At 34.9% G+C, this 57,461-nt stretch overlaps 1 long non-coding RNA gene across 3 annotated transcripts; it reads right to left on the reverse strand.

Annotated features, from left to right (window-relative positions):
* Positions 1–2,808: 2,808 nt before the first annotated feature.
* Positions 2,809–57,122, reverse strand: LOC132680286 (uncharacterized). Of its 3 annotated transcripts, none has more exons than XR_013554345.1 (4): positions 57,060–57,122; positions 29,823–29,921; positions 28,829–29,027; positions 2,809–3,167 (listed from the first exon to the last, which is right to left on the reverse strand). It is a non-coding gene; the product is annotated as an uncharacterized LOC132680286 (long non-coding RNA). The 3 variants fall into 3 exon arrangements; XR_013554337.1 differs by having other exon boundaries at positions 28,829–29,110; XR_013554344.1 differs by lacking the exon at positions 57,060–57,122 and adding an exon at positions 31,095–31,154 and having other exon boundaries at positions 28,829–29,110.
* Positions 57,123–57,461: the final 339 nt, after the last annotated feature.

Here is a 57,461-nt window from a genome sequence, read left to right on the forward strand (position 1 = left end):
GATTCATTGATCATTACAATTCTGGCATGTTCTGCCAGAAATCTAATTTTGCATATGTTTGGTGGATTGTTTTCATGTTTTATCAAGGCGTGTAGCAAAAGACATACTACTGTAAAGATATTTATCGCCCAAAAAGGAATAAATCACCTTTGAGTTACCAAAGGTAGCTTTGCTCTAGGGGGGAGGGTGATATGCAGGATCATTTAAAGTACTGAGAGAAGATCTTAGGATGATGGGTGGGTTCTTCCATTACATGTGACTTTGTGTTATATGAAAGTCTAAAATGAGAGGCTTCCAGACCTGGGAAGAGACTGCAGAACATGAGGGTGTGTGGAGTTAACTGAAATTATGGATACAAGAAATGGTGTCACCTGTACAGATCATTATGCAGAATTTAAGGGTCAGTTGAGAGCCTCAAATGGGGGAGTATTGAGAAAATGAGAATGTTTTGCAAATAGACTTTATAAAAGTGCTCATCTCAGTAACTGTATCAGATGTTCTAGATTTCTATTTTTCTCTGGACCCAGTGACTAGCTACTTTACTATCTTTAGCGTTCCCCATTGTGGTCAATGTGGGATATGACTCATCTTGAATTACTTGTTCATATGTGAATTAGGAAGTTCGATCTTCCAAGTTTTTGTTTTGTTTTGTTTTTTTTGGTTTTTTTTTTTTTTTTTTTTTTTTTTAGATAATTTAGCTTGGCCAGCTGTCCTCTCACTACCCCTTCATGGTAATTACTGTAAGACATTATAAACTGTAACTCTCCTGTTTAAAATAAATTGGCAACTTGTAGGATTTGGAGGACAAACTGGGACATGTTAATGGTATCTAACAATGTGGAAAGGGAAAGTGCTTACTACGTATCAGAGATATAATGAGAAAGATGAGAATATCCCAGCCTGGGTGCAATTTATACTATTGTGGGAAAAGATGTTCTAGTTAGGACTTTGTGGTTAAAATGAAAAGAATCACTCAAATTACTTCCAGTAATGAAGAATTTATTTTAAGAATAACTGTTCATCCAAGAAAAAAATTGCATAATTAGGCCATAAGCAAATATAAATTATAATATTGCAGACCAATGAGAAAATTTAGAAGCCTAAGTTTTTTAGAAGGATCTAAGACAGTACACTAAGAGCATCAGCTGTAGAAGATTAGACAGAATTATTAATGATTATGTGGTCTGCTATAAAATGACTCATGACACTCCAAATTTCTGTCATTTCCCCCTTTTGCTACAAGTTTGCTTTGCTTTGCTCTCCAACATGCATAGCTATCTGATTTGCCATATAGCTCCTGTTTCCTCATAACTATTGTTTCCTCATAATTTCAGGTTGAATCTGGTTCTTCCTTACCTGACATAAAATCCTCCAGTGTTTCCTTAAGTGGGCCTTTCTAGATTTATCTTCTGCTAAAAGCTACATTATTGTCCCTACATTTTCCAGTTTAAATTCCTGAAAGATAAAATACAATCACCTAGTTGATCTGTGTTTTCTTTCCAGTCTATTGACCAGGAAACCATGGATTTGGAACTTATCCATTGTTTGATTTTCTGGAGCTTAGAGACTGGGGAGTCAAATGATTAAAAATATAGGTGTTTAGACTTCTCTTCAGAAGTTAATAGTAAAAAATCTCAAAATAATTGACTTGTTTCACATAAAGGAATAATTTCAGAACAATATAAAGAGTGCCAATGATAAGATCTTGTAAAACGTAGAAGGGAAACAATAAACGACAAACCCTGGGAAGTCAGAGACATTTCCACATAGACAATATACTTGAGTTAGTGTTTAGTAGCCATTTTCCGGGTCCTTACATAAGTGGAAGAGCTTTTCTTTCTTTCTTTCTTTCTTTCTTTCTCTTTCTTTCTTTCTCTCTCTTTCTTTCTTTCTATTATATTTATTTATTTTTGAGAGAGCACAAGCTGGTGAGGGGCAGAGAGAGGGAGGGGGACAAAGGATCTGAAGTGGGCTCTCTGCTGACAGGCTGACAGGCTGACAGCAGTGAGACCGATGTGGGGCCCTAACTCATGAACTGCCAGGTCATGACCTGAGTGGAAGACGGTTGCTCAATGACTAAGCCACTCAGGTGCCAGGAAGAGCGTTTCAAAATGAGAGAATATATGCCAAGGCACAGAGTCAGAAAGCGCTTTTATATATCTGGGAAAACATAAATAACTTTGTCTGGTGGAGGAGGTAAAGGTCGGAAATTTGCCAGCAATCATTTGCAGTAATAGTTAAGGGCCAGATAATGGAGATCTTCTGCATCAATGAAATGCTTATGCATTTTGTCCCATGAGTGATATGCAAACATAGAAATGTTTTAAGTGGATATGTGTTATGTTTACATATGCATTTTCGAAAAAGCATTCTGGCAATGCATGAGACAGGATTGAAGATGGGCTAGATGGGTGATCAATTAGACATCACTTACAATGGTGCTGTCAGGAGAACAAGGAAATGGAGTGGCAGTGATGGCTTTGGAATGAAGATGTCAGGATAAATGCAAAAGCTGCTAAAGAATCAGTGACCCCTTTTCTGTGAACTCACCATGGTGGCTGGAATCTTGTACACATATCCTGAAAACTGGAAGACCTTTAAGGCTCTCATTGTAGCTCAGTACAGTGAGGTTCAGGTTGGCAAGCTGTCCGTACCACTTTCACTTTATTTAAACCAACTACACCCTAAATTTCTCCATAAATTTCCTGCCAGCAAGTTCCCAGCACTTCATGGGGACCGTGGATCCTGTGTATTTGAGAGCTATCTCACTGCCTACCATGTGAGCAATGAGGAGCAGCAGAGAAGAAACAGGTGGCACACTGGGTGAACTTTGTTGATAGCAATGTAGTGTTACCAGCCAGTACCTGCCCACCTTGGGCATCATGCACCACAACAAGCAGGCTACAGAGCATAGAAATGAGGAGGTGGGGTGACTTCTGGGGTTGCTGGATGCTCACTTGAAAATGAGGACTTTTTTGGTGGAGAACACATGACGCTGGCTAACATCACAGTTTTCTGAACCCAGCTGTGGCTCTATCAACAGGTCCCAGAAACTTCTTTCAGCCAGACCTTCAATCAGAACAGTACCTTCAAGTGAACATCTCTTGCCATCACCCAGATGCCTGCACCTGTCCTTGAAAGAGGTGGGGGTCAGTAAAGAAACCACACTGAAAGAAAAAACAAAAAAGAAAAGAAAACAGTGGTGTCAGTGATAGGTTCTTGAGTTTAAAACCAATGATCAAACATTAACCATATGAATATTGTTGTTAGATTATCATATTTAGGGGGGTTCCGGAAGATGGCGGCGTAGGAGGACGCGGGGCTCACAGCGCGTCCTGCCGATCACTTAGATTCCACCTACACCTGCCTAAAGAACCCAGAAAACCGCCAGAGGATTAGCAGAACGGAGTCTCCGGAGTCAAGCGCAGACTAGAGGCCCACGGAAGAGGGTAGGAAGGGCGGCGAGGCGGTGCGCGCTCCACGGACTGGCGGGAGGGAGCCGGGGCGGAGGGGCGGCTCGCCGGCCAAGCGGAGCCCCCGAGTCTGGCTGGCAAAAGCGGAGGGGCCGGACTGACTGTGTTCCGACAGCAAGCGCGACTTAGCGTCTGGGAGGTCAGAAGTTAACAGCTCTGCGCGGAAAGCGGGAAGGCTGGAGGACAAAGGGAGGGAGAGCTGCTGAGCCCCCGGACGGCAGAGCTCAGCTTGGCGGGGAACAAAGGCGCCAGCGCCATCTCCCCCGCCCATCCCCCAGCCAAAATTCCCAAAGGGAACCAGTTCCTGCCAGGGAACTTGCTCGCTCCGCGCAAACACCCAACTCTGTGCTTCTGCGGAGCCAAACCTCCGGCAGCGGATCTGACTCCCTCCCGCTGCCACAGGGCTCCTCCTGAAGTGGATCACCTAAGGAGAAGCGAGCTAAGCCTGCCCCTCCAGCCCCCGTGCACCTTGCCTACCCACCCCAGCTAATACGCCAGATCCCCAGCAACACAAGCCTGGCAGTGTGCAAGTAGCCCAGACGGGACACGCCACCCCACAGTGAATCCCGCCCCTAGGAGAGGGGAAGAGAAGGCACACACCAGTCTGACTGTGGCCCCAGCAGTGGGCTGGGGACAGACATCGGGTCGGACTGCGGCCCTGCCCACTAACTCCAGTTATACACCACAGCACAGGGGAAGTGCACTGCAGGTCCTCACCACGCCAGGGACTCTCCAAAATGACCCAACGGAAGAATTCCCCTCAGAAGAATCTCCAGGAAATAACAACAGCTAATGAACTGATCAAAAAGGATTTAAATAATATAACAGAAAGTGAATTTAGAATAATAGTCATAAAATTAATCGCTGGGCTTGAAAACAGTATACAGGACAGCAGAGAATCTCTTGCCACAAAGATCGAGGGACTAAGGAACAGTCACGAGGAGTTGAAAAACGCTTTAAACGAATTGCAAAACAAAATGGAATCCACGATGGCTCGGCTTGAAGAGGCAGAGGAGAGAATAGGTGAACTAGAAGATAAAGTTATGGAGAAAGAGGAAGCTGAAAGAAAGAGGGATAAAAAAATCCAGGAGTATGAGGGGAAAATTAGAGAACTAAGTGATACACTAAAAAAAAATAATATACGCATAATTGGTATCCCAGAGGAGGAAGAGAGAGGGAAGGGTGCTGAAGGGGTACTTGAACAAATTATAGCTGAGAACTTCCCTGAACTGGGGAAGGAAAAAGGCATTGAAATCCAAGAGGCACAGAGAACTCCCTTCAGACGTAACTTGAATCGATCTTCTGCACGACATATCATAGTGAAACTGGCAAAATACAAGGATAAAGAGAAAATTCTGAAAGCAGCAAGGGATAAACGTGCCCTCACATATAAAGGGAGACCTATAAGACTCGTGACTGATCTCTCCTTTGAAACTTGGCAGGCCAGAAAGGCTTGGCACGATATCTACAGTGTGCTAAACAGAAAAAATATGCAGCCGAGAATCCTTTATCCAGCAAGTCTGTCATTTAGAATAGAAGGAGAGATAAAGGTCTTCCCAAACAAACAAAAACTGAAGGAATTTGTCACCACGAAACCAGCCCTACAAGAGATCCTAAGGGGGATCCTGTGAGACAAAGTACCAGAGACATCACTACAAGCGTAAAACATACAGACATCACAATGACTCTAAACCCATATCTTTCTATAATAACACTGAATGTAAATGGATTAAATGCGCCAACCAAAAGACATAGGGTATCAGAATGGATAAAAAAACAAGACCCATCTATTTGCTGTCTACAAGAGACTCATTTTAGATCTGAGGACACCTTTAGATTGAGAGTGAGGGGATGGAGAACTATTTATCATGCTCCTGGAAGCCAAAAGAAAGCTGGAGTAGCCATACTTATATCAGACAAACTAGACTTTAAATTAAAGGCTGTAACAAGAGATGAAGAAGGGCATTATATAATAATCACAGGGTCTATCCACCAGGAAGAGCTAACTATTATAAATGTCTATGCGCCAAATACCCGAGCCCCCAGATATATAAAACAATTACTCATAAACATAAGCAACCTTATTGATAAGAATGTGGTCATTGCAGGGGACTTTAACACCCCACTTACAGAAATGGATAGATCATCTAGACACACGGTCAATAAAGAAACAAGGGCCCTGAATGATACATTGGATCAGATGGACTTGACAGATATATTTAGAACTCTGCATCCCAAAGCAACAGAATATACTTTCTTCTCGAGTGCACATGGAACATTCTCCAAGATAGATCATATACTGGGTCACAAAACAGCCCTTCATAAGTTTACAAGAATTGAAATTATACCATGCATACTTTCAGACCACAATGCTATGAAGCTTGAAATCAACCACAGGAAAAAGTCTGGAAAACCTCCAAAAGCATGGAGGTTAAAGAACACCCTACTAACGAATGAGTGGGTCAACCAGGCAATTAGAGAAGAAATTAAAACATATATGGAAACAAACGAAAATGAAAATACAACAATCCAAACGCTTTGGGATGCAGCGAAGGCAGTCCTGAGAGGAAAATACATTGCAATCCAGGCCTATCTCAAGAAACAAGAAAAATCCCAAATACAAAATCTAACAGCACACCTAAAGGAAATAGAAGCAGAACAGCAAAGGCAGCCTAAACCCAGCAGAAGAAGAGAAATCATAAAGATCAGAGCAGAAATAAACAATATAGAATCTAAAAAAACTGTCGAGCAGATCAACGAAACCAAGAGTTGGTTTTTTGAAAAAATAAACAAAATTGACAAACCTCTAGCCAGGCTTCTCAAAAAGAAAAGGGAGATGACCCAAATAGATAAAATCATGAATGAAAATGGAATGATTACAACCAATCCCTCAGAGATACAAACAATTATCAGGGAATACTATGAAAAATTCTATGCCAGCAAATTGGACAACCTGGAAGAAATGGACAAATTTCTAAACACCCACACTCTTCCAAAACTCAATCAGGAGGAAATAGAAAGCTTGAACAGACCCATAACCAGCGAAGAAATTGAATCGGTTATCAAAAATCTCCCAACAAATAAGAGTCCAGGACCAGATGGCTTCCCAGGGGAGTTCTACCAGACATTTAAAGCAGAGATAATACCTATCCTTCTCAAGCTATTCCAAGAAATAGAAAGGGAAGGAAAACTTCCAGACTCATTCTATGAAGCCAGTATTACTTTGATTCCTAAACCAGACAGAGACCCAGTAAAAAAAGAGAACTACAGGCCAATATCCCTGATGAATATGGATGCAAAAATTCTTAATAAGATACTAGCAAATCGAATTCAACAGCATATCAAAAGAATTATTCACCATGATCAAGTGGGATTCATTCCTGGGATGCAGGGCTGGTTCAACATTCGCAAATCGATCAACGTGATACATCACATTAACAAAAAAAAAGAGAAGAACCATATGATCCTGTCAATCGATGCAGAAAAGGCCTTTGACAAAATCCAGCACCCTTTCTTAATAAAAACCCTTGAGAAAGTCGGGATAGAAGGAACATACTTAAAGATCATAAAGGCCATTTATGAAAAGCCCACAGCTAACATCATCCTCAACGGGGAAAAACTGAGAGCTTTTTCCCTGAGATCAGGAACACGACAGGGATGCCCACTGTCACCGCTGTTGTTTAATATAGTGCTGGAAGTTCTAGCATCAGCAATCAGACAACAAAAGGAAATCAAAGGCATCAAAATTGGCAAAGATGAAGTCAAGCTTTCGCTTTTTGCAGATGACATGATATTATACATGGAAAATCCGATAGACTCCACCAAAAGTCTGCTAGAACTGATACATGAATTCAGCAAAGTTGCAGGATACAAAATCAATGTGCAGAAATCAGTTGCATTCTTATACACTAACAATGAAGCAACAGAAAGACAAATGAAGAAACTGATCCCATTCACAATTGCACCAAGAAGCATAAAATACCTAGGAATAAATCTAACCAAAGATGTAAAAGATCTGTATGCTGAAAACTATAGAAAGCTTATGCAGGTAATTGAAGAAGATATAAAGAAATGGAAAGACATTCCCTGCTCATGGATTGGAAGAATAAATATTGTCAAAATGTCAATACTACCCAAAGCTATCTACACATTCAATGCAATCCCAATCAAAATTGCACCAGCATTCTTCTCGAAACTAGAACAAGCAATCCTAAAATTCATATGGAACCACAAAAGGCCCCGAATAGCCAAAGTAATTTTGAAGAAGAAGACCAAAGCAGGAGGCATCACAATCCCAGACTTTAGCCTCTACTACAAAGCTGTCATCATCAAGACAGCATGGTATTGGCATAAAAACAGACACATAGACCAATGGAATAGAATAGAAACCCCAGAACTAGACCCACAAACGTATGGCCAACTCATCTTTGACAAAGCAGGATAGATTATCATATTTAAATCATTATTACTTTCATATTTTAGTTATGGGATTCTTATCCAGAGTGACTGCTAAAATTTTATCAATAGTGTCTAAAAATACCTTTCACGGAACTTCTCATGGAAGAGAAGATGATTGAAGGCTGAGAGATTATTTATAAGATTATCATTTATTAAACTGGGATAAGAGGTTGGGGGGAAGGCATTCCAACATCAGAGACTGCAAAAAATAGTATTTCCTCTGTTTCCTAAAAGCTGGAATCCACCTCCTCATCTATTAAGGAACTGTAGTCACCCTCACAGTCAGGGAGCTTAGAATTCATCATAAATTCATTGTCACTTCACAGATACATAAAGGGTAACGTTACATACAGATATTTAATTCATTTGTTCTTTTATAAAATACTTATTGACAAACTATCTCTCTGCCTCCACACATAAATGTTAGTGAGAGTGATAAGAAGTAAGATATATATTGTTTGTCAGATTCTACAATTTAAAGAAGTAAGAGACTACAATTTAAAAAAGTAAGACCGAAGTCCCACCCAGAGTACTGGAGTCCTTCAGCTCCCCCTTGCCTCCTGCCCATGTCAGTGTGAAGGTTCAGGAAGAGGACAGTTACTGCTTCATTCCTGGAAGGCAAAAGGATCTGGAATCTTCATCAGATCCTGTTCTTCTTGTTCTTATATCCTATATTATCAGCCTAATTTAGTTGCTCTCAAAGTGTGTTGCATATATATTGAATACAAAGTCCATTAAAAATGCAATCTCCTTGGCCTCTACAATTTATATTCTGACGTGATAGAGATATGGTGGCATTCAGGAATATGCATTTTTAACAACACCCCAGATGACTCTTGTTGAAGAGGTCTGTAGTACACAATTTCACAAATGCCAGTAAAGTTATTCTCATTTCTAAAACAATAAATTAGAATGAAGTCAAATGATTAGCCTGAAATGAGTTTGTGGAACAGGTATCAGAGATTCCAGTGCTCTCTTCGGCAGCACATATACCAGAAACAGATTCCAGTGTCTGCCTCATTTGTAAACTTTGAGTTCAGCTGCTTAGTGGAATAAAATGTCCTGAAAGCCAGCCAGACTTCCAAGATGTTATAGAGCTGACTGGGTATGGGAAAACATCCTTACCAAACATTTGCCATGTCTGGAGCTTATCCTTAATTTAACTCCCTGACAGTTACCTCTAATGGGCATGACTATTTAGGAATCATAACCCTTGTGTTAACCAACCCACATTAGACAGGATTTGTTTGATTTATTTAATTGAGCATAGAAGACAATTTTCTACTTAGAGGGTCAGAAACAATAAAATAATATACAATATCCTTGTCTTTGTCTTTAAATATAAGTCTAATTGAATTTCAGAAGTTTTTACTCTATGTGTTAAAAAATTTGCAAATTAAGGCCAAAAGGATAATTATCATAGACACAAAAATGCACAATGTCAACTTAATTTTGTGGTCTTTTTATATTTCCTCTAAATGTATGAATTTGTGGGGTGCCTGGGTGGCTCAGTCCATTAAGCGTCCAACTCTGGATTTTAGCTCAGATCATGATCTCAACGGTTTGTGAGATCGAGCCCCACATCCGACTCCACACAGACAGTGGGGAGCCTGCTTGGGATTTTCTCTTGCTCTCCCTCTTTCTGTGCCCCCGCACTCAAAATAAATAAATAAAACATTAAAAGGATATATATGAGTTTGCATTCATGTTATGAAGAAAAGTGTTTACTCTGAAGTAGTACCTATAGCAACTTTCAACCACATTCTTCATACCTTTAAGGTGATTCAAAAATATTTATAATTTGGATATTAGGAATTTGTTTTTTTCTTTATGAAAAGAAACTTATTAGTGTTTTTATTCTCAGTAGGGGTAGGAGTTGTAATTTTTATATTTTAATAATATTTGGATAACTAAAAGCCATATGAGTATAGTATAACAACAATTTATTATGAATGAAAAGGCATCTGGCTAGCTTCAGCAATAATTTCTGTTATAAGCATATTTTTTATGCCTTCAAGCTTTTCTTTCAAATGTGTGTTGGGGATGTATGTGGTATTGTTATAGATCAAATAATTTACTATATTGGAAATGTTTAGAGGCTTCATTTCCTCCTAATTAATCTCAGAAAGTTCACTGATTCTACATCTTATTTGACTTTGTATTTGCAAGATGGAAGCCTTGATAATAAGCCTAGATTAATCAGAGTAATGGGCTTAGATGGAGTTGCTTTAACATCTGGTAGGTTTGGACTTTGCTTCTGGGAAGTGTGTGCACATAAACATTAACAACAAAGGGCCATATGTATCCAGCATATGTCAAATTCACTGTATTTTAATACTTCCTAGATTGCCTGTGGATTTCTTAAGGAGATTATTCCACACCAAAATTATATATCAAATGACAATTAATTCTTTTTTTTTTAACTTTTAATGTTTATTTATTTTGAGAGAGAGAGGGAGAGACAGAAAGAGACAGAGCACAAGCAGGGGAGGGGCAGAGAGAGAGAGGGAGACACAGAATCCGAAGCAGGCTCCAGGCTCTGAGCTGTCAGCACAGAGCCTGTTGCAGGGCTAGACCTCATGAGCCTTTGAGCTGTTAGATTGACTGAGCCAAAGTTGGCTGCTTAACAGACTGAGCCACCTAGGCACCCTGAATGACAATTAATTCTTAAAAACAAGAGGAAATTCAAGGTAAAGACCATAATTTGGGTAGTTCTCTGAACGAATTCTTAAATGATCAAAAGTTTACAGGAACTTGAAAAGTAATTTAAATCTTCAGCTTAATTGATTGAATTAATTGAACTCAGCGCACATTGAAATGCATTGTATAGAACCAGATAACTTGAAGAAAATAGCTGAAGAAATTCAACAAAGAGATAAAGACATAATGACATAAAATGGAGCTAGAAATGAGGCTATTATAAAAATAGGTACCATAAATCCTATATCTTTGCCAAGCATGGTTTAGAGTTTTGTCATTTATCAGTGGGCATGAGAAGAGAAATCTAGTTTTTTATACAATCTACAAAATTCTTAAGATACAGAACATTTTAGTAAATACATAGATGTTTCTGATTAATAAAAGAAACATAGAAAATGATACAATAAAGTAAACTTTCTTAACACTGAGTATATTTTGTATGTAAAATTCATAAATGTAGAATAAAATGCAATATAGAATGAAGTATAAGAAAGTAACAAAATGTTGGCATAGGGCAATGAATAATATCCCAAGACTCACTGCCAAATTTAATGGTATTATTAGAGCATCTGTCGACGTAAGACCTGTCTTGATATTTTACCTGTATCCTGCTTCTGACAGATTTTAGTCCAAGAGTTTAAACTCTGAGATTTGGTATGACAACCAAAGGATATAAGTATGATTCTATTATATGGAGTTTTATAACAAGCAAAATGAATCAGTAGTGATTTAAATCAGAACCATGGTTACCTAGGGGAAGGTTTGGTGGAAAATTGTTTGTGAAAGGGCATGAGGAAACTTTTTGGGTGATAGAAATACAATGCTTGGGATGTCAAGTACATGGATCTGTGTATTTGTCAAAACTCATCAAATTGTACATTAAAAATGGGTGAATATGTAATTACAGCCCAGTAAAATGATTTAAAAACACAATTTCATATAAATTAATTTGTACTCTAATTATTTTCTACTCTGACACATTTTTCCACGTCAAAGTGTATTTTATTATACTGTAATTATTTTATCCTCTTTATATTTAGAGACCAGAGTTCATGTTTGTCTTGTTTACCATTGTATCCTTAGTGAGTCACCCATAATTCATATTCAAAAATAATTTTAGAGTTAAAATTGATAATAAGATACTCAGAATTCTATTTTCATTGATAAGCTTGAAGTATTTGAGCTGTCGTAAATTTATTTAAAAATTAGAACACTATAAATGTCCTGCTACTTAACTTCACAGGTCTCTGATTTCTAGCGGAATGAAATATTTACACTATTATGACTACACAGTGTATGTATATCTATCTGTTATGCATGAATGTATTGATATATCATATTATTAACTGAGTGGAAAGGGTAGTCTTTATGACACTAATTTCATATACACTAAAACTACCGGGACTATATTGGTAATACTGTCAAAATTGTAAATGATTGTATTACTAGTTCTTAAAATATTTTTGTCACTAGTCTGTGTATTATATAACTTTTCTATCAGTTTATTTTATTTTATTTCATATATATACGTATATGTATATATACATATATATGTATATGTAATTTATTTCAAGTTAGCTAACATACAGTGTATATACAGCGTGTTTGTGGTTTTGGGGGTAGGTTCCTGTGATTCATCTACCAGTTTTTACCTGATAATGAAATGAGAATAATTTATAGCTGAACTCAGTGGTAATTTACATATTTCCATATCCTCCACCTCTCTACCATGTATGGAACCGTGACATATTTCCAAAGTGAAGGGAAGTGTTACATTTCTAGGCTCTCCAAGTATCTACCTTAGGCCACAGAACTGCTCTATCATGAGTTATTTCAAAATGAAGGCTTAATTTAAGAGAGACAGAATGGAACATAACAGATGTAGAGGGGATTCTGGAGCATTTTAACATGTCTGAGCTTCAGTTTCTTTATTTTTAAAATAAGGACATTGAGCTAAACATTCTTAAAGATCTCATTCAATTCTAGGTCTATAATTCTGAGATCATCATAGGATTATAAGTTTCTTTTTTTTAAGAACTCAACCTGAAAGTAAGAATATGATATGAAATATGAAGAATGAGATTATCTTTTAGAATTTAGGATGACATGGTAATGACTTCCAGACTAACACTTATTTTCTCATTTTATGTCTCAAAAACTGTGTCTCCATTGAATGCACAAATATGCCTTAAAAGATGGCCCATTAAAATAATTTTCCCTCAACCTAACAGACTAAGCAGTATGAAGAATTATGACTGCTTTTCCATCTGACATACCTTCTACTTCATTCTATTCCTAAAACTCAGCACAATATCTACAATTTAGTAATTTCTCAATAGCTATTCATTATTATTATTATGAGATGACATAATTGAGAAAAAATTGATCAATGTCATTTTTGCTATTAGGTCATAGTTACCTTTTTAATGAACTGTTTATAAGCATTTAATATTAAAAATAAGAAATAAAAAAACTTGTATATTTAATAGACATTATTACTTTCATCCCAAATCTCTCCCTCACGTTTTTTTGTAAGGCTTTCAATATTAATAGCTTGAACACCCACACACAAATTCTTAGCAGATGGATATCCTATGCAGTATTGAGTACCTCATTAATTATTCAAGAATTTGTAGGTCTAGTTACAGAATCAAAAATGTCATTAATCATTAATAGTGCTTGCTTAAATGCATTAGAATAAGCATTTACTTCTCACAACAGAACACCAAATGTATAGATTACCCCTGTTTAAAAATTACTTTCCCATTTCACCCACTTAAAAGTTGGTTCATGTTTAGTCCTCAAAGCCATTTTCTATCAGGGGAGTATTGGCTTCATTCTGTCTTTTAAATGAACCAATTTAGATGGGTACTTACCTAATTTTCTAACTTTTTATATATACTTTTAATTGGAAACTCTGTCCAAAGACAATGTCTTTTAACAATGTATATATTTTTAAAGTAGATTTGTTAAATTTCTTGGCATATTGTAAATTTGTAAGCACTTTCAAGTAGAATGAAACGTTCAGGAATTTCAAGACTATGATCTAGGAGGTGAAAACCGAGATAAACATAAGGTACTAGATAAAAAAAAAAATTGACATAATTCAGGTCAAATGTCTCAATTTATAGGTAAGGAAAGTGAGACTAAGTGACAACGTGATGAGCTTGAGTTCACACATGTAATTAGAATGGGAGCTAATACCAAAAATAAAATTCCAGTAGTACTCTGCACAAGCATTACACTATTACACAATCTGTGTACTGTAACTTCCAACCAGCTCTGCTTGAATGGTGTAATTCTCTAAAATTGCTTATGAAAACACAACCTAAGTATAAATTGTTTTGCTCTTTTCTAGATGTATAATCTATGCTTCTTAAATGCTAAGCCAGACAAAATGAAAGCACAGGATTATTTGTGGACATGAGAAAGAAATTTTGGGCAGTTTGTACAATTTAATAATTTTATTCTTATTTTCATGGCAATAGGAAAGTACAACAAAATAAATATTTGTTAAAGTGTAGTGTTTGAAACTATTTTCTCATTATGTCAATGGTAAGAATAACAACCTTACATGATTAACAAATCTTCGACCAATTTAATTTCCTGGAAAATCCAGACTGAATATGATTCTAGGAAAGACTAATTAATAAGACAATTATCTTCCCCGGTATCTTTTCTCTATTTATTTTGACTTATTTATACTGCTGGTAGGTTTCTCAATGATATTCTTCTTATTACTAACTAACTAATTAACTAACTAATGCTAATAAAGGGGTGGGTAATGATAACACCTCCATTGTGTATTAAAGATCCAGAGATGCATCACTGGCTTATTACCGATTTAACTGTAGCACAAGTCGATAAGCAAGTGTCAAGAAATGAAGTAATCTCTTTTACATTTTTTAAATGTTTATTTATTTTTAAAAGAGAGAGAGAGAGAGAGAGAGAGAGAGAGAGCAAGAGCGGGGGAGGGGCAGAGGGAGAGGGAAACACAGAAGCCAAAGCAGGCTCCAGGCCTCAAGCTGTTAGCACAGAGCCCGATGAGGAGCTCCAAGTCATGAACCATGAGATCATGACTTAAGTTGGAAGCTTAACCAACTGAGCCATGCAGGCAACCCTGAAGCAAGCTCTTTTAGAAGCTCTCACGTTATTATGAAGTTTCAGTAAGATGAAATAAATACAAGTAGATGAAACCTACAAACATATACAGTAGCCCTCCTCCCTCCCTTCCCCCCCCCTCCCCCGCCATCTCTCCTTATGTGTTGGTTTTACTTTTATTGGTTTCATTGCCCCTGGTAAGGAAATAGTTGTCCTGCAGTAAGGAAATAGATAATCCTCCTTCTGTATCATCAGAAGGTCAATAGTGGCCTAATGCTACATCACAGTGCCTACATCATTCACCTCATTTCATCTCAACATGTAGGCATTTTATTGTCTCACATCAGCACAAGAAGGGTGAATACAATAAGATATTTTGAGAGAAAGAGAGAATACATTATTGCAGTATATAGTTGCAACTGTTATATTTTATTGTTAGTTTTTGTTGTTAACCTTTATTATGCCTAATTTATAAATTAAACTTTATCATAGATGTGTACATATGGGAAAAAAACAGAATATACAAGGTTTGGTACTATCTATCAGTGGTTTATAGCATCCACCAAGGGTTTTGGAACATGTCCTTATGCTTCCCGTAATGGAGGATTACTGTAGATAGAAGATGATTGATAGATAGATAGATAGATAGATAGATAGATAGACAATGCAAAACTGTAAGAAGAAAGAAAAAGTAATTGGATAGAATATTAGTAACATATATGCAGGGTTTAAAAAGATTTGTGTGAAATGGTTTTGCAAAGAAGAGGAATCTAATTTGTAAAATAAAATAAAAAAGCTAAGGAGAAATTAACAGAAGTCCCAATGTCTTCTCTGGAAGCACAAAATATGTGAGTTATCTTAAGACATGGCTCATTTCAGCTACTGAGAAATGCTTAAAAATGGTAACTAGGAGCTAATGTTAAATTCTGTTTGAAAGGGACCAATTAGAAAAACAACATATTGAAATGTTCAAAAATATTCTGGAATTAATCAAATATTCAGAACCCCATCAGGTATTAAAGTACTTCATAAATTTCTCAGCAAAGTGTTCACTTAGTAACATAGAAACAGTCACTTAAGTTGCTTTGAATCATTTTTATATCTATTGTGATTTAATTGTGAGAGAAATTAAAAAAGCATTCTCTCAATCAATTTTTACTACTTATTTCCTATATATTATTGATGGATAAGTCATTGAGTCAGGGAAAAGATAACATCTTTTTTATTTCTGGAATTCTCACCATGCATCAACAAAAATATTAAAAACTAATTGTTTGACTAATTAAAAGTTAATGCGGTCTTTCAACTTTTTACCAACTACATAAACCTACTTACTATTTAATTTTGGAGCATAGATTCAGATTTTTGTTCCTCCTGCTATCAGAAATTATTCCTATTGACAAGTTTTCCCTTTTTTTATGTGACTGAACCCTAAAGTAGTCTGCAAAATAGAAACCCTCAGCTAATGAGTTCAAAACATTTAAATTAGCTCTAGTTTACATTTGCTTGGGAACCAAGCAATACATGTTTCCCATGTGTCAGTGTTTCATATTTCAATAAACAACTTTTCATTATTTGGATGGAACAAAATTTTCACATTATTTGACAGACCATTAAAATAAGTACATTTCAAGGTTTATGTTTAGCTTTTGCTACATGCTTTATTATAATATAAAATGGCAGGTTGCTGAATTCAAATAGTATGCTTGGAATTTGGGAGTAACCCACCACAGTGAGGATGAACAACAAAAGATCGTGTCCACTGGATAAGGAGGTCCTCCGAGTTTTTGCTAAACGCAGTCAGTATGCAATGGTTCCACTTGGTGAGCTGCGATCTACCAGCTTCCCTGGACACCGGGACTGGCTAACTGGCACTGCTGGTTACCTCAAGAACCTTTACCTGTCAATTCCTAGGTCCCAAGGTAGCAGGCAATACTGTTCGCTGTACGTAGTTGTTATCAAACTAGTAAGTCAAATCGAGAAGTCCAGAGAGTTTCTCTAAATTAAAACACTCCTACATTCACCGCCAGAGGAAATTAATGCTGTGGCTTTTCTTGATTTATTTTGAATTGGGAAAGAAGAAAAGGGTTGCTTATAGAGCAAACCCCTCCGGAAACTTTCCTTTTACGTGCCCCAGAGAGTTCGCACTAAGTACACTTACATTCTGGAGAGAAGTAATGTTACTCAAACTTTTAAAACACCTTTCTCTGTGATTCTTCTAAGAAGATAATGGAAAGAGGCTTTATTTTGCAATCAATATTGTTGTTAAAAGACATTTATGGCTTCATGGAACTCAGTTAAAAGAACCCCTCAGAAAAAGTAACTGAAGAAGAGCTGATACCTGACTCTTTCTTTTCTCTTAATTTAAGACAGAAACATCAAAGTTGCAGGCCCTCAAGCAGTAGCAAAAGTCAAGTGCTGCCATTAGACTACAAAGCAGCCTTTGTAAATTATTAACTTTCCGACGGCAGGGCAGCATAAAGTTAGTTTCTATATAAAATCATAAATATTAATCACTCAAGGAATTATTTAAAATATATAAAAATACCTTAAAATATTATCTTACGGGTCTGCAAAGCATTTTGAGCTTTTGTAATTTAGAATCATTTACCAGTAGAAACATTCGTTACAGGTAACTGGGGGCAACTGTCACATCACTGGAATAATTTTCAGCTTTATTTATGGCTTAAATTAGCAACCTCAAGAAAGCCTTCATACTCAGCAGAAGTAAAAATCCCATCCCCAAAGATTCCCAACTATCAAATCATAAGTATATGCAATTTGGGTGGTAATGTGTGGCATGTATGGTGATGTGACTTTTTTTCCAGACATCCAGAGGGAAGGAATCTTTATTAGTCTCCTACTCCTGTGAATACCTCTGAGTCCCTAAGGATTTTACTTATCTCTTCAAACTGTTTTGTAGCATTAGACATAATCCAATACCAGCCTTCCTTTTATAAGGCATGAAATGGCCCGATTGGGAAGAATAAAGAGTTCCTCATTAAACGCAGCATTCGTTTCTCTTCTTCCCAGACTCACTCTCCTCTTTACTTGGTTAGCATGGATTTTAGATGGTGGCAAAGAATTACTTTATCTTCAGGGACATTAGACTTTTGTGCGATTTTCAAGAGCATGGTCCCAGGAGTGAGCATCGCTGTGCAGCACTCCCTTATGTAAGATTTTTTGTTTTTTGTTTTTTTTCTTTTTCTATAACAAATCTTTGAAGAATTCAAGAGACCCACAAAGGGTTATTACATATTTTCCTGTTGCATTTCTTGCTCTTTTCTGGATGTGAAAGTGAATATTGACTTCATAAGTTCAACTTGACTTGACTTTGGTTGACAGGTGAGATGATACACACAGGACTTTGGGAGTGAAAGGTTACGTCCAAGAAAGAAATATGCTTTCTCAGAGCTTCAGCATTCATTGTACTATATAACTAGATCCCTCTAAGACTGGGATTGTCAACTTCAAGTTTCAATGCACTAAGTAAAATTTAGATATTTATTTTGTGAAATTAAATACTTATATTTCAAGAGCTCCTTTTTACAATTTGAACTAGTACAATTTGAAATTTTTATCAATCTGACTTTCTTGTGCAAATAATGTGATGTCAGAGGAGCTGGAGATGGGTTTGGGTTAATATAATCCGAATTCAGGAAAGACTGCTTCTATTTCTAATGACATGTATTTATCAATTGTGTGACCTTGGATAAATCACTTATCCCCTGAGACTGACGGCTTTCATCTATAATATTAGACATGAATCTTTGCATTATCTCACAGAGCCAGTGAGTGGAAAAAAGAGGATACTGTATTAGTAATATAACAAAATAAATACTTTCAAAACTGTAAGGAAGTACAGATAAAAGTGTGAAAATGCCAGATGATATGAGACCTGATATATGTTATATTATGAAATATGTTTGTATTTTTAGAATATTTTGCATTTTGAAATGAAAACACCAGAGGTGCCTGGGTGGCTCAGTCGTTTAAGTGTTGACTTGATTTTGGCTTAGGTCATGATCTTATGGTTCCTGAGATCAAATCCTGGTCCCGCTCTGTGTTGACAGTGCAGAGCCTTTTTGGGATTCTCTCTCTCTGCCCCTCCCCCATTCATGCTCACTCTCTCTCTCCCTCTCTCTCTTTCTCAAAATAAGTAAATAAACTTTAAAAAAGTAGTTGAAATGAAGTTACCAGTTTCTTGATGGTCAGCAATGTATGACATGATTAGTATAAATAATTTCCATGTAATTTTACAAAAGTGACACTGTGAATTACACTGTATGTGATAACATGAGAATACATATTGCCTTCTTCTCCTCAGCTAAATAACCCTGAGGAACCACTGTTGGAGAATGTATTGAATGAGCATACTAGGTCACCTAAGAAGTAAAGATATGTGTATTGGTATCATCAAAGATAAATGTATCAAGTCCCAGACAAAGTAAAAGAAAGCATTATTTCTGCTGACTTCATACAGCATGATAAATATTTCCATTAGCTTTCCAAATATCATGTGAAAGTTACCAAATGATTACATATATAGATACACAGTATCTTTACAAGCTGTGGGGTGGTTAGGGCTCAGTTGATCTTACTACCTTAAGTATGAAAATAAATGTATAAACCTAGGATTTGTGCACATGTACATATGAACATAAAGGCATTCTGTTTTTATTTTTCAGAATCTTAGTACTTTTGTACCAAGGAAAATTAAAGCCTGGGAGAGACTTTTAAATCATCTAAATTTCCTCAAAAGCAAGGCATAAAAGAATCAGTCTGAGGTGCACATTGTCTGATAGCTGAGTTGCCACCATCATTATTCTTAATTATTTTTGACATTTTGTCCATTATCCCATGAGGCTCCTTGGAGGATAGAAATAATCAGCTGGAAGTGAGGACTAGTTAATTATCTATACTGTATTAAAAAAGTTGTGGTATTATAGATGCAACATCAATTATGGAAATTGGTGATAAACCCTGACAGTAGAAATATATCTTGGAAATGACTCTTAGCCACAAGTTTAGAAATCTTGTCACCGTCTCTTCTCCCCAATAAACTAGTAAAATCTCATTTGCAACAAGAAATATATATAAGAGTAGTTTAAGTGAATTACATCATAGGAAAATATAAAATATAATCGCCTTTTAAGCCTGCAAATACAGTGGTTTTTAAAGTTGATGATTTATGCAGGATAATTATATACATTGTTCCTATATACATGAAGAAGTGATTGTAATTGTTATTTGGATTTGTTTATATTAAACAAGAAACTGCCAGTTATTTTACAAAGATAATTTTATAAACAGTTATAATTTTTTATATGTTCTTAACCCAGAATTGTACCATACTAAGCTTTGGGATCTGAATGTGAACTGTTACAAAAGTCATTGCATTGGAATTTTACCAAAACACCCTTAGGCAAAGGCTAACTTTTGAAAATAATTAGCTTACCTATAATACTGGAAATGAAGTTGTTTTCTCCACATAATCTTTCAACAATGGATTGGAAAATGAAGATTATCTTTGTTTTATGGGAAATTTTATTTATATTTTGCAATGTCAAATATCAGCATTTTGTATTCCTTTCTTACAAATCCCTCTTCAACTCTTTTTTGAATTTATAGATTATGTTAGTAAATGCAGCAAAATGCCTGGTTTTTTCAGAACTCTGTAAATGAAGGAAAATGTAAATCTTATTAACTGGAATGATCCCATCAACTCACTATTTGTACAGCTGGGAAAATAATTACAAGCCAAGTGTGGTCAGATTGCCAGGGCCTAGCCTGTTCTATGAGCTGTCTAGATCAGTGTTGGCATCTCAACCAGATGAAATATTGCTAACCCAGGGAGCACGTAGGCTTTGGGAATGTTTTTGGTTGTCTCAGTGACTAGGTAAGAGAACTACTGGGACTTAGTGGAGACCGGGGGTACTAATTTACATGACACTGTACAATGATAATTCACCTCATCCTAAATTTGCCCCAGTGCTAGTGGGTGCTCAAGATGAAAGCTGATATACAGAGAAAATTCTGGAATTCCTATTTCTATTCACTTGTACCTAAAAATGAAAAAACAAAAAACTTTACAATATTGGTATACATATTAGTATAATTACATGTGAGTGATTCATAAAGTAAGTAAATACACATATACTTCATAACCCTCACATTTACTGATAGCGGTTTGCAATAAAATAAAATAATGCAATGAAATAATGTTTGAAGATTCTTGCTTTAGAAAAGCAAATATTTATTAAGTTTTGCCTAATAATGATCACACTTCAGGATTATCAGTAGAGTTTAGGATAGTTTATCAGGACAATTCTTTGAGTAGTTTCAGGAAGACGGAAGAGTGGAGGGGGTTTATTGTTTTTATAATCTTTTTCTTTTTTTTCTTAGAGTCAAAGTTCCTCTTGTTTGACTTGCTTAGGATGGGTACATCAGTGATGGTTCAGTCAGAGAAGCAGACAGCATATGTGTGTGTATAAACACACACCCACAAACAGAAACAGGCCATATTAAGAGATTTGACCTCAGGCAATTGTGCCCTTTGGCTAAGCAGTCTCTGGAAAATTGTCTTCACATCTAATGTTGGAGTTGAAAGTCTGCAGAGCAGGTCGACACATCACAAAGCGACTTCACTAGTCTTTTGGAAGATAAACTGTGTTTCCCTCTCTGAGGCTTAAATGTTGTATACAATCTCCTCAGGGAGTAGGCATATATTCTGAATAGGAGTGGGTTGCGTGATTTGTAATAGGCCAACATCAAGGCAATGTAAATATGACTTGGGTTGGAAGTGGTTATACAACTCTGAGGCAAATATATTTTTAATTCTAAGATATAAAATTAATATCTACACAATTGAATCCTTAGGGAGTAAATTAATTTAATGCAATATGTTATTTAGATCCACTTAAAATTTAGTGGCTTGAGTAATATGTGGAATACTTAAGCAATAGAACATGACAAACAATTCAGCAGTTCTGATTAATTTACTTCTTTGGTGCTTCCAGTCTGCATCAGAAAGGCATTAATCAACTTTACTTCATGGCTTGCTAGGTCTTGTTGCAATTATAAAATGATTTGCTATTATTAATGTTTAAAAAATATTAATAATAATGTTTGTATTCTCATTGATAACACCATACCTAACACCTTAAAATATGCAGTTAAATATGTTATTAGATATTTGCATATATTTACCTATGATAGAGCATTTTATTATCAGTTACACAATTCAAGAATTTTAAATGGTAGTGTGTATTCCATGCAGTCAAGGCAAAAACCCAAATGTGAAATAGTGAAAGGATTAGTATTTAAAGCTGAAATACAACACACACACACACACACACACACACACACACACACACACACATGCAGGCACATATATAATTTTTTATTCTAGATTCTGGTTATGAGTGTTAAAACATACTTGAACTGACTCTTCTTACAGAATTCATCAAACTGCTACATAATCATTTACTTATTTGTATCTACCCCCACCAAACTCAGGATATAATAATTGAGAGCAGTTTGTATAATATGAATATTTGGTGTACAAAAAAATTGGTGAAAAGGTAGCACAATGTCAGAAAAAAGGGAAAAGAAAAAGACTTCTAGTACCTTCCCTAAAACTTACAGGTTATCAAGTCCTTCATCTTTAAAATAGGAGATCTAAATTAGATAACTTAAAAGTAGCTTCCTTTCCAAATTTTGGTGGATTATGATTCTTCTTCAGCTTTAAACTTTCTTCTCCTTTTAATTAACTAAATATACAAGAGACACATAAGAATGAAGTTCATATTTTTAAGAGGAGAAGAAAGCAGCATGGGCTATGTGATTGTTTTGCCCAGTTTAAAAAGGGATCATTCTGTGGGTCTTCAGTGATCCTATTACAGAATTCCTAATTCAACTAATCTTCTAAGGCTATTGTTCTCTTGACTGGTTGTCACTTTTCTCCTATACTATCATTTTAGGCAAAAGTAAATCTGCTAAGTAAATCCTTCTTGCATTGTTTGATTAAGTAAAATCTGTAAGTGGAGAGAGAAACCAACTTTCTTCACATGCTTACGTAAGTATTCGATTATGTTCAATTTTTGGCAGAGAATAGTGCTTGTTTCCTCATCAAGACATTCAGTCATAGAGTAAATCCTTTTTTTTTTTAACAGATAAGATTGAAGCCAATTGATCCTCTCTTAGAGTTTGCTGGGTAGAGCTCATCTCAGCGTTTCCCCAGAAATAGATTCTGAGAAGGAAATTAGCAAGTGGGAGGAATTTTAGAATGCAATCTAGAGATCAACACTGGAAGAATGGAAGGGAAGAAAGCAGGAATGGAAGGAGGTTGGAGGTGAGCTGTGATGCAGTCTCAGTGACCTCAGTTCATCCATGGGGAGTGCCGAAAAACCCTTATAGTTGTTCTGAATAGGAGCAAAGTTGGTGGATGGCTATCTCTGCACACGAATCATTCATTGACTGCAGGCTATCCTGTGAAGACACCCATGACTCTGAGAGTGATGCAATTCAGACAAAGCTGTTTTCAAGAGAACTGTTGGTTGAGAGATGTCTGCCAGCAACATTCCCACGAGCTAGAGGAATATGTCCTAACATCCTAAAGGGGTAGGGAATTAGGAAATGTACTGCAGAAACTCTGCCTCATGCATTTCCACAACTCCTGTAGAATACCTACTTTCATTCCCTTTAGCTGGAATCGGAGCAAACTGAGCTAATTGATAAAGACTGCTGAATTTTGGATTCTGTTTTGAAAATCAATAAACAGTGTTTAATCCATAAAAATATCAGATTAGGAAAATGAATAAATTTCAATGGCAATAAATAGAACAAAAGAGAGTCCAAAAATCATATCAAATCAGCTAGGATATTTGAATAAATCATGAGAATATTATGTAATATTCAAGATAACTGATTTCAAGAAAATACTGTTTTCCTCCTTATTTGTTTTCACTAAAAATTTTAGAAAAAATATGATTTGACAGGGCCGCAAGCAGGAGTACATCTTGACCAACACACTGCTGCTTGGCATACCATAGGTGTACCAGGATTCATGCCATAATGGACATATTCCATTTTAACAGTCTAAAAACACTTGAAAATAATTAGACATAGAATTAAAATGAGACCAGGCATGTCACATTCTGAATAACAAGTTAACATTCCATTTTATCTCAATATAATTTTAAATAATGATGTTTCACTCATATGAGATGGGAGAGAATTGATTGTTGGGAGAAAAAAGTTAAAACTAAAATCTTTAAAAAAATTTTTTTAACGTTTATTCCTTTTTGAGAGAGAGAGAGACAGAGTGTGAGCGGGGGAGGGGCAGAGAGAGAGGGAGACAAAGAATCTGAAGCAGGCTCCATGATCAAAGCTGTCAGCACAGAGCCCTATGAGAGGCTCGAACTCGTGAACCACGAGATTGTTACCTGAGCTGAAGTCAGTCACTTAACGACTGAGCTACCCATGTGCCCCAAAATTGAAATCCTTTGAAATGTATATATCTTTTAATATTTGGGAAATAGCGTGTAAAAAAGAGTCAAGAAAGGTTAAACGGAAAATAAAGGACAATGTATAACAGAGGAAAAATTAGGTTGAAAAGATACATTTTTGGATGACCAAGGAACCAATCAAGATATAGAAACTTTCTTAACCTCAGATACTTCCTCACTCTTTATTCAAGTCAATCTCTATGTCTCATTAGGTGCACAGTGTTGTGATTTCTATAAATGATTGAATTTTAACTCAATTTACTTCTCTCCTGTTGATTTAGAAATTCTGAAACCATAATGTTAGTATAACTGAATTTTATATGCATTAATGTAAATAAAAGGAAATTTTAGGATATAGTAGATTTTTTTTCTGCGTGTGTGTATGTGTGTGTGTGTGTGTGTGTGTGTGTGTGTAAAAACCAACACTGTGTAGACTTTAAATGATTAGGACAATTAATCAAAGTGCTATCTAAAAATCTTTTATTTAAGGCTTAGGTTTAATTTTTTGATGTTTAAAAAAAATTTTTAGTGTTTATTTTGAGAGAGACAGAGCATGAGTAGGAGAAGGGCAGACAGAAAAGGAGACACAGAATTCGAAGCAGGCTCCAGGCTGTGAACTGTCAGCATAGAGCCCAATATGGGGCTTGAACCCACCAACCATGAGATCATGACCTGAGCCAAAGTCAGAGGCTTAACCAACTGAGCCACCCAGGTGTCCCTTGATGGTTTTTATATTCCATGGCCTTACACAATAAATGCAAAGTTTTTTAGAAGCAAAATGGGAATTATTCATTGAAAGAAATATTTAGTGGTAAGATAGTTGATAAATTAAGACTACATAGTTATAAAGTAGGCATATATAAATTGAGTATTACCAGAGTAAATAATGAAATCTCTTTTTATCACAACTGCAATGCATTAATAAATACAGTGCAGGGTGGGAAAGATGAAAGCAGTGGAGACTTTCTTATGAAGAGTCATTTATTTTTGAAGTTAATAGGGAGTTATTTTCAGATGTTTGGTTAGTTATGCCACTGGCTAAAGCATTTTATTCGCTCTTCTATCAATCATGTGAGAGGTTGCTTTTTGTATTTGTTCAAAATGGCAAGTGCTAGAGTCATAAGGCCTCAATTTTTATTGTGACACTACCATTTGCCAAATGTGTAATCTCTCTTTGTTCAGTTTCCTTCTCTTAAAATGGGGATGATGATTGTACTCACTTCAGAGGATTGTTTTGAACATTAAATGAGATAAATAATGGATGTAAAGCTATTAGCACAGTGCCTAGCACTAGACAAATCCTCAATAAATGTCTGTTGTTTTGTTGCTATTGTCATTGCTACAAGGCATGCAATAAAAAAATAAAAGGGAGTCTTTACATAGATGAATTTATCTTAATGCCTAATCAATGAAAAATTCATTCCTTCATTCAAAAAGCATTGTTGAGAGCACACTTTGTATGAAGCACTGTGCTAATGGAGTTCCAGAATGGATGCTATATTGTGTCTGTTCTGGAAAAGTGCCTGGTCTAGTGGGAGTAACAGGCAAGGCAAATGTTATTAAAATATAATAAGATAAATGTATAGTAATAATATATACCAAATTCTACAACACAGTAGATGGTGGTCTAGACTTGTGAGAAAAGATACATAGGGAAATTTTATTTGATTTATGTCTTAAAAGGTGATCAACAGATTTCCAAACTTGGGGATAGGAAAGAAGAAGCCAGGAAGAAGATATCTTGGCACAGCATTCAGTACAAAGACAAGGAGATAGGAAAGGATCTAAACAATGGATCTAAAGGTCCACTAAACAATGTCAAATGCCATATGGGGAAGTAAGTAGAATATAAAGGGAGCCGGAGAAGTAGTTTTAGATCCTCTCATGGAATGTCTTGGGTATGAAATTTATCCCGTTGTCTCCTTTATTGTTGTCAACACAATAAACACAGTTATCTCTCCTTGTATATGGACTTCAGAGAACTGTATTGTATAATTAATGAACACTTGATTAACAGAGGAATGGACATTGACTATAAAGAGATGAGAAATTCATCTAATATATGACAGCCTTCAACTGGCTTCTCAAGCTGGTTAATTTTGGCACACTTATATTTGACAAATTTAGTAACCAATTAAGGACAACAAATCACATATTGCAAGCAACCAAGACTTGCACCAATCTTTTTTAAAATCTATTTTCCTCTGCATAATTAAGCAGTTACTGCATTATGAAAAACATTCATCTATGGTGAAAGTGGTTTGTTCAATGTAATTTGTTAATATTTTCAAAAAGTTCCCAAGAAAGTTTACTGTTTCAAATAGTAATATCTTCCTCCTCTAAGCATCAAGACAAATGTAAACCATTCTCTGAGAGAATTTATGATGTTCTGTCATATATTGTAGTCATTTGCTGTATTTGAAAGGGGCCCATGAAACTCCAAGTATCTATCACCATATGCACAAAACTCCTGAGGAAATAAACAGCCAGATATATTTCCTTGGGAACACTTTGGCATACTTTGTTTCATTTGATCCTGGAATACTTGCCATGGTTGATTGGACCAGAGAATATTGACATTCAGTCCTAGTGATTAAATAGATTTGAGTAAGAGCATAGAATCTACATACAAGCTCTGGTGTAATGGTCTCAGAACCATTCTTTGTGAAGTAGATTTAAAGGAGATAAGATTCAGCCAGTTCTACCTAAGGTTTATCTTAGAATATGGGGATGAGATGGGAAATACGGAAGATATTAGATTATACAGCAACCCATGTCACCCTTATGGAGAATAACTTATTTAAATGAACAATGTCACAGATAGGAGACAGATTGGAAAATTCAGTTCCATATATATTAACAAAGTCTAGATTTAAAAATGCTTTACATACTGGTTTCTCAGTTACTTGGAAATCTATTTCAATCTTTTTTACCCCCCATATGAACAACATGCCTGAGATTTAAATATCTCATTAGGTGGACATTAATAATATGTGGACACTCTGTCCTCTAATGGCAGAAGAATGAGGCTCCCTAATCTCTTATCTCCCAAAGGAAAAAAAATTTCAATGTATTGTGCTTCTTTAGTAGATGCTGATATTAGGAAAGAGCACCAGAACCACTTCTATAACTATAGACACATATTGATTCACCATTTAAGTAGTTCTCCTATTTTAGTTCATTATATGCTTAAAAGTAAAATCATCTAGTTTAGGAGTTGGAAAAGCTTTATAGGTGAATTAGTAATACATGTGCATTAAATTCATGAAAAGTTCAACTTGGTCTTGAGGTGGTATTTAAAGTTTTGACAAAGTTTGATCAATCTTTTCTTACATACTCCATATAGTCCAATTAGTTTCACTGTAAGTTTTGTTTTGACATCTCCCAATGGTTTTGTACCACTGTAGGTGTTTTTACTAAGATCCTTCCTTTGCTTAAATACTCAGCATATTAAATAAAACAACCACAAAAATTTCTGCTGCTAAATATGATATATTGCATTCAGTATTAAAATTAATAATTCTTGCATGATTTGCATTTTTGTTACTTTACTATGTATTTCCTATTTAGCTATCACTCAGTGAAGATGTATTTTGGTTGGAAAAAAAAATATATATATATTTTAATACTGTTTTGAAATTCTGTCAGTTTTGCAGGTAATATATGTGCATAGATGTTAAGTGCACATTCAAATTGGTGGTACTTTACTAAATCCGACAATGGGGATCTGTTTTAAGTGTGCATGTCATAATTATTTAAAGCTCTGTACATTTGGCATTTACTACGTGAACACATGCCCTTCACAGTGTGAGTGTTTCCTGTGAGTGGTATGTGAGTACTTGTTGATAAAGCTTTGGTGGCACTTAAGCACCTAGAGGTTTGGGGTACAGAGACTATGAAGAGTTTTAATGAATCATGAGGTTTTTAAAAATAGCATTGATGCCAGGCTTTATATCTATGAAGTAATTTGCATTCTCGTTTTCAGATAAAAGAACTTGAACCCTAGAGTGGTCAAATGAACCATGAATGACTACTTCAGAGAGTGAATAGAGAGTAAAGTACATTTCCCAGCACACCATTTACATAGAGATATTTCTAAAGTCAGGGAATTCAATAGGGTAATAAACATCAAAATGTTCCTGTATTCAATGAAGTTTTATCAAAAATATATCGAGGAATTGTCAATGAAAATAAATGCTTTGTTGGTGGTAGATACCTTTAAAGGGGCATTTGTTCTTGGCTGGCCAGATACATTTCTTATCTGTTAAGTTCACTAGTAGATAGAGGAAGCATTTCTCTTTTGGTAGTTGTTTGTTTTTTGTCTCATCCAGCTCTACACTGAGTCTCTTGAGGGAAGGAGCAGTGGTTTAACAATCTTTGTGTTCACATAAAGTGCCTTCACAAAATAAGTAATTAATAATTATTTATTGAATATGTATCTTAATATAATTTGATAATTCTGAAATGAATTCACCAATGGTGAAAAAAAATGGATTTGAAGCTTGGATAATTAGAATGCCATAGATTTCTTAAGTAGTCACTAGATAGTATTAGTGACACCTAGATAATGGTCCCTAAAATACTTACGACAATATATGTCCCCTCTTGGTGGGTGTCTGTACCTTTTGATAAAGATGATCATTCATAGGGTTAGAAGAATGAGTTGAATCTCTTCCCGACAAAGACAAAAACATGTTCTTCACTGATTCCTGAATCAAGAAGCCACAGGTGATAACATTCATTCTTCTTCCCGTTACTTGGCTATGTGGATGGACCTTGTGCGTAACTGCAATTAGATGTAGGTGAAGAACAGTACAGGGTTTTTCTTAGCAAGCCGTAGTCAACCATAGGTAGCTGCCAAATTATTTTCTGTTGGTGAGAAATAGAAGGGAATTCTGACAAGAATTTTAGAAAGAGTAATAACACAGCTATTAAATGCTCCTTTTTATGTACTTAATAATATGTATGAGGACCAACATTATTTGTTCAGTTAAATCAAAATAGAATCTGATGTTATTGTGAAATTGCTTAGATAATGCATTTAGCATTTCTTAACCTTTTCCTTTTTTTTCTTGTCTTGTCTTTTCTTTTTTTTTTTTTTTTTTTTTTTGAGAGAAAGAGAGCTTGAGTGAGAGTGGGGGAAGGGCAGAAGGAGAGGATGAGAGAATCATAAGCAGGCTTCATGCCCACTGGGCAGCCTGACACAGACAGGGCTTGATGCAGGGCTTGATCTCAAGACTGTGAGATCATGACCTGAGCTGAAATCAAGAGTTGGATGCTTAACCAACTGAGCCACCCAGGCTCCCCTCTTAGCCTTTTCTGGTGTGTGTGTGTGTGTGTGTGTGTGTGTGTGTGTGTGTGTGTAATGTTTCAGGTCTGCCCTTAAAGGAGAAGTCTACTATCTGAATTTTGGAGGTATAGAAATTTGTGATGCCAATTTCCCAGGTAAGTTTAAGGTCTGGATTCCCTGTTTCAAACAGCTCACATGTACAAAGGATTAGGTTCTATCAGACAATCTGTAATGGTAGAATATACTTTTGTAGAGCCTGAGCATTTCTACTAATAAGAGTTTATTGTTTACTTGGTGTCAGGATGCCTGCTTGGATGTGGATACCAGATGATTCTTCCCACTCTTAAAGAAAATCCTTCATGTCTAGAGCAATATTACCTTTTCAAGAATCTGTAAAATAAAAATATGATTTCTTTTCGGTGAGTTTGAAGTCAGAGTTTTACAGTGAAGGTATTCTGAAATTTGAAGTATCCACACCCTGATGGACACTTTTAAACCTATTTTATAATTTCTATATACTTAGATATTCAGAAGCACTACATACATCTCTTTAGTTAGATAATATGGGAAAAACAAGGACAAGGATTCTTCCAACTTCTTCTAGTTGTGCACAAATTATTCATCATTGTATTAGTGCAGTTGTAGTTACACATCACCATTCTTTATTGCTATTTCATTCTATAATACTTTTTGCATATGCAAGTTAATATTTCATTTGTAAAGTCTTAAATTTTTAATGTAGCTTGTAATGTCACCTGAGGAGTCTCTAAAATCAGCAACAAGCTGTATGCAAGGAAATTAGATTCCACTGTAAAAATAGAAACCCCTCTGAAGTGGATGCAGTTTGCCTCAATTATTGCTTGTGTTTAGGCTTGGGATCCATCTTATCTTAAGCTTTTAAGGCGTTTTCATTTACTGATGTGCTAATACATTTATTGAAGTGGTATAAATGCTATATGTGATTACCCAACCTATTCTTACCATCTAAAAGAAGGCTTCTAAAATAGTCTTGTTCTGAGATGTATTGATTTTCCTACTTTTATTTATGTATACAAACATAAACACACTAAATTTCAATAGGAGTTAAGACCCTAAAAGTTTTTATTTTTTCATGGCCTCAGTTAATATACTATTATACTAATAGTATAATAATATACTATTAGCTATGTATGTTAAGAATGTTGCTAGGTATGAGGCAAAGATTAATATTTATCCCAGAGTTACATAGCAGAAAAAAAAGAATCTTTAACAATTTATAGTTAAATACATTATGGATATGAATATGAATATAATAGAATATTATATATGGGAGATATTTGTGATAGAATGTTAATTGAGAAAGTCTGGATACATACGCATGTGTACAAATATATATATACGTATATTGACATATACATGTACATGTGTGCTTCAAGTTTGTAATGTGTGGATATAAAAGAATTGGGAAAAATATGTCAATATATAAAACAGCTGTTGTCTATAGATGGAGAGATTATAGGACTGTCATTCTGTGTATGGCACTCTATTGCCTCTGCCAAGATCCTAAATATTTAGTGAATTCACATTCAGGAAGAAGAATTATCTTTATATTGTCTCACTGTCCCCATCTGCTCCACGTTTTCTATAGAGAAAAGCAAAAAGACAGATGTACAAGCAGAAACCCACTTTAGAAACATTAAATATTTAACAAAAATTGGATGCCAAGTAATTTATATAGAAATTTGCAGTTTACATGGCTTTAAACACTCTTTATTTCTCAGCTACATTTTTTTTTCGCTTTGTATGGATAGGCCTTTAATTATACCCATATGAATGAATTTACTTTATATTAAACTTTGTCCTTAAATAACACACTAAAATAATGTCAATTTCCCTGAATACCACAGGTTTCTCATCATTATGGATGCAACTACAAGGCATATTACAAGACATATTTTCAAGATCATGAGATGCTATTTACTAAAAAGATATATCAACATTTTAAATTGTTTGGAAGTAAAAACTTATAAATGAGAACCTTATTATTTTTTTAATTTTTAAAAATTTTTATATATTTTGGGGCTCCTGGGTGGCTCTGTCAGTTAAGCATCTGACTTCAGGTCAGGTCATGATCTGGTGGTTCATGAGTTTGAGCCCCGTATTGGGCTCTGTGCTGACAACTGACAGCCTGGAGACTGCTTCAGATTCTCTCTCTCTCTCTCTCTCTCTCTCTCTCTCTCTCTCTCTCTCCCCCCTCACCCACTCACATTCTGTCTGTCTCTCTCTCAAAAATAAATAAACATTTAAAAAATGTTTATATATTTTGAAAGAGAGAGACAGCACATGCACGTGCGAGCAGGGAAGAAGCAGAGAGAGATGGAAAGATAGAACCCCAAGCAGGCTCCGCATGGAGCCTGACATAGGGTTCGATCCCATGAACTGAACCATGGGATCATGACCTAAGTTGAAATCAAGAGTCAGACACTTAATCAACTAAGCCACTCAGGCACCCCTGAACATTATATTTTAATTTATATATTATAATTCCCTTGGTCTATATTTCTTCCTTTTTATTTTTACTTTTTTATTTTATTTATTTATTGTTTTGGAGAGAGAGGGAGAGTGAAAATGCATGCACACCTGTAAGCTGGGTAGGAGCAGAGAGTGAGGCAGAGAGAGAATCCCAAGAAAGCTCTGAATTGTGAGTGCAGAACCCCACATGGGATTTGATCTCAGGAACCATGAGATCATGACCTGAACCAAAATCAAAAGTTGGTTGCTTAACCGACTGGGCCACCCAGGCGCCCCAGATTTCTTCCTTTTTAAATACCCATTCAGATATGTATTTACACAGATGATAATCTATTTTACACACATTTACTCAGGTAATTATTTACATGACTTAAAATCCACTTGTAAGAAAAGTTATAAAAAGCAGAAATCAGATAAGGAGGTTAGAAAAAGGAACACAAATATGCAGATATTTTCAGACAAGCATTATTTTTCTCAAATAAAACAAAATTTGGTATTAAGGTTCTTGATAACCAAATGAACAATGTAATCCTGTCATATAATTAATTTTTTCAGGCTTAAAGTCTATCTAAAAGAGATTTTTTGGAAGTCAAAGAAATGGATTTGAGTTTGTATTGTGCTGTTTATATTTTACCGTCAATATTTTGAACTCCTAGAAACTTCAATTCCTGTTTTTTTAATATCAATTAATATATATCTATGATTATATATAGTAGCTCATAGTCCATATCTTCAGGTTTGAAAAGAAATTACCAACTTATCTGTCATTTTACATGTTTGTTTCCAGAGCTAAGTGTTCATTAAAAAGAAAAAAAAAAAGATTACTAGTATCTTGTTGTCAATGAAAACTTATTTACATTACACAGGTACATTTTAATATCTCAAATAGTACTTTTCACAATGTTATGCATGTGAGTATAATAAAAAAAATTAAATTTTTAAAAAATCCACAAATTAAATAAGGACATTTTTAAGAATTTAAAAATTATATTTTTAATTATTGGCCTTAGTTATTTTTGGCTTTTATTACCCATATTTCCTTACATAGAGGATATTATTCTTCTCCTTTAAAAGTGAGTATATTGTTCAAATCTTGCATTGTCTGTAAGTGGTTCATCCACCAGTTTTATTTAACCCATTTCTTAAGATGGTACAAAATTATATTTAATCTAATAAATGAGTATTCTTCATTACAACATCACAAGTCAACTCTAATCAACTTGTTCACTCTGTATAGTTTATTCATATATGCTATACAAGGAGAAATTGATAGGCAAGGAGGAAAAACACGTACTGCTTGAGTGGTTTGCAGAGTTGAGATGGAAAGGGAGAAATTGGATGCTAATCACCAAAGAAGTTAACAGAAATAAATGACAGCATGAATATTCTGACTTTGGCCGCAATGCTATTTTGGTAAAAATCAGAATTGTTCAAAAAATCAAAAAAATGTAATCAACTATCAGGGAAGGTATTGAATCAATTCTCTGACTTTTCTGGGCTTTAAACACAGACCAGATAAGCACTTATGGAGGGTAATACTTGGAGAATTTGTTTGATTAAGTGGTGGAACCAGATGATCTTAAAAGCCTCGACGTTCTCATATGCAACACTGCCCCTGACTCCATGTAACTCTACCCTCCAGCCTCTATAATGAATTCTCTCAAAAGCAGGAAAACATATATCTCCACTCCAGTCTTGTCCTTACTTCAGTCCGTTTTTCATGTTGCTCTCCGTGTTGCTGCCAGAGTAGTCTTTCCAAAACATTAATTTGGTTATGTCATGACCTTTCCCCTATCTTCCAAATGTTCACATTCTACTCTTTTCCTGGTTAAAGCACAAATACACACTTTGAAGCCTGCCTGACAAAGATTCACTATTAAGGATTCAACTTAAGGATTTACCATTTTTCCACTATTCCATATGCCCTTACTCCAGCCATGCAAACTATGTACTATTTATCCAGTTTGTCATATTCTCTAAACCTCAGTGCTTTTGCTAGATTTTTTTTTTTTTTTGGTTATTAGATAAATTCCAAAGTATTCTTCAATGCTGTCCCAAAAGGTCAGCTCTTAGGGAACTCTCCATGACCATTTTATAGGCAGAGTAAGGCCCTTGTTTTGTGAGCCTATTAATACTCTGTGTATGTCTTCTTTATAGCATTCATTGCATTATAATCTTTGTGTATGTGTTTATTATCCTATTTTGTGAATGTATTTATTACCCTACTTAAATACTTGAACTTTTTGAGAGTATGAACTTTAAAAAGGAATCTTTATTTCTTCAACAGAATGCCATGCATGTATTGTAAGCTCTCAATAAATATTTGGTGAATGACCAAGCTAGTTTGCCATCCAAATTCTTACTAATCTTTATTTGTTTTGCTTATAATTAAAGTTTTGTGCGGGCAATGGTTATATATGGAATGAACAAGGGGTTGTAATGCCTAGGTAAAATAGAATCCGGACCTGTGGCTGCCATACAATCAGAGTAGCTATGTAGGATAAAGTGGAATTTCTTTTCACATTAGGCCAAATGTATACTTTTGGACAAATTCAGTAACCATTCAATAAATAGAAGACTCAGTATTCAAAGTACTTCTGATAGTTTGCTAGAAGTATTGTGCATATGTGAGGGTAGTGATCGGGAAAGTCTGGATAAACAAGAAAATTCCCTAGTTTCTTTTGGAAAATAAATAGAATGAGTAGAAGAAAAATGCGGTGGTTGTTGAATGAGATTATTTTCATAGACTCATCTTCCAAAATGTTTTGTTGTACTTTGTTCTGTCTGTCCATTTATCTGTCTGTCGCTCTATCTAGTTGTTCATTCATCCACCATCTATTTGTCTATATCTGTCTGATTGTGATTTTTAAATTTTTAAGTAAGAAACAAATGCAGTGAAAATTGCAAACAATTCTAAATGAGATACAACATAACCTTATTTCTTATTCCATCACCACTCCACCTTTGGAATCCTCATTCCAAAACAACATAGCAGTTTTTATATGTATAAATAGTTCAAAATATTTTCTAAACTCATAAATACAAAACTTTCTTTCTTTCTAAATGGATGCATATTATACATATAGCATATTCTTTTAAGATTAAAAATGTATCTGAAGATCACTCCATACTAGTATATTTTGATAAAGTTTTTTTATAAGTTTTTATTTAAATTCCAGTTAGTCAACATAGAGGGTAATATTAGTTTCACATGTGCAATACAGTGATTCAACACTTTCATACAATACCTGGCACTCATCACAAGTGCACTCCTTAAACCCCATTACCTATTTAACCCATTCCCCCACTCACCTCCTCTCTGGCAACCATCAGTTTGTTCTCTATAGTTAAGAGTCTCTTTCTTGGTTTGCCTCTCTCTTTCTCTCTCTCTTTCTCTCAACAAAGTTTTTTTTTTCCTTTTAATCTACTGAATAATTTTCTACTGAATATTGTATGTGGTTGGGATAGTAATATATTTGTTCAGTCTTTTATCTTTTTTTAAAATTTTTATTTATTTTGAGAGAGAAAGAACATGTGTGCACACGAAAGCCAGTGGAGGGGCAGAGAGAGAGAGAGAGAGAATCCCAAGCAAGCTCTGCAGTGTCAGCACAGAGCCCTATGTGGGGTTCGATCCCATGAACCATGAGATCATGACCTGAGCCAAAATAAGAGTCTGACACTTAACTGACTGAGCCCCCCAGATGCCCCTACTCAGTTCTTTATCAATGGAAGTTAACTTCCTTTCCTGTCGTTTGCTCTTCCAAAAAATGTTGCAAGGATCCTCCTTCTTAATATGTCTTTGCATATTTGGGTGATATATCTTTAGGTTCTTTATCTGGAGATGGAATTCCTTAGATTTACTACAACTTCCTGTTAAGCATCTTCTGACATTTTCAAGTGTAATAATATGTTGGTTCTTATCTTTTCTTCAAAGCCAACAGTGAAGCAATGTCTTTTCCCTCTTGGTTTCCATCATTACAACACATTCCCTCTTTTCTGCCTCATGTATCCTTCTTGTAAGCCATCTTGTGATTATTGTGAGTCCATTCATCTCAAGATCCTTAACTTAATTACATCAGCATAGGGTCTTTTATCAAAGATGGTAACATATTCACAGGTTTCAGAAATTTGGAAATGAGCAACTTTGGAGATCTATTCTTCACCCAGCCACAAAAAAGGAGGATTTATTGTGATTATCCTGTCCCTATTTTATTATTATTTTGGGAGTAGGGCTGGGCAGTGATGAGAATAGAGTCAAATAACATGTTTTATTTGATAGATTTCTGAGCCACAATCTAAACTTGAAAGAGATGAAGCCACATCCCATGGAGATCCTGAACATTGAATTAGTACATTGACTTCAGTAGGATTTGAAGTTTTTCCTCAAGAAGAAGTTTGCCAAGTTCTACGTGTAGAATAAATAGATAGATAGATAGATAGATAGATAAATAAAGTATCTCCCACCACCCCCACCACCACACCACCACCACAATTATTGTAGTAGAATGTATTAGATAACCAGGAATATCCTTAATCTTTCTAAGCATAGAAAGACGATATAAGGCTTTATAAGGCATATAAGAAGCTGCAATTCCAAAATTCCCTTCAAGCAACCTGTAAGTGTAGGTTTATTCTCAAATAATCACAGCAATTCTTGCTCTTTACTCATTACCTATAGAGATTTAGCAGAGCAGTCTGAAGAAGTCCTAGAAGATGATAGTGCATGATTTAAAAAGGGGCAGGGTCCATGAATGCAACTTGCAAGACTATCTGTGGAATACTTGATTGAATTATTGTCATGAGTGAAAAATAAATCAGTATTCTGTTAAGCTAGAGAGACTGGGATGTTGATTATTACAGAAACTAACATTACTTACCCTAAATAATATGCTATGTTTTATTTCAGTATCCAATTTGTGTTCCTCCTATATAGAAATGTCACTGATTTTTTAATTCTAAAAATTTTATATAAAACTACTTCGGAATTTCTATGTAAACTATAATACTATTTGAAAATAATGACAGATTTGCCTATTTCTTTCCAATGCTTCTCCCTTTCGCTTCTATTTCTTGCCGTATTTTTTGCTGGCTAGGCTTGCCAGAACAATGTTGAATAGAAGTTCTGATAATAGTAACAATAGTAATAATAGTCTGCTTTGGCCTACTTCTGATATTAAACAGAATTAACATCAGTATATAATATATTATATAATTTTTTTGCACATAACTTTAATGAGATTTTTTTATAGATGAGGAAGTTCCCTCCTAATTTTACTTTGATAAAAATCTTTTTTAAAATAATGAAAATATATGTATATATATTTTTTCTACTGAATGTTTTCTTCAGCTTGTATTGATACAATTATGTGTTTCTTCTTTTATTTGTTGTGGTGAATTACATTAGTGATTTTCCGTGTTTATCTATCAACCTGCAGTTCTGGAATAAACTCAACTAGGTTATGATGTATTATTTTTTGCATGCATGGTTGGATTTTATTTGTGTATATTTTATTTAGAATTTTTGTATCTAGTATCACGAGTGTTTTACGTTAATAGCATAATTTTTTTCATAGTATTTTCTTATTATCTTTTAACATTCTGAGGCCTGTAGTAATATCTCTTTTGTTCATTGTATTCTGTTAATAACGTTTTAAGGTCTGAAGAAGCGGAGTTGTATACCCTATTTTATTTCTAGCATTGTTTATGTGTGCCTACTCTCTTCTTTTCTTGATGAGTCTTGCCAGAAGCTCGTCAGTTTTATTAGACTTTTCAAGGAAACAACTTTGGCTTTGTTGATAGCAACCATATGTTTGATTTCTGTTTTATTACTTTCTACTCTTATCTTGACTGTTTTTCTCAATTTCTTTAGGTTTGCTTACTGGTCTTTTATCAGTTTCTTAGGAAGTATTTCTACTAAGCTTATTATTATTATTTTTTCTATATAAGCATTTAAGCCAGGGGCCAAAAAACTTTTCTTGAAAATGAGCACATAGTGAATATTTTAATTTATGTGCCCAAATATGGACTCTGTACATATCTATGTATTTTTTCTCAACTTTTAAAAGTGTCTATTTTTTTTTTTTACCTCAATAGGTGTATAAAAGAGCAACAGGCTGGATTTGACCCATATACCAGAGCCTGTCAACACCTGATTTGCCATAAGTTTACATCTAGGTAATATTATAGACTCAGCTAACAACCTTTGAAGTTACTAATTTCAATTTGTAAATATTTGCCAATTTACAGTAGCATTGTGACTCTGATTCATGAGACTTTAGAATTTTTTTTTCTTAACTTCTTAACATTTTTTCCCCCCTAGGAGTTATTTTATTTTTACTTTCTAACTTATTGACATTCTATCTTATGACCTTCCAAACTTCTGAAACTTGCCGAGGCATGCTTCACAGCAAATGAATATTCAATGTATGTTGGAAAAGAAACCATATTTTTTAGTTGGGTTCAGATGTTCTATGGAACATTTAAATTACCTTTAAAATTTTCTCATTCAAATTTTCTATATATTTAACTAAATCTTTCACTATTTGTTCTACCAATCCCTTAAATAGGTATATTAAAATCTCTCATTAAGATGATATTGTTTGTTTCTTGTTATAATTTCTGTAAATGTTGAAGCTATGTTATATTTGCATGTAAATTAAATTTGTTTTGTTTAATGATGAATTTAAAATTTTATCATTATAAAGTAATGGTATTATAATATAAAATTTGCACGGTTTTTGGTGTTTTATTTTGTTTTGGTTTGGACTCATTTTCTTTAAAGTCTTTTTTTTGCTTGGTATTAATATTACTACAACATTTTTGTTATTGTTTTTAGCATTGTTGTGCATTACTTTATTACTTTTATTGTTTAACCTCACTGCATTCTTGTGTTTGATTTTTTTCTCCAGATAGCATATACCTAAGCTTTATTCTTTTATCCATTCTGAAACTATTTCAGTACTTATTTATTTACATTTTTTAAAATATTTTTTCTAAGTTTTGTTCTTTTATTTATTTTTGAGAGAGAGAGCATGCACATACACACGAGTGAGTTGGGGAGGGACAGAGAGAGCAGGAGAGAGAATCCCAAGCAGTCTCCAAGTTGTCAACACAGAGTCCTATGTGGGGCTTAAACTCACAAACTGTGAGATCATGACCTGAGCTGAAATCAAGAGTTGGATGCTTAACCGACTGAGCCACTCAGGTGGCCCAATTTACATTTATTTTAATTACTGATATATACTATTTATACCATCTTATTTTGTACTTTTCATTTTTTGCGCTTTTCCTTTAAGTTGTTTCTGTGTGTAGATTTATTCTACTTTATCCTTTTTGGGATTAATTATACTTCTTGAATATGTATTTTGGTGTCTTTTATCAGTTCTGGACAACTTCAGTAAGTATCTCTTCAAAGATAACTTTTCGGAAGATAATTAGTAGGAGTACAAATGAAACCAAACTGAACATGAGTTAATTGTTAAATTGGCCTATTGGTAAATGACAATTTATTAGACCATTCTTTTTGTATATATTTTTAAAATTTCATAATTAACAGGTTTTTTAAAAGTAAATATACAACCAGCTACCTAAAAATCACTTTTTAAGTATATTCATAGAAGAGTTTGAAAGCTATTTGTCCCCCCAGCTATTCAGGGCATTTTGATTGGCGTATTATTTTTATATATATTTATTTTATATTTATATAACTCATGCATAAACTAAACACAGAAGACTACAAAAATCTTAAGTATAAAGCTCAGTGACTTTTACAAATAACACACCCATGTAATCTGAATTAGAATAAGCACCCTAGAAAACCCTGCAGCTGCCCCTTACATATATTAGATTGATCCCTTCCAAGGATAACCAATTTCCTGACTCTTAATACTATAGAGTTGTTTTGTCCGATTGTAAATTTATTTAAAATGAGTCATGCAAAATGTGCTGTTTTGTTTCTAGTGTCTTTAGTTTAACGTTGTCTTAACTTGGGTTTTAATTTTAGTAATTCTACTTTTTATTTCTAGAGTTCTCTTTTTGTCAAGCTTACTTGCTCTCTACTGATACTTTACATCTGTCTTTTATTTATTGAAAGATTTTTTGTGTTAATCATATAATCTACTGATTGTTCCAATATCTGGATTTTTTGTGGATCTACTTTTGTGTCGTTTTCTATTCATTTCAATTCATATTACCTTAATTTGCGCCTGTGTCCTTTTTTTTTAGCTAGTATTTTATTTTATTATTTCTTTTCCAGTTTTCCTGAGATGTAATTGATGCATAACACTATATTAGTCTACCTGTTTTTAGTGATATTTATTTATTTGCCAGGTATAGTTTATTTTCTAGGAATTTTTAACTGTGAAAATATAAAGGTGTGGGATGAAGTCGGGCTACTCTAGGAAAGATTTACTTTCACCTCTATAAGGTACACAACAGAAATAACATTATGAGACTTTGGACAACATTCTGGGGTTGAGATTTCTCTGGCCGCTCAGCTACAGTGAATTTATTTTTTTTTTTTTTAAATTTTTTTTTCAACGTTTTTTATTTATTTTTGGGACAGAGAGAGACACAGCATGAACGGGGGAGGGGCAGAGAGAGAGGGAGACACAGAATTGGAAACAGGCTCCAGGCTCCGGGCCATCAGCCCAGAGCCCGACGCGGGGCTCGAACTCACGGACCGCGAGATCGTGACCTGGCTGAAGTCGGACGCTTAACCGACTGCGCCACCCAGGCGCCCCATCAGCTACAGTGAATTTAAGAACTATCCCTGTGAAGTTTAGCTCCTTATTACAAATTCTTGCATTGCATTTTATTTGTAGGTTGGAGGTGATAACATTACTTTTGTTATTAGTTTGCTCTTAAACTAGGGTGTGGATATTTGAGATGTTATCTCCTGGTCTATGTTGAGCTATATTTGTTCCATAAGCTTACAAAGCTAAGTAACTGATGATTATATTCACTAAGTTTGGGAAATTCACTCAAGAAAAATTGACATTAGTGCTCTACTTACTACCCTGAGTTCTTGTCTTCATGTAATCTTTGTCTGAGAATTTGTTATATTTTTTGATAGCTCATGGTTGTATAAAGAGATGTTTTTTAATGATATTAAGCCATTTACAATACCACCTTTATGGAAATGGAAGTCAACACAAATATTTCTTAGGTTTATTTTTTTCCTTTTTGATCCTTGTAATAATTTTTTTTGTTTGAAATATCTATTTTTTATTATTTTCTGTTTTATTTAGAGTAGATATAATATTTATTCCAAAAAGTGTTTATATTTCTACTTTATAAATTATTGACTTTTTTGTCACCTAAACTGTAATTATAATATTATAAATTATCCATTGCTATAGTCCTTCAGAGGGAACTGCTTTTAATACATCTGTAGTAAATTCACCTCCTAAATTATGATATAATGGGTTTTCATAAGCTCACTTTTATTTTGAGAGCAATATCTTATCATATTTCCTGGAACACAAACAAAATTGACTCCCTTCGGTTCATAAGAGGTTGAATTTTTTTACTTACAAAATGTTCCATGTAAGGACTAAGTTGGTAGAAAAACAAATTAATGCTACATGCTGCAATTTCAGCATCTCCAACTTTTCTTTTTCTCTTTTATCCATTTTCCCCATGCAGCTGCAGGTTTTAGGCTAAGTTTTGGGGGAAAAAAACTATGTGGACATATGTATCTTAGAAATACTAGGGTTGGGTGGAGAAAAGTGAGTGCATATATGTGCATGTACTTTTTTTTAATTAAAACTTTATTTTTGGTGAGCAGTTTTAGTTCACAGCAAAATTTAGGGGAAAGTACAAAGATTTTCATATACCCCCTGTCCCCACACTTGCATAATCCTCCCCCATTTTCAACAACCCTCACCAAAGTGATACATTTGTTGCAAACTGACGGATGAGCTGGCTTGCTCATTTTTTATCCACTTTATCTTCATTTCCCAAGAGGTGCTAACTACAGTCTTATACCACATTTGTATTTTTCTATATTTTTGGTGGCTTTTTCTTTATGAATTATGACATACACTATTTGATACATAAAGAGTCATGATTATTCATTAGAGATAGAAAACTATCATTATGAAGGCCACAGATATCTTTAACTTTTTATATTGGGACTAACCTTGTCTGCTAGTAACAGCCTGATCCTCTGATTTTTCTTTCTTGCACTGCACATCCAACATTGGTCAAATCACTGTGAATAAGTGTGATTTAGAACTCTGACTAGTCAACTTGAGACTAGTAAAAATGTCTATGATGGTAGAGTGGGGATCTGGAGAGTCAGTGAGAAGTTCAATTAAGTTTCACACATACACACACACACACACACACACACACAAAAGATGCTTTTTCCAGAAGAATGGATATGGGTTACTTGATAGGCAAAAACAATACAATATTTATTAAAGAAGTAGATAAATCAAGGTGGCTAAGACCAGGTCCCACAACTGACATTGGAAAGCATTTGTAAGTTTTATTGGAAGGAATAGTAAGCAATGCACAGGGAAAGAAATGTGGTTTTATTTCTAGGGGGAAAAAGCAAACAGAAAATTTTTAAAACCTAATTTCTTAGAAGATAGGTAACCTATATACCAATTCAACAAATCCACTTGTTTCTTCAAACTATTTTATATTTTATAATATTTCATTTTATTATTCTATATTTTATTTAATAATATTGATTGCATCTTCCTAACATAATTTTCAGAAAAGTTCATTTTGTCTCTGCCTAAGATTCCTGCTCTGCTTTGGGGGAATGAGTGCGGAGACTGGTGCACTCAAAGGTGGTTGGTAGGAATAGGAGACTAGGAAAGAAGGCTGAGAGATGGAAACGTAGAAACAGAGCTGTTCCGCCTTTCCATCTTTCCACCCATCAGTACACAATTTTTGTTTGTTTGTTTGTTTTGACTCCTCAGTCTACATCTGCAGCAGCAGGGTGAACAGGCAAAGCTGAACGTTTTTCGAAATGCTATTCTAAAGTCCAAATGAAATCCAGTGGTAGTTATTAGTATCTTGGATAAGCTGCTATTGCAAAGGCCAAAGAGCAGTAGCTAATAAATGTGAAAGTTTAATTTCTCTTTCAATTAATAGTTCAGTCCTGAAATGACAGTGGCTCCGTGATAGTAGTTACCCAGTATCCTTCTACCTTATTAATCTGAGGCCCTCGATACACTGCTTCCACGTCATGTCAAAAAGGGACCTAGGTTCCATTTCTCAAATCTGTATTTCAACCAAAAGAAAGTATAGAAGAGACCTTGGATGGCATGCTCCCGGCCTCTAATGGTATGGCCTAGCAGTCGAACTGACCACTTCCTGCTCAATCCTGTCAGCCTGGGTGTAGTCACATGGCTCAATATTGCTGAAATTGAGCCTAACAAACATAGTCTTATCTGGCCATGTATGCTGATACAATTTTGTGTCTTTATTACTAAAAAATAAAGAAGGATATTGTGGGAAAACCAGTTTATGACTTGCCAAAGAAAACTAAATATAGATAGATCATTAGGTAAATTGTTCTGCTTCTGAGGAGTTATAAGGATTTTTAGAAATTAACGTCAGATAAATGCCTACCTAGTACTTGGAAAGCATACAAATACACCTTGAATGAATGAATCAGTGAATGGCTTAGCCATCAAAGACTGGGTTAAAAATGACAGTAACAGAGCATGCCAGACTCACAGAATCAATTTAGTAAATATTTACTGGGGGACGGTAGACCAAGATTTATGTTAGACACTGGGATAACAAACATATAAGACAGAATCTGCAACCTGCTCTAATGTGCTAAAAAATCATAAGGAAGAAATGTAAAACTAATTATATGTATATAAAATTTTAAGATTCTTGAATTCTCAACATCAGTATCACAACTCTTCTCCAGGTTTTAAACCCTATTGGCTTACCTCCAAGAAGAATCACAGATATGTTTCCTGTGATGCATGCACCTCTTCTCAGCCTTGTGTAGATCCACACATATATTATTAACCAAATTCATGAGTCTGATGTACAAGCAGAATGTTAATGTGTTTCTTTGCAATAAAACATTCTTGCCACACAGACCACAAGACTCAATAGTGACATGATGAATGTATTTTTCTCTTTAGGAAACCTTTGCAGAAAGACAAGTCACAATAAAAAGGTTTCTTGATGAACATCAAATCTCAAAACTGCATGAGACAAATTGAAAATGTAATATCTATAAGAGCCAAATACATCCATTTTACCACAGAAGTTTCCTAAGCGATGGGACTGGGATATTTGCAATATATCGTCATAAGCTTATCCCATGAGTGCTTCAGAAATGGTTTCAGCCCTCATTTTACTCCCATTTAATGTTGTTTTTTTAAAAAAATCAGACCACTGTTGATCAACAGTGTGCCATCTCAAACCTGGCTCTGAGTGCTGATTGATATATATTTTGCTTGGATATCCTAATGTTTTTTCCAGCAGGTAATTATGGAGTCATCTCATTTCTTTCATGTGATTTTGAATGTTATTCTTAAAATTTTACTCACTCTGTTAATTTCATCATAAAAATTTATTAAAATATATTAAGAAGTGCATTCGTATATTCTTCAAATATTTAAAAATACAAGATAAACTGGACCAAATACTATACTTAGTGTACAATAAACATTATGGAAACAGAGAGCAGGAAAAACTCTTTATATAAACCATTATGTTTGAACAGGGCTATGAAGAATGAATAAGATTTCAAAAGTGGAAAAATGGTCAAGAGCAATCAAGGTCAAGGATTCTGTGCAAATAGGCATAAAATTACAAGGCATGTTTATAGAGTGGTAAGTAATCTGATAGGCCTAGAGGATAATAGTGTTTTAATATAAAATGACATTAGAAAAATTATAATTATGTGAGATGCCATGATAAAAATATGATCTTTTTACTATTATAATTTTAGTAATGATTCAGAACATGTATTTGTGATAATTGATCAAAAAAGAAAGACTATAGAATCAATGAATTTAACATCCTCAATGTGTGTGACAGAAAAAGCAGAAAATTAATAGAAAATGATCTAACCAAAGAGTTGCTTATCTAAAGTTATACAGTAAGCATTGAATTTCACTTTCTCTTTTTTATTCTCTCCTTAATTATCAGGCTTCCCGAAAAAAAAAAAAAAAGCAGCTTGTTAACACACAAGATTGTCTAGATCTATCATATATCTATCATATATAATACCCTTTCTTTTAGTTTAAAAAGTGTTGCAGCTAAAAAAAATCATCCTGAAAAGGAGACTTTAAGTGTCCCCAATAAAGACAGTACTGTTCTTGCACATGAACTCTTAAATCTGATATTAAACAATCAATAAATGGAACTTCTCTGCAGCATTTTGTCAAACCAACAGAAGTTGCCTTATTGGGGGTTGCAAATGAAATACTGTATATGTGGATAACAGTAAAATATAAAGAGAGCTATAGACTGAAAAATACTGTTAAAAATTGAAAATTATACTGCATCCAAAGGCAATTAATTTATCTCCCTAAGTACTACAGTGCAAAAGCAATCAGTTGTTTAAGATTGGTTTCCAAATATGGTGGTTAGGAACATATCATGGGGAAATATTTGAAAAAAATATTATGTAAGGGCTCAGAAATATTTATCACTTGAGACATGTCTCTATAAGTCTTCCTTTCCATGCTCCTTCGGGAAAGGTCATAGGTGTACATGATTCCCAGCTCAAGTGACATGACTCAATGGACTAAGCTCTACAAAGAAAGGCAGAAGTTAGTCATCATGTCACTTTTTCCAGGTGCCAGAAAAGCATAGGGTGAAAGCCCCAGCCAGTCAAACTTCACAAATAACTTCATTTGACTTATTTGGCTGACTATAAGACGGCTCATGTCAGATACGTCAACAAACTTTGGCAGAGGGTTAGTTGTGAACGATCTTTATTCATAAAAAGCATGGATCATTTGTAGTTGAAAACTTATATAAAGTATTGTCTCCAGGTGGATTTACTGCTTCAGGAATGCCACTCTGAATTATTCAATTTCTGTAGGAATCTCATTTTATAAAAAACTAGCAAAGGAAATCTTCTTCAAGTATTAGTGGGAGAAGATGATTCTACTGAAGAACAGATATTGGCTTCCCAAGTGTCAGTGTCTACGTACATCTATTTGAATACTGAGGATGGAAGAGACCTAAGGAGGAGAGGAACTTCATAGACACTCTTCATCTTAATATAGCCTGCACCAATGACCATATTTCATAATTGGCAAAAAGTACCCAGGGGAAAGAAGAAGATGTGGGAAAAAAAGTTAAAAAGTAATAAATAAAAAAAAAAACTCATCATGAAATTTTTAATAAAAGTGCCATGTAAATTTGCTCCTAGACTCCCAGACAAATCACCTGAAGTCGGTACTGTTTCTTAACTTTTCACCTAGGTATGCACAAATCTGCATAATATCAACGAGAAATTGGAAAAGTTGTAGAAACGGATGTTATGGAGGCCCTTTATATTTCTCGGAGGAGTTTTCTATACTAGTTCTAGATAATGAGTACTGTACAGTTCGGGGGAAAAAATGACATCCAATAATGATTGCCTGATCATTTCTTCTTTCAATTATAATGACCACAATTTCGCTACCATTGCTTCTTTGAAGGCCACATAACAGCTTTAATCACCAGTTTTGGGGCTGCATTCTGAAGTCCTTTCCATTTGTAACAGGTTTACTAATAGCTCTATAAGGAGCTTGTCTACACAACACCATTGGTTGCTTAGCATGGCAGTCAGCACCTCTGGTCATACCAACAGTGCAGTAAATGAAAATGACAGGAAATTGCTTCTTTATGTGTAGGTTTATGATAGAAGGAGCAGTACTGAAGCATGAGAGATTCTTTAATTAATAATGATAAAAACCACCTTAGTATTCAGGCATGCTCAGCACAATTCTAAGTGCTTTGTTTTTAGTACTCACAAAAATCCAGTTAGTTACTATTATTATCTAAACCTACAAATCAGGAATTTAGCACCAGGAGCGTAAATAACTTGCTCAGAGTCACACAGCAAAGTGATGAAGTGAAAGATTAAACCTGGACATTCTGAATTTGCAGGCTTTATACCTCACTGCATAGTGAAATACTCTGACCCTTAGCACTATTATTTCTGAAGGAAATTTTACAAATAGAAAACCCTCGCGATTTTTTACATATAATCACTGTTTTCATTTAAAATACTAGTTTATGGGGCACCTGGGTAACTTAGGCATCCGACTTCAGCTCAGGTCATGGTCTCACAGTTCCTGAGTTTGAGCCCTGCGTCCGGCTCTGTGCTGACAGCTCAGAGCCTGGAGCCTGCTTCGGATTCTGTGTCTCCTTCTCTCTCTGCCCCTCTCCCACTCGTGCTCTCTCTCTCTCTCTCCCAAAAATAAATAAACATTAAAACAAAATAAAATACTAGTTTAAGGGTGCCTGGGTGGCTCAGTCAGTTGACCATCTGACTTCAGCTTAAGTCATGATCTCTCAACTCCTGGGTTTGAGCCCCACATCGGGCTCTGTGCTGACAGCTCAGAGCCTGGAACCTACTTCAGATTCTGTGCTTCCACTCTCTCTGCCCCTCCCCTGCTTGTGCTCTCTCTCAAAAATAAATAAACATTAAAATATATATAAAGCATAAAATAAAATACTAGTTCAGGCTCACTAGAAAGTAGTTTCAATTAGTCAATTAATTTCAAGGCGACAAGTGTCATTAAATTTTACATTTGTATTCATGTTTATTATGTTTTAGTATTTCAAGAAATAAGCATACAGCAAGCTTTAGAAAAAAGTGTCATTTCAGTATGTGGCTTCCTCAACGGGCTGTGAATACAGCGCGACTCATCGCCTGACCGTAACTTTCTTGTTTTCAGATGGCCTTTTTTCAATTGATTTTATTTACTTTCAAAGTGACATTTCAACAGAGGTATCCACTCTCATTTCCACTCTCCTTTGACATTTCTGTGACTTAGAGTGCAAGGAACTGCTTGCCAAAGACTTGCTAGATTGATGTTGGGAGGAAAAGGAAAAAAAAGATCTGTAGATAGCAGATGTTTCTTTTCTTCTTGTTGTGCCTATTACTTTGAAAAACTGACACTGCTTAAAAACAGATTTCAGATGTTCTGTGTTTTTGGCAGCAAGAGTGGATGTGTTGTTGCCCAAGTAGGAGAAGTATAAGTATTGTCTAAACAGGCAAATTGAAGATGGAGGATGGACGAATGAATAAACTCTCAGAAATACTTGGTGTTTTGTTTTGTTTTGTTTTTTCTCCTCAATGAGCAATTCGATACAAGAAAGCCCTAAGTTGGCTGGGTGACTTCTTTACTTACACATTTCATTTTGACCTTGTCAAGGCCTGGCTAATACTCTAAATAATTCTTGAACCGATCTACTTTTATTCTTTCTTATTTGATAAGTGGTTCATGGAAATTTTTCAAATCTCAAATACGACCAGTTAGAGATATTTGGGGAGGTACATCTCCATGTCATGGATGAATAATTTAGCCAATAGTTCCTATAAGATTGTTACTATCATCACAAAAGACACTAATCAAGTTTCTGTTAATACAGAAGGGGTCTTGTACAAATTATTAAAAGCATCCCTGTCTCCCAGGTAGACTAATTGAAAAAAAGAATAGTTTCCTCCATGGGAAAAAAAAATGGCGAAAGGGCATCAGCGCTTCCAGGCTAAGTGCAAACCCATGTAGAGCCTTGAGCAACTGAGCAGGGGCTGACTTAAAGTCCTTACTTGAGCCCTACTTTATGTATTTCAGCAGGGCGCCAACTGCACACACAGATTTTGCAAATAGATTAAAGCATTTATCCAGCAGTTTTTCAGAGTTTCCTGATTTAGTGTTCTCACAAAATTCCTCCATTTTCATATTCTACTCACTTTGAGATCCAGAAAATGGGTTAGAGTGGGCTATGGATGGCAAAACCATTGACAATTGAGGACTAAGTCAAGAAAATTCAAGAAGGCCATAATAAGAGTCATGACATATCTATCATGCATCTTCCTTCAGATTCCTTTATCTTCCTAAATGTGTCAGAGCAGAGTTATTTTGTCTGATACATCAGCTTGGTTATGAATACTGTTAAAGCATAGTTTTGAAGAAATGTTTGCATACATTCCTCCTCTCCATGTGTCACATAGGTAATGAAAACTAAGTACATAAGTAAACTACATAAGTAGCTGGCAAACTAAGACTGTCTTCTTAGGCTATATGGGGGGACTGACATGGCTCTCCCTCTCTCTCTCTCTCTCTTTAATTTACACTGGTAGAATCCTGGAAGGTAAAAGTTTAATAAGAACTCTTAAGACATTGATTACCTTCACAAAAGTTGCCATCCCCTTGGTATGCAGAGCCACTTTTGGGAAATGGTGGATTTTTTTTTCCATAAAGAGCCCCAGGATCTTATGGGAAACATAGGACGGCATCAACAAACATCCTATCATATTTAAAATTGGGGAAATGAATGGGATTTTGGCACCCCAATCAATATATATTACCAGGAAGGCACACAGGAAACAAACAAATAATAATAATAATAAACTTCTACTGAGGAAGGGCAAGTCTAGGTTGAAGAATTAGTTTCAAAAATTTTAAGTAATTTTTGGGAGAGTATTGTTTAAAGAATAATGTTGGACCAATGCTACAACCTGAGTGATGCTGGATACTCCTGTCATTGTGATATTTGAGCTTTAGGGAAAAGTGACTGTGCATGTAAGATATAAGATAATTTCAATTTGCAAGCCCTGAAGGGTTTCCAATAGTTCTGCCCAAGAAAATGAACTAATAGTGTCATGCATGCAGTAGACAAAGCATCCAGGAGAGTATGCTACTCAACAACAATACTGTGGGATAGGGAAAGGAAATAGCAGAAGAGGATTTATTTGAAAACAAACCTCTCTCTCTCTCTCTCTCTCTCTCTCTCTCACTGTATTAAGGCAGAATATACCCTCATTTAAGAATTAATAACTCAATTAAGATTAAAAAAACAACAACAACTACTGGGTAGGGACAGCCCTGATGAAGGAATTACCATACTTCCCAGTAATAAGACAGGTAATGGTAAAATGATTATTTGGAAAACAAGAAATGTGGCTATATTTTACCCCAGATTAATGAAGCAAGTCATATGAGGTATAGAAAACATCTATCATTATCTGTATAAAATGCTCTGCTATTTCATTTATCCTGCCATTCTGCAGGATCACAAGTAATCATGTCTATCCTGTACCATTAATGTACACTGTATGATTACAAAAATAGAAAACTAGAAAAATGATAATTCTGTCTTTGGTAAGACAGTCTCTTATAATCAGATTTTACTCTGGTACAGAGAGGCACTTGGCTTGATCCCTTTTGTTAGTTCATTTACTGCCATCCCTTCCGTCCCACCCCTGATGTCTCCATCCTCTAAAAATGGGTCAATCGACAAGTGAAAGATTTAATGGATTCTAATTGTCAAGGTTTTTCCCCCAACAATTTCCATTACAAAGTAAGTTAAAGTGAAATATTAATATGTGTATGGTACCCTTCTTGAATTTGGGTACTAATTAGTAGAGTGTGATATTCAAGTAAAAGACCAAATCATTTATTTAATTATACCATTAGATTCTAAATTTAAGCCTAACAGACTGTGAAGTATTGGATGTGTTTCAAGAAAATGTTATATTAACATTACATGTCTGTGTGTGTGTGCATTTATATTTGTATGGATACATTTACCGAACCTTATTGCCTTCATGTGTTGAATAACAATTATAAAATGTAAAACTATCAGTTTAACCCTGGTAAACTTTAAACTCAAATAAGTCTGTTGGATCCCACATATTTTGTTAAATAACTTGTAACAGTTTAAAGGATGGTAATATGTTTAATACTATAATATGAAATAGCCTATCTTGGAAATATTCCAATTAAAGACTAAACTACAGCATATGTAAACATAAATTTAGATTTTTGCAAACCAAATCCATTTGTCAAGAATGAAAATATTACCCAACTTTGACCTAAACTCACATTGTTATCTGAAATTTGACACTTGGCAGTGTTATGAAAATTAGGGTTTTTTACATGTAAACTGGAAAATAAAATCTACTTAAATAATATTACTATGTATATTACAAGGACAAAATAAGCTATTAATATTTTGCTGAAATTATATATAGATGCTGTAGAAAATAAAATTCATAGATTAATAAAAGATTACTTCACTCAAATGTCAATTGAAAAATATAAACAAATCTCAAAGGAAAGAAATATGGCACTAGATAAAGATACTATAAGAATATAGATACCAAAAAAGGGTAAATTGGAAGTCTGTATATTTAAAAAGCATAATTATTAGTAACAAAACAATGCATATCACATAATACCATAGCTCAACAATTGGCATGATAAACAATAATTGTTAGATTGTTAGATAAACAATAAATGTAACTGTTGATAAACAGTAAATGTTAGATGTGTGAGCAAATAAAGCTATTGAATAAAAATAATTGAGGTATTCATGCTTGGGAGCATTGAGAGAAGACCACGTAGTTAGATGTTGTGTCGGAGACAGTAGGAATAGATAATGACAGAAGTATTAATGGAAAAGAGATCATTTGGAAATTAGAAATAAAAAAATAAGTTACTGTATGAAAGTCGTGCCATGAGCAATTAAACTTTGTTTTTGTTTTTTGTAATATTAGAAAATGTCAAGCATTTTAAAAAGACCAAGGAAAAAGTTTTTGGGGCACCTGGATGGCCCAGTTGGTTGTGTCCGACTCTGATTCTGGCTCAGGTAATAATCTCATGGTTTGTGAGTTCAAGCCCCGCATCGGGCTCGGCGCTAACAGCATGGATCCTTCTTGGGATTCTCTCTCCATCTCTCTCTGCCCCTCCCCTGCTTTCTCTTTCTCTCTCAAAATAAATAAATAAACATTAAAAAATTTAAAATAAAAGACCAAGGAAAAGTTTCCTATGGAGAAGCTGACCTTCCAGAAGGAGGGAATTAAGAAGTAAAAATTTATTTGAGTTCAAATATCTTCTAAAATGTGTATTTCACCATAGCAGAAGCAAAGTTTTTATTTTTGTGTCTGTGGGCACAGAAAACAACTGCTGACTTCTTGATATAAGAAAATAATTGGATTGGGTTTTGACTTAGAAGCACAGAATTTGAGGCCAGCATGAAATAATTTTGAGAGAGAGAGAGAGAGAGAAAGGAAAGAAGAATGAACACCTGAGGTATATGAAATATAATGAAACAAGTTATTAGTAAGAAACTAAGAAACAATATTTTCAAGTACTTCATGCCTACTCCACGAATAAGTATCATAAAAATTAAATTTATTCTTATTATACTAACCCATTCCAAAACTACACAAAGAAAAATATTTCCTCTCTCTCTCTCTTCTTTCTTTCCTTTTAATTTTTTAATGTTTATTTATTTATTTATTTTGAGAGAGAGAGAAACAGAGAGAATGCAAACAGGGAAGAGGGAGGGGGAGAGAGAGAATCCCAAGCAGGTTCCATGCTGTCAACACAGAGCCCATGCAAGGCTCTATCCCATGACTGTGAGATCATGACCTAAGCAGAAACCAAGAGTCACTCAACCGACTGAGCCACCCAGGGGCCCCTGTCTTTCTTTCTATTTGCTACTTCTTCCCTTATGGAGAGAGCTGAGTGGGAAAGATGCTGTGATTGCAGCAGCCATCTTGCAACTGTGAGTAGGGCATCACCCACATAATCCTGATACCTAGTGGAAGAATGGGGTGTACTGGGAAATGGGTGGTTCTCTCATTCACAGAATCAACAACTGGACCATTGACTTTGGAAGTTAACTAAAAAATATACGTTCTTATGATTTAAGCCAATTTTATGTTGTCTTTCACGTGTAGCCAAACGCTCCAAATGATGTATGTAACGATTACATTCGTATATTATTTAAAAATTAAGTGTTGTGTTTTGGCTCTTACGAAAAAATATTTTGAAAAGAACCTGGCTAAAATTCAATGTCGTGAAGAAGACAACATAAAATAATTGAAAATGAAAAATGTGAAATCTGTTTTAAGATAATTAAAAGCCATTGACAAATTACACATTTAACCCTATGTATTCATGAAGTAACCACTTCGAGCTGGCTCTTTTATGTCTAGTCAACACAGAGTACCAAACAAGGAAAGAGAAAAAAAATACATTAAAACAATATATGTGTTTTGGGGCACCTGAGTGGTTCAGTTGTCAAGCCTCCGACTCTCGATTTCGGCTCAGGTCATGATCTTGCAGTTTGTGGGATGGAGTGCCACGTCATGCCCTGCGCTGAAAGCATGAAGCCTGCTTGGAATTCTCTCTCTCCCTTTCTCTCTGTCCCTCTCCCCCACTCGTGAGCATGCTCTCTTTTTCTCAAAATAAATAAATACACTTTAAAAAATAAAACAATATATGCATTTAGATAAGAATATGCACCTTAGAAAATTAAAAGATGACAAAAAGGATCTCTTAAATCGTTAGGAATTATACAGTTTTAGGAATTTCATATGTTATAGCTGCTAATATAGCAAACCTATTTCATTATTAGTCTTGTATCAAAAGTTTGACAGAGTATTAATGCCATTTCAAATTTTGTATCATTATGCAACTCAATGTTTGAACACACAGTGTCAACATGATACATATCTGTAAATATGGAATACAACAAAGCACTTATGCTGTGAATAATGATAGTGTTGAATTATGTTTTCAAATCATTTATTCAAATCATCGGAAAATTATGCTCTAGAACATACCCATAAACACATGGTTGATGTATGAAAACTCCCAAGAATAATAAACACGGTAATAAAAATTGACATAAAAACATTAAGTTTACTAGCAAAAAAAAAAAACGAATTAAACAATAGCCATTAATCCTCTCATTGGATATTACATATGAGAAAATTAGATTATTATTAGTATAATTCACTTTAGTAATTAATATCAATTTTCTAATGTCATTAATTGCAGTGCTAAAATAGATTGTATTTTTTTTTACTTCTTCAGAAGTCATCACTCACAAAACCCATGATAGTAAAAATGAGAATAACAAAAAGTGATAGAAAAGAATGCACATATCATATTTTCACTTTGAATTCATTTTTATGAACAGCCATGAGAAAGTTCAGTTAGTTTATTAACTGTTCTGAGAGAGTAACTGTCTTAATTTGTCTTTTGGAATGAGGGTAAGTTACTCAACCTGCAAGAATAACATGGTAAGTACATTTTCCTCACTGATTCTCTCACCTAAATTTGGGTCTTTGCCAGGATATTTTTGGTGGGGGAGAAAAGAGCCACCACTGTCAGAGCACCTAAAACAGAGCCACAGACCAGCTGCATGCCTTACGTGGAAGCATGGCAGAACCATTCTGGCACACTGCTGACTTTAGCCATGCTGAAATCTTTTTTTTTTAATATTTATTTATTTTAGAGAGAGAGAGAGAGAGAGCAAGAGTAAGGCAGAGGGAGAGGGAGACGTAGAATCTGAAGCAGGCTCCAGGCTCTGAGCTGTCAGCACAGAGCCTGATGTGGGGCTTGAACTCACTAACCATGAGATCATGACCTGAGCCAAAGTTGGATGCTTAACCCACTGAGCCACCGAGATGCCCCCACACTGAAATTCTTGAAGGTACTCTAATGCCTGCTTCTCTAAATTATGCTTCCTTTGCTAATAATGTTTCTCCCTTCCCTGATAATTTCCTATTTGTCTTTCTAGACTCAGCCCATAAATCATTTTTCATGAGACTTTCACAGATTTTTAGCTGAGTTAATTGTGTCCCTTAACTACGCTTTCATAATCTTTTTGTCAACTTCATCTCATTACTCTATTCATCTCATTCATTCATTCATTCATTCCTTTTCCATGCTCTGCAGTGTAAAACATTCTTCATCTAATTCGAACCTGTGAATCTCCCTGCTTCACTCCAAACAAATAAATATTCTTCAAGTTCCACTTCCTCCCCAAAAATGACTTGACATGTATTTCACAGAGAAATTAGATGTTATTACATTAGAGTGCTCTAAATCTCCTACTACTATATAAATCAACCTGTATACAAACAAACCCAACTTTTCCCTGCCTTTTTGTAAAATTGAGGACCTGTCCTTTGACCTCTGTAAGGTCAGTCCATACCTACCCCTCAGATCTATCTGGTCTCAAGAACCCTATAATATCACTTCTTTTTCTCTTTTGAATTCAGCTTTTCCTCTTAACTTTGGTTAGAGGAAGATCATTCTTACCATCAGTCAAATATTCTGTTCCAAAGACACCATTTGTGCTAGTCACTATGCTCACATATATATTTTGTCATCATATAATTTGACTGCTGAAAAGTATTCAGTATTTTTCAACATTCCTTTTTCTTGAAAGATCTCCTTTCCATAGGCTTTTATGACTATGAAATCATGCCCTTGTTATTCTTCTAATGTCTTTTTTGGCAACAAATTCTTCATTTCCTTTACAGGTTTGTATGTCTGTATGCAACTGTTAAGATATTGGAAATACCCAAAATTCTGTCCCAGATTCTCTTCTAAATCCTGTCATAATTTCTTCTATGCCCTCTATGATATTTATCAAATTGCTTCTGGTCTAATCTATGAGATAATCAACTACCTTCTTGACATTTCCATGTGTATATTGCAAAAGTACAACAAACCAACAAGTCCAAAAAGTAGCTAATAATCTTGCTTTTCCTTGTCAATCTCCCAAACATGGCTTCGCTCCAATTATTTTTCCCTTAATAAATAGAGACACTGTTCATTTCATTTCACAAGCCAGGAATTTGAAAGTTAACTTTTCTTTTTATGTGTACCAACTTTATTATAAAAGTCACAGATAAACAGCCAGTGAGTCAGGAAGGGCACTGAGATGTCATGACTGAGGAGCCTCGATCCCTTTGGAACTGGTGTTTGCCACCTTCCCAGAACTTGGATGTGTTCACCAACTCAGAAGCTCATCAAATTTCATTGTTTAAGGATTTGTTTGTTTGTTTGTTTGTTGAAAGCTAACTTTGATTTTGATTTCTCCCCCTCTATGTCCTTTTCTATTTTAATCTATCACCAATCTTATGATTTTTACATCACAAATATCTCTTCATTCATTCACTTCCCTCCATCTCATTCCTATTCAGTAGTTTAAGCCACCATCATTTTCCATCTGGACTACTACAGCCTTTTCATTGGTCTTTGATTTTCTTTTATCTTATCTCCATATTTCAGACGCAATGATATTTTTAAAACCTGATAATCTAACCATGTTAGTCCATACCTGAAATCTTTCTGCTTTCTGTGAGCCAGGAAAAGCCTAATATTTTAAACTGGTATATTCTGCTTTGTCTGAGCTAGGTTTTTTTTTTTTTTTCCATTTATTTTGGTATCTATGTTGTCTGTTTGTCTCCTAGCTTTATGAAGATATATTTAATGTACAAAAAAATGTACATATTTAATGTATACATTTTGTTGAAATTGGACATATGTATACTCTCATGATACCATCACCACAATCAAGGTAATAAACATATTCATCATCTTCAGAAGATTTCTTGTGTCCCTTTGTGTGTGCATGCGTGTGTGCATGTGCATGTGTGTGTGTGGGGGGGGTTAAGAACACTTAATATGAAATCTACCCTCTTAACAGTTTATAAGCGTACAACACTGTATTATTCCAGTTGTCTTATCCTGTTTTCTCCATCCTTGTTTTGGACCACTCTTCTCCAATTTGTCGGGGCTCTGGTCACACTGGAATCTTTCTGTTCATCACATGTGTCATGTCCCCTTTTACCACATGCTTTCTTTTGCCTGAACATATTTCTTCCACCCTTCATTCAGTAAACCCCCATTCATCTCACAAATATCAATTCAACTGCTTTGTCTTCATGAAAGCGAATCCTAATTCTGATTAGTAGGTTTCCTTGGCAGTACAGTAGTCCCCCACTTATCTATGTTTTCATTTTGTTTTGTTTTTTCCTGTGGTTTTAGTTACCTGTGATCAACCATGGTCTGGAAGCAGATGATCCTCCTTCTGACTTATTGCCAGAAGGTCAATAGTAGCCTAACACTATGTAACAATGCCTACATCATTGACTTCACTTCACCTCATCATATAGGCATTTTATTATCTCACATCACAAAAAGGGTGAGTATGGTACCATAAGATATTTTAAAAGAGAAACCACATTCACATAACTGTTATTACAGTATATTGTTATAATTATTCTATTTTATTATTAATTATTGTTGTTAATCTCTTCCCATGCCTAATTTGTAAATTAAACCTTGTCATAGGTTTGCATGCATGGGGAAAACACGGTATATATAGGGTTCAGTGCTATCTGCACTTTCAGGTTTCCACTGGGGGGGGGAGTCTTGGAACATATCCCCAGCA

The sequence above is a fragment of the Panthera onca genome, chromosome A1 (assembly GCF_046562875.1).
Source record: "Panthera onca isolate mPanOnc1 chromosome A1, mPanOnc1 haplotype 2, whole genome shotgun sequence".
NCBI lineage: Eukaryota > Metazoa > Chordata > Mammalia > Carnivora > Felidae > Panthera > Panthera onca.